Source organism: Schistocerca piceifrons, chromosome X, assembly GCF_021461385.2.
Source record: "Schistocerca piceifrons isolate TAMUIC-IGC-003096 chromosome X, iqSchPice1.1, whole genome shotgun sequence".
NCBI classification, from domain to species: Eukaryota; Metazoa; Arthropoda; class Insecta; order Orthoptera; family Acrididae; genus Schistocerca; species Schistocerca piceifrons.
Genome location: NC_060149.1, coordinates 32,596,968 through 32,669,056, shown reverse-complemented (window position 1 = coordinate 32,669,056; position 72,089 = coordinate 32,596,968). Strand labels below are relative to the sequence as shown.

General features: G+C 37.7%; 1 pseudogene; it reads right to left on the bottom strand.

Annotated features, from left to right (window-relative positions):
• Positions 1 to 33,976: 33,976 nt before the first annotated feature.
• Positions 33,977 to 34,094, bottom strand: LOC124724035 (annotated as a pseudogene).
• Between the last annotated feature and the right edge of the window lie 37,995 nt (positions 34,095 to 72,089).

The following is a 72,089-nucleotide window of genomic DNA, read 5'->3' as shown; positions in this document are numbered from 1 at the left end:
ACAACATCCCTTGGGATAAAATTTGATTTCTGTAAGACTTGTTACAGTAAGTCCAGAAAAATGAAATTATACCGTGTACATAGCACATACTGCTAACTTCTGTAGAAGGTGTGGGGCAGGTTTGTTCCAAAATTTGAATGTATTTAGAATGACCCGTTTGAGGTGCAAGGAACTCCTCGCATTAACACATATTATGTGGTATACCGAAAATCGAAGAAATCCTTAGGTGTTCGTAACATAGTGGACTTGAAACCTTATATGCAGAGAACCGAATAAAAAGGAGCACTGTTTGAAAATATTTCATAAATAATATGTTCAGTATTATAGTATGTTTATTGTTTTTACAAAAAGTGTTTTGTTATAATGTTGTGAAGAACTACTGTTACAGTTTTGCTAAAATATATTTGTAAATTTCAGACTCTTGACAATGTAACTGAGTATTGAATCAAATGGTCATTCCCAAAAAGGAAAACGACATACCAGAAGGCTACACTGCATAATGAGCTGTAGCGTAATAAATGGACTGGCAGTGTATGAAATGGGCAGCATAATTTCTTGATAAGTAAATGAACTAGGACAGGGTGTTTCAAATTGACTGCCAACAATCTCGATGGGCAGCCAAGTGGTAAACAAGATTTGCAAATAATGGTGTTGGTGTAGACCGTTTGAAGTTATGGAGGGCCAGTGAGAAAGTCTATGCTTTTTATGAATAGTGCTGTATTATTTTGCTGAACTGGATAAAAAATAACGCAGCCAACAACACGATAAAAATTTGAACAGTAGCTACCCCTATTGCCTTGAAAGCAAAATAAACGGACTGCTTTAAGTTTCTAGTAAGCAGCTGTACATATTGAAAAAATTGTAAATAATGTTCATATAAAAGTTTGTTTCATATTTTCTCCCTTGTGTTTGTTTATAAGCGTTCTGTTATTTATGTGTCATTTTAATATGGGCGTACATGTTGTTATCCAGTGCTTTGTGTAACACAAAATATCTTCTCCATGGTGAAATGTTACGTACATGTAACTAATGCTGTTGTGGGAATGAGTTGAAACGATGTTATTTATTTTTGTATTGTTATTTATGTAACGTGAATGCTGTTGTCATGTGTTTGAAAATATGTTTTTTCTCACTCAAAACTGTTTCAGGTGTTGCGGAATTTTTACATGTATCCCTAACAGGAAACATCACTGAAACATGGAGCATGCGTAACATAATTATCAATATTACCTATAATTATCTTATCTAACTTCTTGTCTGTTTTCATTTAATGTAATTTATGTATAACTATGCTCTTTTTTGTAACATCCAAGTAAGCGTTTTATTCATAATTTACGACAATTCATGTAATTATAATTAATATATGGATGTAATGTCAAAAGAAATGTGCTGTAAAAAGATAAAAATTTAATTGTAATACTCGTTCATTCATGGGGAAATTACGTTTGCAATCATGGAGGCAAGTCCCTCCTAAACGGAACTGGCTATGCGGGAACAGAAAAGGTGAATCTGGCGGTCGAACTGAAAGGCTCCTGTGCGGCATGACTTAGTAGGTGGCTATCAGGCAACGAGTGCGCATGTTGTGAACTGAAAGAGGCAACAAGAACTGCAAAATTATATAATATAGCCTCGGATGCGGAAGTAATGCGGCATATTATTCATGGCATACTTTGGTTAGCTCTGTACTATGAAAATCTGACACTAAGAGGAGACTTTCAGACCTTTTTACGAGTGATAGATACTTTTGCTACCTTTTTTTGAATAGCACTGGAAACCGATTCTGCCACCACCTATTTATCCTTAGTCATCTACCTAGACAGGGCACTATCTCAAGTGCTACGATGAATCCGAGTATCCTGTTTTACTGAACTGAAAACCAATAAAAGCCTTTAACAAAAGTTAATAATCTTTTTAGAGTTGTAAAGTACATATTAATCTAGTGAGCATAAGTTTTGAAATACTCCAAGTAGTTTTCATAAATGGATAGTTAAAGCGTTCACTCCAAAGATATTCTTATTGAAATAATAGTGTTTACAGTTTCATGTGTTACGTAGTTAACAGTATTTCCCATATTGTGCTGTGACGATCTGAATTTACAGATAAATTAGTTTCTGGGTCCAAAGTGCTAATAGGAGGTGAGCCACATGTAAATGGCACATTACAATAAAAGCAATAAAAAATAAGCAACTGGCTACAAATATTAAAACTGTACTAGGATTTAAACAAGAGATACAATTACTTCACAACTATTTCAGTAGTAGTAATTTCCTATAATTTAACTAACAAAAGAACCTCTTGCCCAAGTCGGTAGTGCTCCACCAGTAGTATGCATTTTACATATAATTATCAATATCTTCCTACTGTAATGCACACGTAATAAGTGTTATTGAGAGCCAGTGGTTGCATAAACTCATTAATATTATTCCGGTATAATTTAAGTCAAATCATTGGTACATTACTTGCTAAATTATGCTACTGTCTTGTATCTTATCATACTATATAAATTCAACGCCAATAGTTAACTTTCTTCGTCAACTTTGATATTACTGGGTACAATTTTAAGTAATTATGCTGGTGACCGTTTCTTTTCACGTAATTACAGGTTACTACATTACTAATAGAACCTTGGTTCGATTACCGTTTACCTTGCTACTGTTTCTTTCAATAGAAATCTTTAGGGGAACAAAATTAGTCTAATATCTTACTACTACACAACGTCACAGTCACAAAATTAAAATTCTTTGGCAGGGGTAATACTATCGGAATATTACTATTTTAATAGTAGCCGGTAGTGTTGTAAGTTATGTTTTTGATGAGAGCTGGTTTTGCCTCGATGCCAGTCATGACCGTGAGTTAGTTAGATGGAGGTCAGTTGAATGCCTTCAAATAACGTGTCTGTGTGCTAGATGGTTGAAACGGCTCTAAGCACTATGGGACTTAACATCTGAAGTCATCAGTCCCCTAGACTTAGAACTACTTAAAGCTAACTAACCTAAGGACGTCACACACATCCATGCCCGAGGCAAGATTCGAACCTGCGACCGTAGCAGCCGCGTGGCTCCGGACTGAAGCAGCTAGAACCACAGAGGCCGGCTCTGTGTGCTAGACACAGTGGACTGACACCTGGAGTTACTGTGAGGGGTGACTTCGCATGACATCAGGAGAACTCTCGGGGTTATCCTATGCATCCTGACTGCAAACTCCTATGTCAGTAGGGTGATTCGACTTGTTTTGCCATTAATGAACAGAATTCAGAGGGTGTTTTCCAACAGGACTGCACTCTCCCACATACCGTTGTTGTAACCTAACACGCTCTACAAAGTATCGACGTGTTGCCTTGGCCTGTTCGATCTCCTGATCTGTGTCTAATCGAGCACTTATGGGTAATCATCGGACCAAAACTCCACCATGATTCATAAACAGCATTAACCGTTCGTTTATTTCCCGACCAAGTGCAACAGTTATGGAACTCCGTCCCAAAAACTGACATCTGACACCTGTACAACGCAAAGCACGTGCGTTTGCATGACTGCATTCAATATTCTGGCGGTTACAACGGTTATTAATGTACCAGCATTTCACATTGGCTATTGATTATTTCGTGCTTACAGTAACCTGTTATCTTGCACAGTTAATCACTTACATATGTTTTCCACACAAATGTAAACCCAGAATTTCATTAGTCTACATTACGTTTTATATAGTAATGCAATTTTATCCGTCAATGTATTTACAAAACATTTACAGCATGTAAAATGAAGTCCGCCGTACTTAACTGTTCACTTACGCATCACATTCCAATACCAAAATTACATACATAATAAATATGTTGCAATTACGCCATTTTCATGGTCTCTTAATAGAAATGCTTAAAATTTTTTGGACTGCCGATGTGTGAGATACTTGATACAATGAGGTATAACACTGAAGAGTATAAGTGATTCGTGTACAAAGCACTTCTGGTGTTTTTATAGTGACAGTGGAATGATACGGTGTCACTTTTGGTTTTTGTACTTATGGCACATCGTGTACTGCTGATACATACAATTTTTCTCTTTGATGTGCCTTACACACTATGTAGCCGTTATGATCTATTGCTACAGGAGGTTCGAGTCCTCCCTCGGGAATGGGTGTGTGTGTTTGTCCTTAGGATAATTTAGGTGAAGTAGTGTGTAAGCATAGGGACTAATGACTTTAGCAGTTTAGTCCCATAAGATTTCACACACATTTGAACATTTCTATTGTCGCAGGAAATTTTTTTTAAAGTGGCTAATGTTGCGCAATAAGACGTCGAGGGTACGCAGATGGACGCTTTAAGAGCTTTTACATCGTGAAATAAGTGAAGGAGGAGCGAGCGTCCCGGCAATGAATAATAAGCCTTTCATTGATGGAGAAATGGATAGTGCTCCATTTAAGCCTGAAAAGGAGGAAAATTGGAGGCATTAACCACAATCGATAAAAAATTAAGATAACAGGGAGGCCGAAAACCGACCAATAGGAGCGTCCTTTAGTGGGAGAAAGTATGGAGAAAAGGACACAATGGGCCGTCGCTAATTAGGAGACGCAGGAGAAAAGTTGCCTGAGACGGTACACAATATGAGGTGAGGGATCTGGCGCAGTTGTGGACATATCAGCAGGGGCCACTACGTTTCTCGGAATCCGACAACATGTACCTGCTCTCCACCCCTTCCTGCCATCGTCGGCCATACATCAGTTGCCGGTTAAGAGACTCCAACAGCTAGGATTTCGAGATAAGTCGGACGTATGATCTCGGCTGCATAGGGAAGATTCCAGCCGTAAAGCTGTCAGCAGTTTAACGTGACAATGTTAACGTACTGGAGAATAGACAGTAAATGCAAAGACTTGCGGTTCACCAACTAATATCGGCCATTATTAGTATACCAACTCACTACCTGATCCATTTTGACCTTCAGCCTTCAGCTGAACTCATCACATGTGTGTCACGTACGTCACCCATGATGGCACAGTCACTCCCCCTAATCTATGACATAATCATGATGTCACAAGGCAAGAGTCTTACTCAGGGACTTCACGCTGGCAGGAAATCTAAATATTGCAATACGGTAGCTGGGAAGAAATGTAAAAAATTGCAAGATGGGAATGACGGAAAATTCAAAAATATGCAAGGATCCGCTGTCGTAAAATTCTTTTAGCAGCTATTGAAAGCAAAACAGCTACTCACAGGGCTTCAGAATGCAAGATGGCGCGTGCTGGAAAACTTTTTGCCATCAAATAAAATGGAATAGCCAATGTCAGCGCATTTTATTTGGCCAAATAGTATGTATAGATTGCCATTTTCCAAAATATCTGAAACTTTCCTTCCTCACATGAAGTGGCGCCATATTCAAATGTATTCTGTTACTTACCAAAAATTTCAAAAGCGCACTGACACACACAGACGCACACACACACACACACACACACACACACACACATATGGACAATATATATCTATATATATATGCGAAATACTGTAGTCTCATCAGTAAATTTCACTGTCTTTATGCGCTGATCTTGAAACGCATGCACCAACTGTATGGCTTCGTCTTTCATGAAGACCAATTTTAGACACACAGAGTGTGGGGGCGCAGTGGTTAGCACACTGGACTCGCATTCGGGAGGACGATGGTTCAATCCCGTCTCCGGCCATCCTGATTTAGGTTTTCCGTGATTTCCCTAAATCGCTTCAGGCAAATGCCGGGATGGTTCCTTTGAAAGGGCACGGCCGATTTCCTTCCCCATCCTTCCCTCACCCGAGCTTGCGCTCCGTCTCTAATGACCTCGTTGTCGACGGGACATTAAACACTAAGCTCCTGCTCCTCCAATTTTAGACACTATTTAAGATTAATTTAGCCAAGAGCTGGATGTAAGAAGAGGAATTAATCAGTTGCATCAGAAATAATTGCTAATTAGTACCCGTACACCACCTTTTTCTGTGCATATTATACCTCTTAATATGACAATGTAGAACGAATACTGGTTTCACTAACATAAGGAAAGTTACACCCTACGTAGGAACGATGGGGCTTGAGTGTCATTTCTTGATCTGTTACTTTCGAAGTCTTCTAGAGATTAAGGACGCTGGACTGCCACCTCTGACGCACGCCGCTGACTGACAATGGCGCGGTGTAGCGCCCAATACGTAAAAATTTCTGGACAAAAGCGACTCTGAAGTGGGACAGACACACACCGAATTACGGGCGATTGTACGGTACCCTAACTTAACACTGCTTGCGTCAGGTGCGCTCTAACGCCGTAGCTCGGCAATAACATGGCATCAAGCATTGCCGTTGTACATTTCAAATGTATAAAGAGCGCTTTTTGTTTTCATTAACCTGGTTGGCTATTTGTAACTTCCACTGGAAAGTAGGAATTCGGAACTATAGTCTGCTCTCGTTTCATAGGATGACCATTAGTTGGCCGATGGCTACTTTGGCACACTGTTATCTTGAGTATGGCAGAAGAGAGTAGGGTCCGTAACGGCAATTTCCTATCGTTTGATAAGTTGAAAACCAGCTAAAATCTTTGACTGGCTGGTAATAACTTTTATGCTCTCCCTTGTACCTCGGGAGGAATGCCAGGAATTGAGAGAGACAGTATTTCTAGTTTTTTTTCTTTTTTTGCAAGCTTTTCGGCGAGGCACTTCTGGCACCTCTGCACACGTCCCCGGACGCTGGGACGCCACATCTCTGCTGGAGGCAACACTACGGACAATGATTCTGGATACTGGTTCTGTAAGTGCTGCGTTGTATTGGTGGTTGATTTTACTCAGAAAAGTTCTCAGCAACCAATATGTATAGGGAACTGCAGTCAGCTGGGGATCTGGTCTGAGTTTAACGATGTTCGCCATCCTCATCAATGGTTCTGTAAATGCAGTGGGCCCCACAGTCTCTCCGTCACTGTATGCGGATAACCTTCGCCTATATTATGCCTCTGCATCACTGCGCACCACTCAGCGCCAACTTCAGAGGGCTGTCTGGAGAGCACATGACAGGGACCTGAATCACGGTTATTAATTTTGTCCTTCAAAATCACGACTCCTCAGCCAGAATTTTCTCTTGATGATCAGTTACACGAATTCGTTGAAATTCTTAGATATTTTATTTGACAACAACGTAACTTGAATGCCACGTGTCCGTCAGCTCAAGGCAACTTGCATGAAGAAGCTAAACGCTCTCAGTTTTCTTAGTAACTCCTTGTGGGGCCCGGAGCGCGTAGTCTTCTGAGATTTTACAAAGCGCTGAGTCTATATCGCTTGGACTATTGATGTGTTGTCTATAGGTCCACAACACCGTCAGTATTGAGCTTGCTTGACCATGTTCATCACATTGGCGTGAAGTTGGCAAGGGGGCCTTCCGTACGAGTCCTGTTGAGAGACTCCTGGCGAAAGCCGGTGATCCACCGTTGCGGGTTAGGCAACAGTAGCTTCTGGCAAATTAAGCAGTCATAATCTGTCAGATGCCTCTTCAGCCATGTCACTGAACTCTGTTCCACAACCAACAGTTCAGACTGTTTGCACATCGCCCAAAACTGTCTAGACCAGCTGGGATCCGACACGTTACTATTCCTGAAGCACCTTCAACAGCCTCCTTTAGTCTGTGTTCCTAGAGCTCCCTCTAGACTACCCCCGTGGCCAGGACCCTGTCCTGTGATACGGACGGACTTCTTTTGTGGCGCCAGGAAGGATGCTGATCCTACTCTTCTCCGACACCTGTTTCGATCAATCCTCCACGATTACTCATATTCGGTATGTATCTACACGGATGGATCGAAAGTCGAGAACACGGTTGGTTATGTTCTTGCACATGCAGGGGGACACGAGAAGCACTCTCTGCTGAGTACCTGCAGTTTGTACACTGCAGAGTTCGTTGCCATATCTCAGCTGTACGGTGGGCCTATATCAGATCCTTGGCAACGACGAATTTTCTGACCTGTAGCGGTTCCAAGAGATGCTTAAAAGGCATATCTCTGTGCTATCCCAAAAACCTTTTGGTCATCAGCGTCCAGGATCTCCTGGTTGACCTCTACAACTCTGGAAAGACAGTAACCTTCGTCTGCAGACCGAACCACATAGGCATTCTAGGAAAGGAGCTCCCTGACCGTCTAGCTAAAGACGCAACTACAGAAGAAAAAAGTGGGTCTGAGCACTGTGGGACTTAACATCTGAGGTCATCAGTCCCCTAGAACTTAGAACTACTTAAACCTACCTAACCTAACGACATCACGCACATCCATGCCCGAGGCAGGATTCGAAGCTGCGACGGTAGCGGTCGCGCGGTTCCAGAATGAAGCGCCTAGAAACGCTCGGCTACAGTGGCCGGCCAGCTACAGAAGATCAAGTTGACGTCGGAATACCGCACACTGACTTACGATTGCAACTTCGACGCTATATTTAGAGGCTCTGGGAATTGGAATAGCAGGCTGCTACGACGCAGAACAAGTTCAGAGAGAGTAAAGGGTCCACTAATGTGTGGCATACATCTTTCGAGGTCTCTCGGAAAGATGCCGTTCTGTTGTGCCAACTACGTATCGGCCGCACGAGACTCATCCACGACTTCCTTCTGCAATGGGAGGATTCTCCTCACGGTAGCTGCGATAGCCTACTGACGATAGCGCATGTTCTTGTTGAGTGCGCCCTACTCGCCAATTGGCGGCACGCTCTGAGCTTACCTACGTCAATATCTCAGGTGCTTGTGGATTAGGATGCTACCATTAACAAAGCATTGCATTTCCTGATGGAGAGCAGATTTAACGCTAAACTATAATATTTGTACAATTCCATTTGTGGTGATGGAGAGGATGGTGGTGGGGGGGGGGGGGGGAGGAGAACCTCCCCCTGCTGCAGGTACCCCATATGCGACCGCCGGTTACTTTCTTCTCCACTCGTCTTGCTGTCCCTTTAGATCCTATTGTGCAGGATGCTGTCTGGGCTGACTCCATTTTCTTTTGCCTGTCGTGTTACAAATGTTGTCACGCCCTTTTTCAAACTCTTTGACTTGCTTATATAGTTGGAGCAACCAAGTCTCCAATTTTTCGCTTTTTACCTTTTTACATGTTCTTCACCCTCTGCGTTTCAGGCTGGTGTGAGCATTTGAGCATATCAGCAATGCTTGTAGAAGACGGCGTTTGCATACTGTTGGTCCAGGGACTTTAAACACGTAACCATCATTATCAACCATAAATGTTAAGGGTGTATGAGTGATCAGGCACTGTCACATGTTAGGGTCCTCCTGGTGATATTAGAATTATTCATTATCACATTAATTGTTCGCCATTCTGTTTCGCGTTTGGAAGTTGATTTTCAAATGCGTCAGGCTGTAGCTAGCCTTGTCTTTAATTTTGTAAGTAGGCTGTTTAGGTTTTTATGTTGGTAATGCCACGTAGAGCTCTGTATGAAAATCGCTGACTGCGATGTGTGCAGTCTGTGGCTGGTTGGACTCATTGTTGCAATATTCGCTAGTGTAGCGTAGCATTGTGCAGTTAGAAGTGAGCCGCCAGCAGTGGTGGATGAAGGGAAAGAGATGGCAGAGTTTTGAGAGAGGACGATCTGGACGTGTGAGCGTCAAAAAAGGAAATTTGTAAGACTGGATGTCATGAACTTATATATATATATATATATATATATATATATATATATATATATATATATATATATAATGACTTTTGAACACTATTAAGGTAAATACATTGTTTGTTCCCTATCAAAATATTTCATTTGCTAACTATGCCTATCAGTAGTTAGTGCCTTCAGTAGGTTCAAATGGCTCTGAACACTATGCGACTTAACTTCTGAAGTCATCAGTCGCCTAGAACTTAGAACTAATTAAACCTAACTAACCTAAGGACATCACACACATCCATGCCCGAGGCAGGATTCGAACCTGCGACCGTAGCGGTCGCTCGGCTCCAGACTGCAGCGCCTAGAACCGCACGGCCACACCGGCCGGCGCCTTCAGTAGTTAGAATCTTTTATTTAGCTGGCGGAATTGGCGCTCACTGTATTGCAGTAGTTCGAGTAACGAAGATATGTGTAAGGTAAGTGATTCAGGAAAGGTATAGGTTATTGTTAGTCAGGGCTATTCTTTTGTAGGGATTATTGAAAGTCAGATTGCGTTGCGCTAAAAATATTGTGTATCAGTTAAGTGATGATCAGAATAAGTAAAGAGAGATCTGTTTGAGCATGTTCAGTTTTGCCGGTCGGTGTGGCTGACCGGTTCTAGGAGCTTCAGTCTGGAACCGCGTGACAGCTACGGTCGCAGGTTCAAATCCTGCCTCGGGCAGGATGTGTGTGATGTCTCTAGGTTAGTTAGGTTTAAGTAGTTCTAAGTTCTAGGGGACTGATGACCTCAGATGTTAGGTCCCATAGTGCTCAGAGCCATAGGTTCAGTTTTTCTGAGCTGTTTGCAAATCTAATAACGTAAGAGTTTTTCCAGCACTGTCGTTCTTAATTTTCAAAAGGGGAAGTTACAGATTATTTTCGCCCATCAAACTGTATTCCTCGATATGATGAGACAGTTTCATCCGTAATTTCTAATGTATATGAAACAGAGCTGTATTATACATCGGAGTGTGTGATGATTGTACATGATTTCATTTTTTTTCTTTTAATTGAAAAATACATGACGAGTCCGTTTGTCTGGCGGTTACCAGGCAATGGAACTATGGGGCCCAGCGGTTTCTGCCAGCCTCAGCAGGTGAGGGGAGTCACTGGACACACGACAGTGGGGAGAAGGAGGAGAGGGGTGAACACTGTCTTACACCCTCTACCCATTCTACATCTACATCTACATCTACATCCATACTCCGCAAGCCACCTGACGGTGTGTGGCGGAGGGTACCTTGAGTACCCCTATCGGCTGTCCCTTCTATTCCAGTCTCGTATTGTTCGTGGAAAGAAGGATTGTCGGTATGTCTCTGTGTGGGTTCTAATCTCTCTGATTTTATCCTCATGGTCTCTTCGCGAAATATATGTAGAGAGAGCAATATACCGCTTGACTCCTCGGTGAAGGTATGTTCTCAAAACTTTAACAAAAGTCCGTACCGAGCTACTGAGCGTCTCTCCTGCAGAGTCTTCCACTGGAGTTTATCTATCATCTCCGTAACGCTTTTGCGATTACTAAATGATCCTGTAACGAAGCGCGCTGCTCTCCGTTGTATCTTCTCTATCTCTTCTATCATCCCTATCTGGTACGGGTCCCACACTGCTGAGCAGTATTCAAGCAGTGGGCGAACAAGCGTACTGTAACCTACTTCCTTTGTTTTCGGATTGCATTTCCTTAGGATTCTTCCAATGAATCTCAGTCTGGCATCTGCTTTACCAACGATCAACTTTATATTATTATTCCATTTTAAATCACTCCTAATGTGTACTCCCAGATAATTTATGGAATTAACTGCTTCCAGTTGCTGACCAGATATATTGTAGCTAAATGATAAGGCATCTTCCTTTCTATGTATTCGCAGCACATTACACTTGTCTACATTGAGATTCCATTGCCATTCCCTGCACCATGCGTCAATTCGCTACAGATCCTCCTGCATTTCAGTACAATTTTCCATTGTTACAACCTCTCGATATACCACAGCATCATCCGCAAAAAGGCTCAGTGAACTTCCGATGTCATCCACAAGGTCATTTATGTATATTGTGAATAGCAACGGTCCTACGACACTCCCCTGCGGCACACCTGAAAATCACTCTTACTTCGGAAGACTTCTCTCCATTGAGAATGACATGCTGCGTTCTGTTATCTGCGTTTGAGGGTGGTGTGAGCCTTTGAGCAGATTAGCAATGCTTGCGGGGTTTGCGTACTGTTGGTTCAGCCCTCAGTCCTCGCCTCAGTGATGAATATGAATACGGATCTTTCTCTGAAAGGAACTCAACCACCTGCAGAATGCTGCATGTCTCAGAATGATAAAATCTCACTGTTGAGTGGGAGCCACAGGATGCCTTCATAGGCGGGTCTAGCCTCGTACTACTGGGCCACCAGCACCGCGAATTTATATACTGCGAAAGGAAATATCTGAAAGGTTTTGGTGGAACACCCTTTGGTTCGTCGGCTCTCGCAACTCAGGGAGCGGCGATTGGCCACAAGTCTGCGCTAGCTGTATTTTGGAACGAGGAGTTGTCGTAGGTCAGTGCTCGCAATCTTCCAAAGAAGTGAGTCTTTGTGAATAAAATTCTTAGAAGTTTCCTCATTCGGAGAGCAAGGTACGTGGTCTCGCAACGGCTGAAACCGCAGTTTTGGTTGGCTCACATCGCGAAGGAGCATGGAGCTGAAGTTTACATTAGGACTCGATATTAGGAGTTCAGCATAGGCAGTCTTCTGCATCTGTAGAGGAGCAGTAAATTCGGCTTTAGCAATTCGGAAGACAGTTAGTAGTCTCCTGGAGAGCACATGGGCCACACCATGTCAAACTAAATCTCGGCCTACAGCCTCGCTATGCTTCATCTCACACAGTTGATACTAGTTTCGCAGGGAAAAGTTGTATGAAAATCGTACAGGATGAAAGGCGTGTTGTTTCATATTGGTTGACCAGTCACTTTTAAAGTGACCTCTCGGCCATGATTTTGCCCCTTGGCTTTTTCCTTCTTTTACTCACAAACTTCTCAATGCAATTTAACTTCATTATTATTAGTCATTTAACAAGGGTGGACACGTTTCTTATCTATTTGGTTCCTTCTGTTAGAACACCCCTTCCCTCCTGATGATCCGTAATCATCACGAACTGATATGCACAGCTGCACTAATTCTCTCGTTAGGAGTCACTTGACTGAATGTTTGTCCTGAGCACTATCATTTGAATTTGCAATCAGTAAATGTACGTAATTTGTAATCCTTGTTTCATTACAGTAACTGATAGTCCCCATCACTAAATACTACTTATAAATTTTTACCCGGGCACATAGTTAGAGTCCACTTGTTAGGATCAACTCTTCCTCCTCTTTCCTGGCGCGTAATTCAACTACACACATCTGCCCTGTAGGGGGGCTGTTACCTTGAGCGGGGATACTTAGTGCATGTCAATGGCAAATTAGATTGAGTAGAACCTTAACCCCAGTGGCGTCTTGCAGTTTCATCTCAGTGAATCAATGGGTATGAGCTCATTAGACAAGTAATTACTAAATCCTTTGCATGACAGCCTAGCACAACTTCTCATAGCGCGATCAAGGCAATTTTTATTATTGTTATCTCGGTTGATGCAGGGTTGGAAGTGATCCCAGGAAGCTGTGTTCCAATTTTCGTTTCCTTAGTATCTTGGTACCTACCCATTGAGGTCTAAAGCGTAGCTCGTGTAATTTTTTTCCCTTTTGCAGTGTTAAATGGAATCAGTTAAACAAATATACTGCAGTGACTGGGGCCGGCCGGAGTGACCGAGCGGTTCTAGGCGCTACAGTCCGGAACCGCGCGACCGCTACGGTCGCAGGTCCAAATCCTGCCTCGGGTATGGATGTGTGTGATGTCCTTAGGTTAGTTAGGTTTACGTAGTTCTAAGTTCTAGGGGACTGATGACCTCAGCAGTTAAGACCCATAGTGCTCAGAGCCATTTGAACCATTGCAGTGACTGGACTCTTACATTTACTTTATAGCTAGTAACTACTGTTGTTATTCAGTGATCATGGAAGCCTAGTACCCATTATTTATCTAAAGAGTCTCCTTTGCATTATAATCCATTACACTAAACCCTGAACACAGGCCGGCCAGAGTGGCGAGCGGTTCTAGGCGCTTCAGTCTGGAACCGTGCGACCGCTATGGTTGGGCATGGATGTGTGTGATGTCCTTAGGTTAGTTAGGTTTAAGTAGTTCTAGGTTCTAGGGGACTGATGACCTCAGCAGTTAAGTCTCATAGTGCTCAGAGCCATTTGAACCATTGCAGTGACTGGACTCTTACATTTACTTTATAGCTAGTAACTACTGTTGTTATTCAATGATCATGGAAGCCTAGTACCCATTACTTATTTAAAGAGTCTCCTTTGCATTATAATCCATTACACTAAACCCTGAACACAGGCCGGCCAGAGTGGCGAGCGGTTCTAGGCGCTTCAGTCTGGAACCGTGCGACCGCTATGGTTGGGCATGGATGTGTGTGATGTCCTTAGGTTAGTTAGGTTTAAGTAGTTCTAGGTTCTAGGGGACTGATGACCTCAGCAGTTAAGTCTTATAGTGCTCAGAGCCATTTGAACCATTGCAGTGACTGGACTCTTACATTTACTTTATAGCTAGTAACTACTGTTGTTATTCAGTGATCATGGAAGCCTAGTACCCATTATTTATTTAAAGAGTCTCCTTTGCATTATAATCCATTACACTAAACCCTGAACACAGGCCGGCCAGAGTGGCGAGCGGTTCTAGGCGCTTCAGTCTGGAACCGTGCGACCGCTATGGTTGGGCATGGATGTGTGTGATGTCCTTAGGTTAGTTAGGTTTAAGTAGTTCTAGGTTCTAGGGGACTGATGACCTCAGCAGTTAAGTCTCATAGTGCTCAGAGCCATTTGAACCATTGCAGTGACTGGACTCTTACATTTACTTTATAGCTAGTAACTACTGTTGTTATTCAGTGATCATGGAAGCCTAGTACCCATTATTTATTTAAAGAGTCTCCTTTGCATTATAATCCATTACACTAAACCCTGAACACAGGCCGGCCAGAGTGGCGAGCGGTTCTAGGCGCTTCAGTCTGGAACCGTGCGACCGCTATGGTTGGGCATGGATGTGTGTGATGTCCTTAGGTTAGTTAGGTTTAAGTAGTTCTAGGTTCTAGGGGACTGATGACCTCAGCAGTTAAGTCTCATAGTGCTCAGAGCCATTTGAACCATTGCAGTGACTGGACTCTTACATTTACTTTATAGCTAGTAACTACTGTTGTTATTCAATGATCATGGAAGCCTAGTACCCATTACTTATTTAAAGAGTCTCCTTTGCATTATAATCCATTACACTAAACCCTGAACACAGGCCGGCCAGAGTGGCGAGCGGTTCTAGGCGCTTCAGTCTGGAACCGTGCGACCGCTATGGTTGGGCATGGATGTGTGTGATGTCCTTAGGTTAGTTAGGTTTAAGTAGTTCTAGGTTCTAGGGGACTGATGACCTCAGCAGTTAAGTCTTATAGTGCTCAGAGCCATTTGAACCATTGCAGTGACTGGACTCTTACATTTACTTTATAGCTAGTAACTACTGTTGTTATTCAGTGATCATGGAAGCCTAGTACCCATTATTTATTTAAAGAGTCTCCTTTGCATTATAATCCATTACACTAAACCCTGAACACAGGCCGGCCAGAGTGGCGAGCGGTTCTAGGCGCTTCAGTCTGGAACCGTGCGACCGCTATGGTTGGGCATGGATGTGTGTGATGTCCTTAGGTTAGTTAGGTTTAAGTAGTTCTAGGTTCTAGGGGACTGATGACCTCAGCAGTTAAGTCTCATAGTGCTCAGAGCCATTTGAACCATTGCAGTGACTGGACTCTTACATTTACTTTATAGCTAGTAACTACTGTTGTTATTCAGTGATCATGGAAGCCTAGTACCCATTATTTATTTAAAGAGTCTCCTTTGCATTATAATCCATTACACTAAACCCTGAACACAGGCCGGCCAGAGTGGCGAGCGGTTCTAGGCGCTTCAGTCTGGAACCGTGCGACCGCTATGGTTGGGCATGGATGTGTGTGATGTCCTTAGGTTAGTTAGGTTTAAGTAGTTCTAGGTTCTAGGGGACTGATGACCTCAGCAGTTAAGTCTCATAGTGCTCAGAGCCATTTGAACCATTGCAGTGACTGGACTCTTACATTTACTTTATAGCTAGTAACTACTGTTGTTATTCAGTGATCATGGAAGCCTAGTACCCATTATTTATTTAAAGAGTCTCCTTTGCATTATAATCCATTACACTAAACCCTGAACACAGGCCGGCCAGAGTGGCGAGCGGTTCTAGGCGCTTCAGTCTGGAACCGTGCGACCGCTATGGTTGGGCATGGATGTGTGTGATGTCCTTAGGTTAGTTAGGTTTAAGTAGTTCTAGGTTCTAGGGGACTGATGACTTCAGCAGTTAAGTCTCATAGTGCTCAGAGCCATTTGAACCATTGCAGTGACTGGACTCTTACATTTACTTTATAGCTAGTAACTACTGTTATTATTCAGTGATCATGGAAGCCTAGTACCCATTATTTATTTAAAGAGTCTCCTTTGCATTATAATCCATTACACTAAACCCTGAACACAGGCCGGCCAGAGTGGCGAGCGGTTCTAGGCGCTTCAGTCTGGAACCGTGCGACCGCTATGGTTGGGCATGGATGTGTGTGATGTCCTTAGGTTAGTTAGGTTTAAGTAGTTCTAGGTTCTAGGGGACTGATGACCTCAGCAGTTAAGTCTTATAGTGCTCAGAGCCATTTGAACCATTGCAGTGACTGGACTCTTACATTTACTTTATAGCTAGTAACTACTGTTGTTATTCAGTGATCATGGAAGCCTAGTACCCATTACTTATTTAAAGAGTCTCCTTTGCATTATAATCCATTACACTAAACCCTGAACACAGGCCGGCCAGAGTGGCGAGCGGTTCTAGGCGCTTCAGTCTGGAACCGTGCGACCGCTATGGTTGGGCATGGATGTGTGTGATGTCCTTAGGTTAGTTAGGTTTAAGTAGTTCTAGGTTCTAGGGGACTGATGACCTCAGCAGTTAAGTCTCATAGTGCTCAGAGCCATTTGAACCATTGCAGTGACTGGACTCTTACATTTACTTTATAGCTAGTAACTACTGTTGTTATTCAGTGATCATGGAAGCCTAGTACCCATTATTTATTTAAAGAGTCTCCTTTGCATTATAATCCATTACACTAAACCCTGAACACAGGCCGGCCAGAGTGGCGAGCGGTTCTAGGCGCTTCAGTCTGGAACCGTGCGACCGCTATGGTTGGGCATGGATGTGTGTGATGTCCTTAGGTTAGTTAGGTTTAAGTAGTTCTAGGTTCTAGGGGACTGATGACCTCAGCAGTTAAGTCTCATAGTGCTCAGAGCCATTTGAACCATTGCAGTGACTGGACTCTTACATTTACTTTATAGCTAGTAACTACTGTTGTTATTCAGTGATCATGGAAGCCTAGTACCCATTATTTATTTAAAGAGTCTCCTTTGCATTATAATCCATTACACTAAACCCTGAACACAGGCCGGCCAGAGTGGCGAGCGGTTCTAGGCGCTTCAGTCTGGAACCGTGCGACCGCTATGGTTGGGCATGGATGTGTGTGATGTCCTTAGGTTAGTTAGGTTTAAGTAGTTTTAGGTTCTAGGGGACTGATGACCTCAGAAGTTAAGTCCCATGGTGCTCAGAGCCATTTGAACCTGAACACAGGGGGAGCGTTGTGACTGCCAGAAGGATTTATGATCCTTGCAGTAGGTAGAGACTAATGTGATATTTGATAGCCTACCTACTATTGACACCACAGAAAATGAGTAATGGCATGTTACTGCTGCTACGTTAGAGTGGGCGCAATAGGAAGGTAGAGCGATAGGTAGCGTCGCTAGTAGAAAACCCTAATGAGTTCTAAATTGTTTCAAAACAATCGGAGTAAAGGAAAAAACCTTTTACGGAAACTGACAGAGTTCTCGGTGGTTCGTCACTGAGACTTTAACACGATTAGAGAGAGAGAAAAAAACAAAGTTCCAATGGCTGAAGCGATGGATCCATGCCTTAAGTAACCACACATAAAAAAACTAAGGAAGTCCGATAAAGGAAAGCCGGGGATCCTTCGCAAATATAAAATATACAATCGTCACAGGGTTATCTTGTTTAGTTTTCTTATTTACATTCAACTCGGTTCCTTTTTGTATATTATCTTAACTTACTTCTTTTGTAATTTAAATACTTAGGTTGCATTCTTTTAGTGGCCTTACTGAGTAGAACCATATGATACATGACTACATATAAATTCATAATTGTTAATATTCAGCACTCCAATACTAACACAGTGTCATAGTTTCCTCAGGGCCTAAAACCTTTGCTAATATTATATACCGCATTTTATGTCATTGTCTCATCAGTTTCGAATCTGTTGTTATCCAAATTAAATTAACATGACTTAAAACGTTTCAAATGGCTCTAAGCACTATGGGAATTAACATCTGAGATCATCAGTCCCATAGACTTAGAACTACGTAAACCTAATTAACGTAAGGACATCAAACACATCCATGCCGAGGCAGGATTTGAAACTGCGACCGTAGCAGCAGCGCGGTTCCGAACTGAAGCGCCTAGAACCGCTCGGCCACAGTGACCGGCTAACATGAATTAATTATAAATTTAAATTTGTGTATGAACGAAGATAATATTTAAGTGTTTTCCTTTATTATGTTTCATACAGAGAGTTTGCATTACACCAAGCGTCAAAATTATCAATGGTCCGATCTGTTTTATACTTAAACACCTCCATTGCTACCGACGTTAAGCAGACAGGTAGATCTACATCTACATCCACATACACACATGCATACCACTACCAGTCAGTCCCTTTAATATTCCACCCTCAAACAGAGCGAGGAAAAAGCGACAATTTATATGACCCCTAATATCTCGTATCTCACTGTATCTTCGTGGTGGTCCTTACGCGATATGTACGTTGGCGGTAGTAGAATTGATCTGCAGTCAGATCCAAGTGCCGATTCTCCAAATTTTCTCAGTAGCGTTCCTCAAAACGAACGTCGCATTCCCCGCAAGGATTCTCATCTGAGTTTCGGTAACATCTCCGTAATACTTGCTCACAGTTCGTGTCTAGTGGCAACAAGTCTCACCGCACGCCTCTTAATTGGTGTTGCGTTTCCCAAACACTCGAGCAGTGCTCAAAAATAGGTGGCACTGGCGGCCTACATGCGGTCTCCTTTAAAGCGCAACGATACTTTCTCAAAATTATCCCAATAAATCGAAGTCGACCAGTCGCCTTTCCTACCATGGTCCTCACACTCACGTTCCATTTCATATCTCTTTGCAGATTTTTAACGACGTGATTTTATGAAAAAGGCGCTGCTGATCCCGTATCCGAACATCATAAGTTTTCCTACTCATCCGCATCAACTTACATCTTTCACACCAACTATAAATTTGTCTAAGTCATCTTGTATCCTCCTACGGCCATATCTGGGAACCTATTCCATATGCTCGTACCTTCGTTAGCAGTCTGCAATGGAGCATCGAGTCAAATGATTTTCGGAAATCTAGAGATATGGACTCTGCCTGTTTCCCTCCGTCCATAATACTCACTATATCATTTAAGAAAAGTGCAAGCTGAATTTCGCACGAGCGAAATTATGTATGGTGACTGGGATGGAATTGACAAACTATTGCCCGACACTGTTAGGAAGCGTATGTTGACATCTAGTGAACAGAAGAAGAAATTTGATAATTTGCAATCTAATCTAACCTTCCCACAAGGTTATCAATGTATTCGGACATTCGTTGCCTGACGATAAGAGATAGCTGCTTGCAGGAGTGACAATTTACCAATAGTCCGCGATCTGTGCCCACGGAGGAAATAATAGCCAGTGTAGCAGCAGGCATTCCTAATTTTGACACGATTAAAGCTGAAGAAGTCCGTATAGTAGCTGTAAACGTATTGGCTCGCGCAAAACCTCCAAAAGTATTTTACCGTTTGTGAGAGGAATGCCGTGAAATGGATGAATGAGGCCCATAGTATGTTCATTCTCCCCGCCGACAAGGGAAATGCGGCGGCGGTTTTGAATGCCACATACTGTCATTGTAAGACTAAGACTTCTTAGATCCGCTGACAAATAGGAAACTGAGTAAAGATCCAAGTGGTAAAGTTCTTAAAATTGTTACGCGGTTGAAAAGAAGTCCTCTATCGAGCAGATCGTTCACAAAAGTCTGTTCAATTCAGTTGCGCTTTAAGTCGCAGAATGTTGAAAGGTGGCTACACTGAGCCACAGCGCCAGAGATTGCGCCAAAGAGTATTATTCAGGCGCCTCCACTGGCAGTGCTTGGGGAGAACTCGTGGGAGTCAGTGCTTGCTGAGATGTGATACTGAAAAGTTCTTGTTGAGATGTGATAGTAACGAGTCGGTGTGGAGAGATTGTAATGTTTAGAGTGCTTTTCATCAATATAAACGAAGGTAAAAAAAAAAATTTCTTTTCTCTCTCATTATTTCAGTGTCCTGAATAATTCGTCATTACGGGTTCAGTCAACAAAGCATCTGGCGTGTGTTCTTGTATTAGAGTGTAATTCTGGTTTTCTTGCGCAATTATAGTATTTCTAATTTTTTTTATCACGTCAGTATAAATGGTATTTGAAATTTCTTGTCTTATTGAAGAAGAACCATGCCAGATGTGTACGTTGAGTCATACTTCCACACACAGAACAGTTATACTTGTGCCTTGGTTTTGTAGGTTTTATAGTTGCTGGGGACTTAATTAATTATTTGTGTTAACGAAAATTTTCTTTCATTCTTTGTTGTTGTTCTATGCAGTCAGATTTCGTACTAAGACTAGTCAGGGCCAACCGTTTACGAGACTTTCGTAATCGGACATACACCTACTAAAAATATTTGCATTTTAAATAATTAAGCCCCCATGCACGTGGCGACCGCTGCTTCGGGATCGTCCCTTGGAATTCTTCTGATTGTAAAAATAGTAGACAGTAGTACTGTTGTAGTAATTTGTAGTTTAGTAATTGTAGTCTATATTGCATGTGTAGATTTGGTAATTGTCATTCTTCTAATGGTATTTCATAATTTAATTTTGTTGTCTTGTATACGCGTTTGACAATCTAGTGCAATTATTTCAATAGTTCGTTAATCGTGTTTGAGGGAAACATCTCTTGTGAATGGTATTGTTGGAGATAAGGAGTCATTGTGTGTAATTTTCGTACAGTGACGAGTTTTGTATGTTTTGTAAATGATTACGCGATCGATGAAGAAGGCGAAAATGATGAATAGTGAGAATGACGAAATTGTTAACATGGCGAACTCGCCAACAGAGGAAACCAGTATCATGAATAATGAAGTGGAAAACAATGTAATAAGTCGGGAAAATAGTCCGGAACCATTTCAAAATTTTTCTCAATCAAAAAATTCACAGAATCCGAGATTAACGACAGAAGATATGGAGCAGTTGATGAGTGCAATATTAAATTTGGGATCTCGGTTAGACTCACAAAAGGGAACAATGGAAACACGGTTAGACTCACTGGGATCACAAATAGGAACAATTAAAACAGAGATAGGAACAATTAAAACCGAGATGGGAACTTTGGGATCTGAATTAAAAACTGATATGGAAACAATGGAAGCACAGTTTCGATCTGAATTAAAAACACAGATGGAAACAATGGAAACACGGTTAGACTCACGAATAGGGACATGTCTTAAAAACATGAAAGATAAATTAAAGAAAGAAATCAGAGAAGAAGTACAACCGATTTTGAATTCTCACAATAATAGATTAATTGCAGTAGAGATTAGACAAAGGGAACAGGATAGAGAACAGGAAGAAAGAGATCGCGTGATAGTACAGAAATTTTCAGATTTAACTTTACAACGTGCAAAAGATAAGGAAGAAATATTTGAGAGAATCGAGGAATCCGTACCAAATGACAGATTAAATAACCTAACACAACAGTATGAACAGTTAACTACTAAATGTGATAATACTGAAACCCGAGTCGCGACACTTACGGAAGACGTAAATAAACAGAAAGAACAAATAGGTGATTTATCGGAAAGAGTTGAGGAGATTTCAGACAAATTGACAAATCTTAGTTTAAATGGGGACAGAGATTCGGATGATACAGCTCCATTACCATTTGCAGAAACCGAAGAGTACCAGAATATAAATAAGCATGTTGAAAATCAGAGAAAATTTAATGAACGCGTTAAAAGGGAAGTTGAGGCATTACGAAAGCAAGTCAAGCAAATTGAAGGCGAAATCGTAGGAAAAGATAGCAGAAGAAATTTAGAATCACAGGTAGCAGAGGGGTTTGAAGAAAATAATTTGTTTCATTTACGGGATGCAACAAGAGAGCGCCAGGCCCGTGAATTTAACAATAATCGTCATTGTGACTGGGACAGACGCGGTAGGTCTTTGTCGCCACGAGGCGAAAACTTTGACTATAAACATTTTTTGACTGTTCGGAAATTTAAGATCTTCCGCAATTCTAAGAATGACATACGTCCATGTTCATGGTTAGATCAATTTATGTACGCACTCCCACCAAATTGGCCACTAAGTCACAAACTGGAAATTATGTGCGGCTATTAAGGTCCTCAGGGGATTCACTACTCTAAGTGAATATGTGCCGTAGCGTGCATAGGGCCCCGAGCTGTAGTGGTGCTATTTCCCTTTTAGTTTTCTGCACCGCTGCCTACTCTTTTACTATTCTTTGCATCTGTCAAACCAACTCTTCGACTATCAATCTATCTAGGGAGTAAGTAAACAATAACCTGATATGACTAATTTACCCAAAAGTGACTTCGGAAATTACCGTTTGGATTTACTGTATCTTCAGCAGCATTCATTCGTAGCTTAAATGAAAAGAGTTGGCATTACAGTGAACTTAGAAAAATCTGAATTTGGTCGTTCTCAGGTGAAATTTCTCGGTTACATTATTTCTACAGAAGGTATTCTTCCTGATCCAGAGAAACTAGACGCTATTCGTAATTATGCTGTTCCTACCACAAAACGTGATGTTCGTAGTTTCCTTGGTGTCTGTAATTTTCTTAGACGCTTTGTTAGATTGGACAATTTGGCCACACCTCGTTTATGTGAACTATCTGGAAAGAAATCTAATTGGTGTTGGGATGAGGAAGCTCAATCAGAATTTGAACAACTTCGTGATGCTTTAGTTGCTGCTCCACTTCTTTCACATCCGGATTTATCTAAAGATTTTTGTTTGGCGACGGACTCATCATACAAAGGCCTAGGTGCACATTTATTTCAAGAGATAGAAGAAGACGGCGTTGTAGTACAGAAAACTATTGCATTTGGAAGTCGTGTTCTCTCTAAATTAGAAAAGAATTATTCGATTACGGAACTTGAAGCTTTGGCTGTTGTTTGGGCTTTCACAAAATTTCGCACATTTTTGTTTGGCAGACATACTAAGGTTTTCACCGATCATCGAGCTCTGGAATTTCTTATGTCAACAAAATTAACTCATGGCAGATTGTTATGATGGGCGTTGTACCTACAGGAATTTGATTTTAGTATTGTTTACATACGGGGTTCTTCAAATATTGTTGCTGATGCTTTATCACGTGCACCTATGGGTTTGAAACAAAGTGCTGAAGAGGACTGCATAGAAAACAATTATTGTTTGATGTATATTCAAGGTATTGCGTTTGAGAACTTTATTTCGTCTTCGCTCCAGGACATCGCTAAGGAGCAAAATAAGGATCCAATCTGGAAGGACATTCAGGAGAAGTGGAGGAGAAAGGAAAGCGTAGCGGTTAGACAGCATTATTTAGTTCGCAATGACATTCTTTTTAAAAGAAAATCGGTCGACAACTCTGTTTGGTTAGTTTGTATTCCTGATGAGTGGGTTAATAAGCTGATTTGGTATACGCATTTCAGTTATGCACACTTTGGTCCCAGAAAATGCTTTCATAAATTACGGGAAAATTGCTACTTCAGTAATATGGAAAAACGTATTCGATCTGTTCTGGCCAAATGCAAATTATGTCAAAAGGCTAAGCTGCCAACAATTTCTCACAGAGCACCGTTGTTTCCTATCATTCCAGCGAAGTTAAAGGACATGGCTGCAGTCGATTTGTTCGGTCCAGTGGTTCGTTCTACTAATGGTTTTGCGTACATTTTCGTAGCAGTGGAGTTGACATCAAAATATGTGTGTCTTACACCTTTACGCAAAGCAGCAGCTCGTTCAGTATCTAATGCTTTCATCAAACATTTTCTTAAAGAAGTGGGTCATGTTGATAAGGTTACATCAGATAATGGATCACAGTTTCGTTCTAAAATTTGGCTTCGTACTCTACGGCGTCGTAAAATTAAACCAATTTTCATTTCACTTTTTCACCCTCAATCTAACGCTTCAGAGAGATGGATGAAGGAAATCAATAAATTGTGTCGTCTTTATTGTCATCAGAATCACAGAACGTGGGATCAGTATCTTCATATTTTTCAAAACATTCTGAATGAACTTCCTAATGACTCAACTTCTTTACCGCCTATACTGATATTAAAAAACAAAGCACCGACAAATCGCATATCTCAAATCGTTCCTTTTCCGCCTTTTCCGAAACTGCGGCATTCTGAAGTTGTGAACTTGGCTCTGCAAAATATTGCAACTGCGGCTGCTAGAAGAGAGAAATCAGCTAAGCGTCCTGGTCGTTTAAAAATTTTGTCAGTTGGTCAAAAGGTGTTAATTAAGTCTCATCGTTTATCTCACAAAGGAAAAGGCTTGTGTCGCAAATTTTTTCTGCTTTGTAACGGTCCATATAGAATTCGCAAAATTATTCATGTTAACACTGTTGAAGTAGAAACTCTTAAATCACGACGCTCTAAGGGAATACATCATATATCTAACGTTAAAATTTTTGTGGAATGATATACTTTTGGAAAATTTTTGTAGAATGACATACTTGTGAGAAACTAACAGCTACATGTAAACATGCGGGGAGTACAAAGATACCGCGCTGTGTTTTGGCGGCGGCACATACTCAAAGCAACAGTCAAGTCTGCGCGCCGCACAAGGCAGTCGTTGACCGCAAACAATTACTTCCTACGTCACACGCCTACAGCTGATCGAGCGCTCAGTGCGAATGCACTGACAGCCGTAAACAAATACACAGTCTAATCTCTCCGTTTAAATTCAGTATAAAGCTATAGTGACTTGATGAATTATGATATTAACATTCAGTATTTTTCAGGATACGGTTGTATAAAATATTTAAGAACTTCAAGTAAATTCTGTGCGTGTCCGACGTTAAGACGACTTGCTATCGAGAAATTTTCAGGAGGAATGTAATTTCGAAGAAGAAACTAATAAACTAAAAAAAGGTAACTATTAATTGAGTTCATTTTTCAGGTAACATATTTCCACTTAGGTACGTACTTTAGACGTCATTTGCTGCTCGCGATTACGTGATTCATACTTTGTGCTAAATTTTATGTTCTATGAAATTACTTGTGAAGCGATGTGCTTGCATACGTTAACTGATTTTGACAATGATTATTAATGAACTGGGTTGTAACTTGTGTATATTATGCATCGCTTGGCTGCACTGCTTTTTCACTGATGTCATATTTTTTAATATGTGCCTGCTGTGCTTATTTATTTAAATTATAATTGTCAACTGATTAGTTGTGCTGACATGTATGTAAGTTATACTTTGTGATTTATCTGCTTGCGCCTTCATGTTTACTTATTAAGATGACATACACTCCTGGAAATGGAAAAAAGAACACATTGACACCGGTGTGTCAGACCCACCATACTTGCTCCGGACACTGCGAGAGGGCTGTACAAGCAATGATCACACGCACGGCACAGCGGACACACCAGGAACCGCGGTGTTGGCCGTCGAATGGCGCTAGCTGCGCAGCATTTGTGCACCGCCGCCGTCAGTGTCAGCCAGTTTGCCGTGGCATACGGAGCTCCATCGCAGTCTTTAACACTGGTAGCATGCCGCGACAGCGTGGACGTGAACCGTATGTGCAGTTGACGGACTTTGAGCGAGGGCGTATAGTGGACATGCGGGAGGCCGGGTGGACGTACCGCCGAACTGCTCAACACGTGGGGCGTGAGGTCTTCACAGTACATCGATGTTGTCGCCAGTGGTCGGCGGAAGGTGCACGTGCCCGTCGACCTGAGACCGGACCGCAGCGACGCACGGATGCACGCCAAGACCGTAGGATCCTACGCAGTGACGTAGGGGACCGCACCGCCACTTCCCAGCAAATTAGGGACACTGTTGCTCCTGGGGTATCGGCGAGGACCATTCGCAACCGTCTCCATGAAGCTGGGCTACGGTCCCGCACACCGTTAGGCCGTCTTCCGCTCACGCCCCAACATCCTGCAGCCCGCCTCCAGTGGTGTCGCGACAGGCGTGAATGGAGGGACGAATGGAGACGTGTCGTCTTCAGCGATGAGAGTCGCTTCTGCCTTGGTGCCAATGATGGTCGTATGCTTGTTTGGCGCCGTGCAGGTGAGCGCCACAATCAGGACTGCATACGACCGAGGCACACAGGGCCAACACCCGGCATCATGGTGTGGGGAGCGATCTCCTACACTGGCCGTACACCACTGGTGATCGTCGGGGGACACTGAATAGTGCACGGTACATCCAAACCGTCATCGAACCCATCGTTCTACCATTCCTAGACCGGCAAGGGAACTTGCTGTTCCAACAGGACAATGCACGTCCGCATGTATCCCGTGCCACCCAACGTGCTCTAGAAGGTGTAAGTCAACTACCCTGGCCAGCAAGATCTCCGGATCTGTCCCCCATTGAGCATGTTTGGGATTGGATGAAGCGTCGTCTCACGCGGTCTGCACGTCCAGCACGAACGCTGGTCCAACTGAGGCGCCAGGTGGAAAATGGCATGGCAAGCCGTTCCACAGGACTACATCGAGCATCTCTACGATCGTCTCCATGGGAGAATAGCAGCCTGCATTGCTGCGAAAGGTGGATATACACTGTACTAGTGCCGGCATTGTGCATGCTCTGTTGCCTGTGTCTATGTGCCTGTGGTTCTGTCAGTGTGATCATGTGATGTATCTGACCCCAGGAATGTGTCAATAAAGTTTCCCCTTCCTGGGACAATGAATTCACGGTGTTCTTATTTCAATTTCCAGGAGTGTATGAACATTTATTTGCTTATGCTGATATGATGCTAATGACCTGTTTATTACGTAAGATATATGTTTACTGCTATGCGTATGGATTGCATATTTATACATTTCTGTTTGTCGTCACAACTATCCTTTAATTTAGTATATAGAAATGCTGATATACTGTGTATAAACATAGAGTTTAGGTCACACTATTGTATTAATTATAGATTGTTCGCTTGGCAGAGCCTCGTTGTAAGAATTGTGCTGCATCCACTTGTTGACATTCTGTTCTCTACTGGTATATTTACTCGCTATTGCATGTTTTGCTTACGCTCAGTGCCTTGTATTTTTAAGATAAGAAAATGAACTGCTATTATTCGACGAACGACATTAGTACAAGAAACTGCATAGAAGTCACATGAGCAGGAGGTTTTATGAAAGCTGTATAAATGTATGCTAATAGGAAGGAAGCTAACGACGTGACAAACCAAAACTAGGTTTAGGCCATTGACAGTTGTTACATTGCATTTTTCGTGAGCAATTGAAATAGGAAGTGACACTTGACACAAGAAATACTCCACATGTGTGCTTCTGTTTGCCATAATTCTTGAAGTGGTGTACACGCTGTGAAATATTATGATCATTCACGCTCCGTAATCGTACTTAATTACTGAGAGTTATTCGAACTAAGTCTGTTAGAGGTCATGTATGCATTTCTTTGTTTATAATTCATAATGAGTAGAAGATTTTACTCAGACGGATTACACAGAGGTTGTGTGTTGACAGTGTGTCTTCGGATTGTATGGGATGATGAGGTTTTCATTAGGATTTTATCTGTACTTGTTCGAGGAGACTGACTAGAGGAAAGAGTTGTCATGGAAGTGAAATGATATTGGTGCTAAGGTTTATATGTATCGACGTATTGAAGAGGTATTATTGAGGTATTATTGAGATTATGTGAAGTTGATGATTATTGGAGTTTTGGTGGACAAGAGGTAAGGTAAATGCTATTAATGATAAGGTTTATATGTATCGACGTAAGAGGTATTATTGAAGTATTGAGATTATGTGATGCTGATGATTATTGGAGTTTTGGTGGATAAGAGGTGAAGTAAGTGAGGTGCATATTTTTTTTGTTGGTCTATATGGAACAAGGAGGATGAAGATAGCAAACTAGAACACTAAAGTGGAAGGAAGATTGTCTACACACACTTTGTTAAATCACTAAGCAGTATATTTTTTTTTTTTTTTTTTTGAGAGAGGAAGTAATTGCATATCTTGGCACACTGACAGTTGTTCAGCAACAGTGCATTTGATCTGGCTTGGCAAACATTGATCTTGACATGATGACTATGACATTGACTTAACTATTATTGACTGTTATACATTGCTGCCACTCCTACCTGATACACATGTCGAACATCAAATCTTGGACAGAGTTACATTTACACAGTTAACACTATTCAATTACACAGTAGTACTTAATGTGGATGAAAGATGAGTGAGTGTGTTTTGTGTGTTTTCCTTTCCTAATCCCAAATAATTAGTCCCAACCTATCTCCTAAATACTATTTTATTTGTTTGTAGTGGCTTGCACTGACACCCAAAAATATTATAGGTTTACTGATATTTGTGTATTTGTAATAGTTAATATGACAATTATCTGACATCATTTGTGTGTTTGTTATGATTTGTATGTTTAGTGTAAAAGCATTTGTATGTGCATTCAAACTATTGTTCATGCCTGAACTGTCTGATTAGTGATAGTGAATATTATGGACTGTTACCTGCACTTTTTCTACATAATGGGTGCCACTTAGAAATGATTAATTTCTGCTGATGAACTGTGTGATTAGGATAGTGAATATTATGGACTGTTACTTGTACTTTTTCTACATGATTGGTGCAACGAGGACATGTTTAATTTCTGCTTATAAACTCTGATGAGCAGTGTGATCAGTGATAGTGAATATTATGGACTGCTCTCTGGACCTGCTCATCATTGCTAGGTGCAACTGATGGTCTGCTTCTACTGAAATAATGTCACTTGTTGGTGTCTGCACCTATCAACATTACTGGGTGCCACTGATGGACTGCTTCTACTGACATAATGTCACTTGTTGGTGTCTGCACCTGCTCAACTTTACTGGGTGCCACTGATGGACTGCTTCTACTGACATAATGTCACTTGTTGGTGTCTGCACCTGCTCAACATTGCTGGGTGCCACAGATGGAAGTGCTTCTACTGACATAATGACTTGTTGCTGTGTGTACCTCTTCAACATTGCTGGGTGCTACAGATGGAACTGCTTCTACTGAAATAATGTCACTTGTTGCTGTCTGCACCTGCTCAACATTGCTGGGTGCCACTAATGGACTGATTCTACTGGAATAACGTCACTTGTTGGTGTCTGCACTTGTTCAACACTACTGGGTGCCACTGTTAGAATTGTTTCTACTGAAATGATGTTACTTCTTGCTGTCTGCACCTACTCAACATTGCTGGGTGCCACTGATGGATTGCTTCTACCGAAAAGATGTCACCTGTTGGTGTCTTTTTTTGTATAAACAGATTTTCTGTGTATTGTGTGAACTCTTATGTAAAGTCACATGTATGAAAAGAAGTTGTATTGCTTACTGTATTTCATATATTAGGTTACTGAAAGGTCAGTGCAAAGCCAAAATTTTAACTAATTATGTGATATTTAGGTATTAATATTATCTTTTATTTTTGTCTGTATTTTTGTGGACGAATTTGGTGGTATTTTCACCACCAATGCTGGCAAAAATACCATCAAATTCTGGCTCGTGGAAGAGGGGCATACGAAACGTGGCTACACTGAGCCACAGCGCCAGAGATTGCGCCAAAGAGTATTAGTCAGCCGCCTCCTCTGGCAGTGCTTGGGGAGAACTCGTGGGAGTCAGTGCTTGCTGAGATGTGATACTGAAAAGTTCTTGTTGAGATGTGATAGTAACGAGTCGGTGTGGAGAGATTGTAATGTTTAGAGTGCTTTTCATCAATATAAACGAAGGTAAAAAAAAAAAAAAAATTCTTTTCTCTCTCATTATTTCAGTGTCCTGAATAATGCGTCATTACAGGTTCAGTCAACAAAGCATCTGGCGTGTGTTCTTGTATTAGAGTGTAATTCTGGTTTTCTTGCGCAATTATAGTATTTCTAATTTTTTTATCACGTCAGTATAAATGGTATTTGAAATTTCTTGTCTTATTGAAGAAGAACCATGCCTGATGTGTACGTTGAGTCATACTTCCACACACAGAACAGTTATACTTGTGCCTTGGTTTTGTAGGTTTTATAGTTGCTGGGGACTTAATTAATTATTTGTGTTAACGAAAATTTTCTTTCATTCTTTGTTGTTGTTCTATGCAGTCAGATTGCGTACTAAGACTAGTCAGGGCCAACCGTTTACGAACCTTTCGTAATCGGACATACAGCTACTAAAAATATTTGCATTTTATTTAATTAAGCCCCCATGCAATGAACATAAATAACATGTTCCTCTCAGACCTATAGTGAGTGCCATTGTTCGCCCACCCATTCGCTTGCCAACATCGTTTCGACCGTATGTGGGCCTATCGGATTCCTACATCAAGAATTCGGCACATTTTATCAGTAAATTAAACGGTATAGTGGTCCAGCCGAAGGACATATTAACTAGTTTTAATGTGATACCGCTATTTACGAGAGTTCCGCTCAATGAGGCGCTGCAAAATCTGAATCCGAATTTTTCTCCCGATATTGCAGAACTGTTTCAATATTGCCTCACGAACACGTATTGCAAATGTAACTATGAGTTTTATGAACAGATCGATGGCGTGGATTTGCGGAACCCCTTAAGCGTAGTTGCATCGAATTTCCTTATGAAAAAATTCGAGGAGCAGGCATTGGAAACTGGCTACATAAAAACGAATATCTGGGTCCGTTTCACAGATGATACAGAGAGGCAGAGAGGAACTAGGTCGTTATCACAAGTGTCTTCACGGGATTAATCACATGATTTAGTTTACCATGGAGGGAGAGGCAGATGGAAGATTAAATTTTCTTGAATTTCTGGTTTACACGGAAGAAGGTCATACAGGTTACCAAAAGCCCATTCACACAGACCGTTACCTTCACTGAGATTCGAATCACAATCCACAACAATTGCTACACATCATAAAAACGTTGACGAACACAGCAAGGAAAATTTGCGAACCAGAGTTGCCTGATGCGAAATTAAAATACCTCACCACGGCGTTGCTCAAAACTGGTTGTTCGTCCCCTGAATTAAAAAGAGCCTTAAAACCGCCGCGCAATATCGTAGCGATGCACAAGCGCTTGTGAAATCAGAAATTTTTCTGTCTTTCTTTAAGGGCATTACGGATCGCACTGAAAAAAATCTTGACAAAACGGAACAACGTGTAATCTGCAGACCCGCCCAGAAGGTGCAGGATCACCTGAGGTTAGAGAAGGATGCTCGCAGACAGCTGGAAAAAGTAGAATTTACATGATTCCGTTTAGTTCTGAGGAGGTGTGCGCGGATACTACAAGAAGAACACAAAAAAGACTTGAAGAACACAAAGACAACTGTAGAAGTGAAGAGACTGGCACATCAGCTGTTGTCGAACATGCTATGCAGCCAGCAGACCATCACATTCATTTTGAAGGGATTCAAGTACTGGCAGCCACGAGCGGATACAATGAAAAGCTATAAAGAGAGGCCGTAGAGATTGTTAAACACCCCAGGAATTCTAATAGGAAGGAGGAGGGCGTGGAACTGAATGACATCTGGAGGCCGGCGCTGAAGTAAGCGTGTACAAGTCTTCCACGATGGAGTGATAGCAAACAGCGGACAACACAGCTGACAACAGCCAATTGCATCCGGGTATTCAAAACACGTAATGCCACGAGACTCCGGGGGAGCACGCGTGTGTGGAATTTCCCTGCAGTCATTAGCGAGCCAGGGTGTGATTCGGACACTGAGGAAAGCTACGATCCCCCTTGAAAACGTCCTCCGCAGATGGGGAGGAAACGTCAGTATGAAATCCATCCGACCATGGCACAATAGCCCATAATAATGTATTAATTGTGATATTTCCAACCGCAATAGTTTACAATTTGGAAACTACTAGCAAGAGTGCTATCCTGTCTGCGGTATACGAGGGGCGTTCAATATGTAATACAATATATTTTTGTTCTGATAGCAGGTTGCTTTGATTCAGAATTCGTATGCACCATACAATTCCGCACCCTGCTTTGCAACATAATCTCTGTTCAGTGCGACGGCCTTAAGCTACGGTACCTTAATGGGAAGGCCTATATGCCCACATGGTAGCACTCTACTAGTCGACGTCGGAGGCAAAGTCTTACTGCATCAGTAACCTCCACGTACTGCTACCATGGAATGCGTCCTTCATTGAGCCAAACTTATGGAAGTCGAAACATGAGAGATCCCGGATGACGAAGAACAGTCCAATGAAGTTTTGTGCGTTCCTCTTAGGTGCGCAGACTACTGTGAGGTCTGGCGTTCTCATGGAGAAAGAGAAGTTTGGTTGCATTTTTGTGGTGACGAACACACTGATGTCGTTTCCACCATTACAGGAGTCACAGCTGTGTGCGTCCAGCTAACACGCGGGAGATGGGACAGGCTCGCGAGACCGTGTTGCGAAGATGACAGATCACTAGCCGAACGACTCACCGTCCTTTTGTTCACTTTCATCTCTCCGTAGACATTCTGCAAGCACTTATCAATATCTGCGATGCCCTTGTTTTCCACCAAAAGAAACCCAATGACAACTCTCTGCTTGGAACGCAACTCCGTTACAGACGCCATTTTGAAGGCTACGTACAGCGCCTCCAGCAATAGGAACTTCATGAAACTATAGCGGCTGAAGCGCAAATATTCCACGATGTCCCACAACAAATTCCGCATTTTTTCAACCGAAATTGACCGAGAAAATTTTTTTTTACATTACTTATTGAACGCCCTGATATATCAATGATAGCGTATAACGTTGGAAGCTCCGTTAAACCGTTTGTAGATGACACTGTTTTCTATTTGAATGATGCAGCGCCACAAGAAAGTAAAAAACTTTAGGAAGATCTACATAGGGTTAATGAGTGGAGCATGGGCAGGGACCTGGCCCTGAAAGGTAAATAAATACAACATACCGCGCATAAACAGGCGAAGAAATCCGCTACTGTACGATTACAGTATTGGAGACAAAACACTGAAAACAGTAACTACCGTAAAATGCGTAAGGATAACCACATGGAGCGACATAAAGTGGTATGATCACACAAAACAAAGCAGATGTCATGCTGAGATTCAGTGGGAGAATATTATAAACGTGTATTTCATCCACGAATGAATGGTTTGGAAAACGCTAGCTAGATCTATTCTTGTGTGTTGCTCGTCGGCCACAAGCCCACTTTTGGCTTGCAGTGCTTCTACTTTCCCTTGCAATGTATCGTTAGTCTCCTCTGTTCAGTATTAGTTCCTAACAAAGCAGCTCTCTGCCTTTTCAAAGTATGAAGTTTCGTGCAAAGTCGCCGCAGTGTTTATGGTATTTTTGCATCCTCCATTTGCCGTCATACTAGAGAAAATGAGAAAACTGTTCCCAAAAGGCAAAAATATGAAACTACTATATTGATTCTTGGGCCGCATCATGACCCAATGGGTTTCTGTGCGTTGCAGTGCCTCATGGCAAGACTTTCTAAAAGTATCACACGTATCAGGTACGGTCTTAATACATGGCAACTCATGTCGACACAAATTACAAAACTGACACTTCAATGGCTGCAGGTAGACTTCCATACAACTAGAACTTTTCATAGGTGATTGTCGACAGTTGTTAAATAATTTGGAAAAAGCATATATGTGCCATCAGCTGTACAATTATATATTTCTTTTTTACAGGTGTGTCCCTGAAGATAATTATAACAATCGAAAACCACAAACTAACTCCGTCCGAACAGGCATTGGAATGCCCAAAGGAACCGACCGGCCGCCGTGTCATCCTAAGCCCACAGGCGTCACTGGATGCGGATAAGGAGTGGCATGTGGTCAGCACACCGCTCTCCCGGCCGTATGCCAGTTTACGGGACGGGAGCCGCTAATTCTCAATCAAGTACCTCCCCAGTTTGCCTCACAAGGGCTGAGTGCACCCCGCTTGCCAACAGCGCTCGGCAGACCGGATGGTCACCCATCCAAGTGCTAGCACAGCCCAACAGTGCTTAACTTCGGCCATCTGACGGGAACCGGTGTTGCCACTGCGGCAAGGCCGTTGGCAACAATCGAAAACGGTAGAGAATAAACATAAGACTGCACAGTTAGTGGCACAAATATCCGTTTGCCAAAGTCTCTACGACTGCTACGATACTGGGAGACATCCGCAGGGTCCTGTACTTTAACAAAAGTAACCTTAGAATTGCTTTGTGCATCCATAACACCAAACATTACCACAGAGATAAAAGAAAAAAATGCAAACAAAAAAACAGTCACTCACTGCACCGTATGAAAGACGCCGACCCCTTGTTGGCTTCTTCCCTTCCATTTTTTTTTTTTATTTTTATTTTTAAGGAGCGTCGAGGGGCCGAGGCCCGCTAACTTTCTACAGCTAGTGTTTAGAGCAGCGTTTTCCGTAGAGTCTCACTTGCGTCGCCAGAGAGTGAGGTTGTGGCGTCTCCTATGGATCGCCAGAGATAGTGTTTCGTCGTGGAGTAGAAGACCAGGTCTTTGGTTGACAAAGGAGTGATTACTGTTACGATAACCCGGACAGAGTTTAGGAGATTCCATTCGAAATCGTCGATGGGAGTAATTTACCCTCCGAATTAATGACTTATCGGGAAATTATCCGCGGTCGTAGCTCATAACGGAGGTCGGCAATCCTGTTTGTAGCTTGCAGAGCAACCCAGCGCTGATAGCTGTCTACCGACGATTCACTTTCACAATATGGTGAAGCACTCGCAGTACCGTCAAAGTAGGGACTTGTTTATTCGTGATGACGCTCTCATCAACGTGCACCAACGCATTGTGGCTACATCAGGGATTATTTGCATGTGTGAATCTGTAGGCAAATAATCATTCCCCGTCACTGTCCCAAAGTCACTGAAATGTCATCCTGCTCGCAAGAGAGCGTAGGGAACTGTAGTTACATCGTAGATCCCCACTTGACTTTGCCAACAGCTAACAGCTCCTTCTCGGATTCCTTTTTTTTTTGTCGATTATATTGCAGAATCATTATGATGTGTATTGAATTATCTCTGTGTCCTAAGATAGTAGATCTCATGATGATACACAGATCATCATTTGAATAATTAAGGTATCACGCTTAATACCATGCCCCTATGCCATATACTTTTGGGAGACATCAAATAATCTAATTAATACTAAATTAATAAATTATGACGCAGGTGTCAACTCTCTAACAGTCCAATTGGGGGCCCAGATAAACTGTTGTAGTGTTAATTATTGTGCATTACGTGATAGTAAAAGTGGCAGGTAAAGGGGGGAAATGGGATAGAGTGTCTTGCCTTTCAGACATATATTTATATGTAATCAGGTGAAACCCCAGCACCTTGCACGCACTGTAACAGTCGAGCTTGACGAACAGCCGGACAGGTGAGGTTGGCTGCTGATACCGCAGACGTGCGGGTGTGGTACCAGGTGTAGACATCTCTACGGATCCTCAATAAAAACAATACCAATCGGCGTTGTATAGACTTCTTATGCAAAATGCGATGTATCGACTCGTCGTAGTAGGACCTTAAAGGGATATGGAACATGTTGTGCGGTCATCTTTGGCCCTCGGGTTTGAATGTATGGTGTGACAGTTGCTGACTGTTGTCCAGCGAGCACATATTCCCGTGTTAGTATGTTTTGAAGTTCATGGACCTGGTCGGTGTTATATTTCGTCACTTCTTCACTCACTTTGTCCTCTCTCTTCAGAATAGCCATTACGAGACCAGTTAAAGGCACTGCTATATTTATAACACGAACTGGATAGGAGCAGGTGAGTAGACTCCCCTCGAATTTATTTGTGTATTTTGGTTCAAGTATGGGTAAATGTAGGCCCGACGTAACAAAGATTGTGGGTTTACATGACATGTTCTATATAATTAGACCATCAGGATATGAGTACTTCGGGTTTAATTACGTAGTTGTTCTGTATGTTTGGTTTTACTTTACCTCAATGATGTTTGTAGCTGTCATATGAATATAATTTTCATTTTAATGTGTAACGACGTTCTGTGTAGCGGTGATTGTTTTTCTACGATTACATTAGTAGGTAGTGAGATATTCAGATATGATATGTTGGAATATATGTTATCATATTATCCTGTGTTTTGTTAATCTAGACCCAATGGGGATTCGCATTTGACTTATTTTTTTGTGGATGAGGTTGAGACCACCTCTTTTTGTGCGTTCCCTTACGATCTATATGGTACAGTCAGCGTCCTGGTTTGTTGTGCACTATTGGATACTTAATATCCATAGTGATGCAGTCTAATAATGGTATTTGCGCGACTTCCTGTAATGGGACTAATGCTGATTTCTTCATTCCATAGATACTCCCCAGTAATATAGTGGTACGAATTTGTTGGAAAAAGTGGTTTTAATAAAACTTAAAAAAATTAACGTACGCAATATCTAATTTGCGGTATGGTATCTAAGACCTATCTCTTACGTGACAAAAGGATACGTTTTATCTTGCGTATTTTGATTTTTACCTCTTACTGTCATCAGCGTAGAGGATTCCTGTGGTTCCTCCATGTAGAATATTAACTACAACCATTGAGTACAACTATGGCAGTTCAATGTACTTACTTTAAACAGTCCCAGTCCGCATAGCACCCCACCCCCCTTTCTTACTTTACTTGGTACTGTTCTACATATGATTCGTCGGCTGCTTTTACTCTCCCTTTACCTGACATACCTGCGATCTATAGGGCACAGTCAGTATCCTGGTTTAGTTGAGCACTATTGGATACTTAATATTTGGATACTTAATATCCATAATATTGTAATATAATAATGGTTTTTGCATGAATTCCTGTAAAGGAACTACTGTTGATTTCTTCATTCCATAGATACTCCCCAGTAATATAGTGGTACGAAGTTGTTGGTAAAGGTGTTTTAAAAAAGTTATAAAAATATTAAATAAGTTTAACGTATGTAACATCCAATTTAGATTGTGGTATCTAAGGTCTATCTCTTGTACAGACGCAAGGATACTTCTTACCATGCGTATTTTGATTTTTACCTCTTACTGTCGTCATGATAGTGTATTTCTGTGGTTCCTCCATGTAGAATATTATCTACAACCGTTGACTACAATTGTAGCGGTTCAATAGTTGCAATGCCTTTTATTGGTTTTTCCTTTGTATATACTTATTTTAAGTAGTCCCACTCCTTATAGTGAACCCCCACCACCGCCTTCTTTACTTCGCCTGACATGTGATCATGGTACTGTTTTACATACGATTTGCCGATTCCTCTTACCCGTCTTTTACCTTTTGACTAAACCAGGCGTCTGCCTCGTATAGTCATACGTTTTGAAGACAACAAATATGCTGTTCTGATGGTTACATTACTATAAAACTTCTGTTTTATTAATACTTCTATGACGATACTGAAGGTTTTCAGTATGTATGAATAGCTAATTAGTTTCGATGGTGTATATTACGATGTATTATAGAGTTTTATTAAGACTGAGTTCTTTTATTAAGGTTATTTACATGTAACACTTGTAGCTTTTAAGCAATGCGCTCCGTATTTCAGTATGTTTTATTGCTCTGATGTAACATTCACTGAATAATTCTCATTACGTAAGGTCAATTTGCTCTGTATTTCAATATGTAATTACTGTTCTGTTATATTCTCCACAGTTTGGGCCTGAAGATGACGTAGTGTAACGTCGAAACCGGCTGCCCAGAAATTAACCTATACAACGGTGATTGGCAGTGTTTTTATTGATCATTGGACAGCCGTACTCCCATACTTCATCAGAAGATGGAGTTACATTCATCTCTACAGATGGTGGCAACTCCCAACACAAAATACAGGCTTATGACACGAAGTATAGCCTCACATGTAGGCTAGAGGAGACTGAGAAGAGTCAACTAAGAGCGGTGCGTTTCACCACGGGATCGTTTATTGGAAGCGAGCGTTACTGAGAGGCTCAAGCAATCCAGTGTTAGGCGCTACAAAGAAAGCGGCATGTATCACAAGAGTTTTATTGATGAAGTTTCGAAGTTGTACGTCCCAGGAACAGTCGGGTAATATATTACTTCCTCTCTTACAGTCTACAGCTCGTGGTCGTGTGGTAGTGTTCTCGCTTCCCACTCCCGGGTTCAATTCCTGGCGGGGTGAGGGATTTTCTCTACCTCGTGATGACTGGGAGTTGTGTGATGTCCTTAGGTTAGTTAGGTTTAAGTAGTTCTAAGTTCTAGGGGACTGATGACCATGGACGTTAAGTCCCATAGTGCTCAGAGCCATTTGAACCATTTCTTTCCTCTCTTATACGTCTTACGAAATGACCGCGATAAGAAAATCTGAGACATTATGTGCATACGTAGGTTTACCAATATTCATTCGTTCTATACACATTTCGTGAATCAAGCAGGAAAGAGAGCACTGGATATTGGTGCCAGAAATAGCTACAGCCTCACACTTGCGGAACATAGATGTACTGGTAGATTACGCGTCCGTCATTGAATTAGTGTGGATGTGACAAACATTTAGGATTCAGGATTCTGCAAAACTAAAGGCACGTGGAGAGTTAATTCTTAATTTGGGATGCTACCGTTTGTGTATCTGAGTGTGAAACTCATTGTCGATCTTCGCTTATTAAGTTTATTTACAGCAGTAACTTCCTGCGTTTCTTTGAAGAGGGTAAGGACGGGAGACAGTGTCTAGGCAGACTGCAGTCCATTAAAGAAAATGTTGTCCAACATCACGCAACCACGCCAACGTAACTGAAACAGGAGTCTAGATGGGAATATTGACAGACGAAAGAGAAAGACTACTGAAAAGTTAAACAAATAAAATCAGATTTCGTACTCGTAGTATTATTTTCTTACATAGTTGTATAAGTGTACCATATCAAAAGAGCAAATACAGATATAACTCTTAATACACACTGTTTTTGGTTCAAAATGAAGAGTAAGTAAACAAGTCCTGTTACTTCCTTTTCTTACAATTTACTGCCTTTTGGGACGTGTTCATACGGCCACCTCAACAGAGGAACGTCAGTTACGACGGTACAGACGTGAGGACTACAGAAAACACAGTCCCCGAGTGGAGACAATAATGACTCGGCCGGGAATCACTCTCGGGTCCCTTAGGCTAGCAATCCACAGCGCTGGCCGCTTAGCTACCGAGGCAGACCGGCCCTGTTACTTGAGGCAGGAAGAGGCCATCGACGGGATGAAATAGTTAACACAGTGTGTATAGAGTCAAGCGTAAAATGTCAATACAGTTCCATAAATTAAGCGTATGGATTAAAAATTAATTTTCGACTGTATCTGACTGGATTACGCTTCAGATAGTTATCTGTTTTGTTTATTAAGATTAGCACATAATTATCAATTTGATGCGGCGGTTCATTGCCCATCGAACACTTCCAAACAGAAAAAACCACGTTGTTTATTATAAACGTAATAAGTACGTTCCTGTACTATCTTGTATAAATACGCATCAAAATTTTTGCTATAATTATTCATTTGGGAGCTTCTAGATAAGTACTGATTTATTTTCCAGTGTTGTACGGACGAACATTTCGTACACAGTCCGTACTTACATTAGTAACTATTTACCAATAATTATACATGGAGTCACTACACGTCAGAGTGTTTCCCATTGAAATGTAAAGGACTGAAGGAAAAACGCCTTAGCCGCTGAATTTGTAAAATAATCGGAATGAGGTTTGTCGCAAGTGCCGTACCTTGCGAGATTCTGGTATAGCTTTGTAAAATGTTTGAAACAGAAACTAAAATATAATGTTGCAAATATTCAGTCATATTAGCACTATAAAAAGAGACTCTAAACTAGGAAGCAGGTGGCTACAGAAAGCGCGAGTCGCAAGAGACCCAAAGATGCAGTTCCGAGATTCAAAGCCGTAACAAAGAAAGGCTGTAGGAACACACAAGTTTTATAACTTAAATCACATAATTAGTGGCAGACTTGAGAAGTAAGAATACGGTACCCACCTAAGACATGTACACGCTTGTGAGCAACGTGCTTGAGTTCGGCACACACAATGTTCGCACAATTTTCCGTTTAGGCTGAGGAATGTGCTTCAAGGTGTGTGCCAGTGATGGCTTCGCTGCTGACACTGGCATGGTCTTGGCTGAGATACCCGTCTTCACTCAGCTTCTCATCCTCTACAGCATACCGTCAGCTCAGAGGCTCTAGCAATGTTGTCCTCCGTACATTGCATTCAGACTCAGCAGACGATCATAAGGTGTAACATGAAACCATAAAGGTAATTTCTGAAAGCTCAGAGATACTGATCTAACTGATCTAACATTCAGGTGACGGTCGGACATCAGGGCCGAATTGTTGCTGTTAGAAACGGAAACGGTCTTGGAACAAGAACAGTGTAATATGATACACACACAACTAACTGGAATTAACAACAGATGGAAAGGTAAGAAAATAATTATCACAAATCTGGATGTGTTCTAAAGGAAATGATTAGCGAGAAAAAGGCAAAAATAGACATATCCAAAATCTTTTACACGTAAGTTATTCTGCATGTTGATATATAAAACTAATGTAGCTGACCGCTGCCTGAGAAGACCTCCACCGTATGTCCGACAAGATCGTTTTTGGTATGGGAGGAAGGGGTATTTCCGCACTTAGGATGCCGGTATTCAACCAGTTATTCTTATTTCTAGGCCAGTGTCTTTTTCTGGTTATTTTATTCATGACTATGGCGTACTTTTTGACACCAATTTCATGTTGGGAGATCTATCATTTAGCCTTTTGGAGTTTTAAAGACATTACTTATATCTCATATGTCAGTCAGAATTTTATCAGCTCGGTGTTTTGCTTTAAGGAATCTCTAATTACGGTTCTTGTATCCCCTTTAGTTACGTAAGATCTGATTATAATATCACGAAACTAGTCGTGAATAATAAATCATTTTGACGCAGCTGTACTACTTTCTACAATTGAAATATATTTATTTAGTAGTGAAAGAGTATTTTGGACTATAAAGGAAGATAATCACTGATCTTCTGTTTTTCAAATGCATGTAAGATATATATTAACCAAGAAAGGGTTAATTTTATGATTTGTTCTGAAACGCTGTGACCAGTTTTTGTAAATGCAGGTCAACTCAGAACATTTACAGATTTAATACACGAGTTGCGAACGTACACACAGATGAGCCAGAACGTTATGACCACCGACCTACTGAAACGTCCCCTTTGGACAATTATACAGGACTGTGCTTAAACTGACACACAATATTTTGTTAGCGCAACGCAATCTGACTTTCAAAAATCCCTGCAAAAGAATGGCCCTGAGTAACATTAAACTGTACCTTTCAGAAATCACTTACCTCACATAAATCTTCATTACTCGAACTACTGCAGTACAGCGAGCGCCACTACTGCCAGCTAAATAAAAGATTCAAACTACGGAAGGCACTAACTACTGATAGGGATAGTTAGCAAATGAAAGATATTAATAGAGAACAAACAATGTATTTACCTTGATATCATCATATATAAATATAGCAGTTCATGACAAATTTCAAAACTCCGCCATCTCTCTCCCCACATCCACCACTGCTGGCGGCTCACCTCCAACTGCGCAACGCTACGCGCTGTTCACAGCCAGCTGCCTAACACTACAATGGCGAGTATTACAACAACGCAAAGCAGCCACAGACTGCCCACAGCACAGCCAGTGATTTTCATACAGAGGTGGCGTTACCAATAAAAAAACCTAAACAGCCTACTTACATAATATAAATATAGCAGTTCATGACAAATTTCAAAACTCCGCCATCTCTCTCCCCACATCCACCACTGCTGGCGGCTCAACTCCAACTGCGCAACGCTACGCGCTGTTCACAGCCAGCTGCCTAACACTACAATGGCGAGTATTACAACAATGCAAAGCAGCCACAGACTGCACACAGCACAGCCAGTGATTTTCATACAGAGGTGGCGTTACCAATAAAAAAACCTAAACAGCCTACTTACATAGCCCCCATGCTCCCCACAAAAAAATTTTACAAATTGTTTTGGGCAGTGGCCAATAATGATTTGAAAAAATTTTTCATAATTACAATAACAAAGATATCAAATGCACACACTTATTGATACAATGTTGGTCAAAAGCTAAAATTTTCTCACAGTCCATAAAGACAGTCCTCATCATTCGTCGCAGTAAAATTGCAGTGTTTTTCTCAAAGTCTGAGCAGCAAAAGAAAATGCACACAGAAGTAGTGGATTTCCATGCAGTCTTGAAGAAGTAGTGTTGTCCTTCCAACGGAAAGACAGTGCTGACTCTCGACATGCAGACAGGTAATGCGCCACAACAGAGCAAACCCACAGCAGAGTCAGTCGAAGTTTTGAAGAATATTGGTGGGTAGGTCATCACAGAGCAGACCAACTGTAGTCCTGGTAGAGATTACGGTATTGGTGGGTCATCAAAGGTGCAGACCCACTGCAGTCCTTGTAGAAATAATGGTATTGATGGATCATCAAAGATGTAGACCCACTGTAGCCCTAGAAGAGATGTCCAGCAGCCATATGTTGTGACTGTGCAGGTGTACAATCACCACTGAAGAGTCTTGCGGATAATATAGCAAGTCCATAAACCACCACTTGTGCACTCACAAAGTTTTTGGAATTGTCCTTAGAACCAGCAATGCTGTTATCCAGTCCCTTGCTGAATTATTAACACACATGCAAACACTAACAGTCCCTACTTCTCACATATTGTCCATATACTATGACCAACAGAAACGTGTGCAGTGAAATGTAACTTACAAGTTAATAATAAGATGAACTGGTGTCAATTACAATTTTATAACATGAGAATACAATTACAAAGGTACAAAATACATCATTAAAGAACATAACAATACAGATAACATTTGTAGTAAAACAGGCGTTACAAAAGAATAGAAATAGACATGTACGTCAGTGTTACAGGAATTATGACATGAGTACATACATAAAAGATCAGAATAACTTTCGAAACATCAACTTCACACATGAGCATTAACACAAAACAGAATAAATAATGTCTAAACATCTTTACAAAGTAAATAACACATTATTAATGCCAATTGTATTTGAGGATAACAGTATTCCTCATCATAGTGAATGTAACTTAGTATTAGAAGAGAAAAAAGTTCTATGAAACAGTACACAGAGACAGGAAGAAAACAAATACACAAGGGTACACAAACATATAGTGGGATAACACAAAAGGGAAAGGACAGGGTTTGTTTTACTGCAGTATTTTGCATGGAGATCTCCCTTTGTTCATCATTATTCCGAAAAGGTCCTATCTAAGCCTGCTTTCTGTATTCTGTTCATATTTCTTTCAAAATAATTATTTATGATTGTACAATACTTATTTGGGCCCAAATCTTTTTCATATAACTTCGCAATGCATTCTTTACCTATTCTCCATAGTCAGTTTCTTATATAGTCTACCCCCTCTTAAGCTAACTTAAATCTCAGATGCTAAACTAAGGGACGAGGCAATGCAGCAGCACATAAAACAATTAATATAAACAGCAATGAGAAAAAAATGGAAAATCGCAAAGCAAGCTACAGTAAATCTAAATTACCAAGCAATTCAACATTACAACTAATATGAGGCAATGCGCAGCAAACAAAAAAATAAATCTGGCTTAGCAGAGTAACACAAATTAAAATTCAGTAGCACTATGCCTGGCAAACAGCAGCTTATATCTAAACATGACATAGCTCAAGCACAAAAAATAGATAACAATGCAGATAAGGGAAATGTATAATCACATCATAATGTCTAAGTAATTAAAGTGGTGCACCACAACAACTTATTGTAAAAGAAATATTAGCATGTACTTGAAAAGAATATTATGTATGCAGTTACTGTTACTAGTCCCTTCTTATTGTTCTTTCCTTTCCAAGTGCTCCTTTTTTGAAGAATGTAGATCACAAAATTATTATTTAATAGATCTGTTGACAGAAAGTGTTCACATTAGCAAATGCATTTAATTTTATTTTATGAAACCAATGCTGCAACACAACTGGAAAACAGATGTCAAATGAAATAAGCAATTACGCAAACCAAAGCATAAAAACATCATTCAATAGCTATGTGGCATTTCGTAAGTCAGTAGCTCTCAACTCTCGTAGAAAGACACTTGTCATTATCAGGTTTGCAGATGTAAGAATATTTCCCATCAATTCATAAGCATTTCAGTAAATATCATAAATTAAGAGCTCCACAGTGTAATCATATGTTTTCAAGTTCGACCGTGTCGTTTTTGCGATGCTTTCTACAAAGGAACGTCAATAGCGAGGATAATGGCCTCCCCTTTTTTTTCTACCTGTGCCGCTGAAAGGCTAATGGCTTTTTTTTTTCGGGCGGCTGTCACCCAGGTGGGTGCCCGCGACGCATTACGTGCAGGTGGTCACTTAACTTTCTTACGGAAATATTTACGACAGCAGTTTCCGCTACAGTGACAGTCTCACATAAAAATATTTCACAGGTCAAGAATTAGCGTTGCAAATCTGTAGAAAGAAAATCCTATAAATATAAGTGTCCATATAAAATATTCGTCAGCATTGTGATACAGTCACGCATTTACGCACATTTCATAACTCTTAACGTACGATTCTTGGTTTCCAACATACTTCTTATTCCTCATATACGGTAGCATCATTTTATTGATCATAAACATATCTCAACAGCATAGTACACATCGTCGTCATTCTCAAAATCGTCGTAGCTTCCTCCAATAATTTCAAAACCTAAAAAAAATTCTCTGCTCATTTCAATAGTGTCATCTACCTCAAACGTACTTTAAAATCATGCTCCCTTACCAAATACATCATTCAAAGCTCTCATAGTATCACAATGATTCCGAAAAAATGTGAACAGTTTACAAAGTACAGACAAAATACAGTTTCATAAGTGTGAAGTTACCCAACTGTGTATTGCGTAAACATGTGTCTCTGATGTAGTAAAAAAATGTTTATCTCTCAGTTAAATGATCAGATAGCTGTGTAATTTGTGTGTTAGAGAAATATGGTACCGATGTGTAAAGTTGTATAAGCAAATACCATATTAGCTAGGGTTCCTTGTGGTTGCCACACACATGGTACAGAAAGTAAGCGTGTACCCCCCTGAGGATTAATGTAATTATACCCTCAGGTGTTACAGATTACAGCAATGGAATGAAATGTATCATGGAAAACTTTCTTTGTAATTCAAAAATCTTTAAAAAGAAATGTTTTAAGTACAAAATTAATCACTCAAATACGTGTACTGTAGCGCTAAATGTGCGTCTTGTTGCAACATAATCTGTGTGGAAGTGTCGTAGTTATCGTCCTCCGAAAGCTAAGTTCTGCAGAAGTCAATGTACTTACCTCATAATACACAAAAGTGAAATGCTTTGCGTATAAATGTCTTAGTTATTACGCTTATTGCCGTGATGAGGAAAGTACTGTGCTGTAACGTATTGTTGTGCTACGGAAAAGGCAGTCTCATTGTAGCTATACGACAAAAGTTACTACTAAAACCTGTTTTACTTTCCAGAAGAATTCAGAAAACCTGTGCAGATATAAAACAAATACACCGCAAAAGCAACAATGTAAATTATGTCACACATTAGTAGTGTCGTAATATAACTGTGTAGCTGTCAAAGAAACCAAATACTAAGTCATCTTTAATCTCACAGAAAGTACTTTAAATCCCAAATGTATTTTCAAGTAAACCAAAATGTTGCATGAAAATCTCATTAGCAGTGCCAGTATATGTTCTAAGTATGTGAGCCTTATAGTCGTTACGTAATCGTGCAACTAACAAGCAAGAATGTACAAATACAACACTGTGTCGTCTGTTCACTATAATAATGCAATCGTAATTTCTGTTTAAAAATGTTCCCTAGGTTCTAGACTGGATATTTAACTTCAAACATTGTTGCATATTAACAGTTTCTTAAGTCTGACAAAGCATACTAGAAATGTGAAGTGAAAAGTTTTATGGCAAAGACTAAGTTAAAAAGCAGATTATCTTTCAATAAACGGTTTTACATGTGAAATCTGGTGTAAACCTTTACTCTTCATAGTACGCAGAGTTTCAGCTTCAACGCAATTATCGTGTGGTATACATCGTTAAACAATACTGGAATTTTTCTTAAGGTTAGCGTCTATGTTATTTTTCTCTGAGCCAGCCGGCGCACGTGGGTGCCTGCGGCGCGAGTCATTGTCTGTCTCTTTGTTGGCGCACGTTGTTATTGGGATTAGGAGACCTATCTTCTACAAATTCACGTTGTCGAAAGTGCCCTGCTCTGTTTGAATCCCGCCAGTTTTGATGCAATTCAGGTCTGTCGTTACGAATATATCTTCTGTCGTCATGTCGGTAGATTCCGTAGTTTCTTCCTTGTCCGTCACGTGGTAGAGAGTTTCTCCCTGAATCGTAACTGTGCGCCGAACTGTTGCGTCTGAGGTTATTCTGCCTCCCTTGATAATAATTGTTTTGGTTCCCATATTGTCTGTTTCTCTGATTGTCTCTGTGATAGTCATTACTACGGAAATGCGATCTTTCTCTGTAACTATTATTACTCTGCCAGTGGTTGTCATATGGGTGGTGTCTGTTTTGGTCACGATTTGCATTGTAGGAATAGACTTGTCGTGTCCAGTTATTGTTTCTGTCGTCACGGGATTGTGACAGATGTGACCTGTAGTGATTGTTTTCCTGTTTTCGCATCCCGCGATTGTCAGTGTCAATTTCCAATTCTTGTAACAGACCCTGAAAAGCTTCAATGTCATCTTTGCAACGTCCTGCTAAAATAATATGTCGTAAATGTTCAGGCAATTTGATTAAGCAAATGCGGATGAGTTCTGAGGGGCTGTATGGGTTTGAAAGATACTGATTCTTATGCAACATGTCTTCAAAATATTTCACAAGACTGGAAAATTCAGATTGTTCAAAGTGTTTCATCATCATGATGCTATGTTTTACTTGGTCTTGTGTAGCTTGAGACCAATATGCTGAGAGGAAGGCATGGTAAAATTCTCCTTCACTGTGACAATCGTGAATGACCGATCGCATTCTTACAGCTGGTTCATTCTCTAAGTAGCCACACATAAATTCTAATCTGTGTTCTAACGACCAGTTGAGAGGAAAACAATGAGAGAATTGGTGGAGCCAAGCTTGTGGATGAATGTCATTGCCAGAATTCTTAAATGTTTTGAATTTACATGTGGTTATGAACAGCTTATAGTCAAAATCATCATGTCAGCGAGTCGCATATAGGTCATTGTTAGGTCGTGTCGGCCGTTCCATCTCAAAATTCGGTGCACATTGCCAATTTCTTTCATAACTTCCGAAATGCCCTGTGTTATTCTGTGGCTGTTCCGTATTTCTGTGTCCCTCTTCCCGTATTGGGGCGCGAGTATCCTCTGAAATATGTAATTCTTGTATTACCTGTGTCAGCTGATCTTGTACTTCCCGGATTTCTCTTTTGTACTGTGTATTGATTTGATTTTGATTCTGTTTGAATTTTCTAATTTGTTCATACTCTTCTGTGTCAGTGAAGGCTACAGGTCTTGTGTCATTCAGATCATCCTCTACCTTTGTAGATAAGTTAGTGACCTGATCCGAAAGTTCGGCTACTTTCTCCGATAGTGAACACATTTCCACAGTGTGTTTTTCTGAACCAAGTTTCAGAGTGTCCATTTGTGTTGAAATCGAATCTACTGTGTCCTTTAAGTTTTCCTGAGTTTTTGCAAGTTGCATAACCGAATCGGTAGATGCAACTGAGTCAATTTTAGCCCACAAGGTCTCATGATTTTCATGAACAATGGTTTGCAGTTCTTTTATGGCTGCTTCGTGATTCTGTAATGCATTTTCATGCCGCAAAAAAATAGGTTGAAAATGCTCACAAATTTGTGTTTTTACGTCGTTACAGACTTTTTGACATTTCGATTCAATGTTATGTAACTCAGTAGTTAAATCTTCACGTGTTTGTTCAAGTGTGATGTCTAACTTTTGAAGATTTTGTTCCATTGTGTCTAACTTTTTAAGATTTTGTTCCACTGTGTCTAACTTTTTAAGATTTTGTCCCATTTGTCTCTGATTTTGTTCCATTTGTTGCATTAATTGCAATAATAATGTATTAGTGTCTGGAATCTGTTTCTCTACGCTTTTCGGCAGTGCATTTGCACCGGCAACCCTCACATTTTGACAAGCAGAAAATGTGTCTTGACTTATTTGAGAAAACGGTGATGACCCAAAACCTGAATCTACAGTATTTGCGAAATTGTGTCCTGTCATTTCGGATTCCTGAGGCGAGCTGTTGCCGACCGATCGATCGATAATGCTTCCCTATTCACTACCTGTTTCACTGTCTACACCATTGTTTGCAGCCCGCTCCATTTCCATATGCACAATTACCAAATTACTACTTTGAACATCAGTTAATTCATTACTCGGTGGCGCTAACACACTGCTTTCATTTTCACTGTCATTTCTCAGTTTACTTTGGAGCCTAGTATTACGTTTTTCACACGCCATTATTGTCACAGTATTTCACACGACAACACAGAAAAACACAATTTGAAGATCAGAAATAAGAGAACACATTAACATAGCCCTGAAAATAATATCTAGTTAATTGCAGCTGCGAAATACTTGGTGCAAATCTACATGCATGCCACAACTATTTTACTGTACAACAATGAAAGACTGCAACTACAAAGGAGATTTTCTCTACAATTACGCGCTAGCAATAAACAATAGCTACACTAATTACACAAACTACAAGAAAAAATCAGAAGATTCCAGTGAGGTATCCTCGGCTAAGGGTCGACATATGAAACGTCCCCTTTGAACAATTATACAGGACTGTGCTTAAACTGACACACAATATTTTGTTAGCGCAACGCAATCTGACTTTCAAAAATCCCTGCAAAAGAATGGCCCTGAGTAACATTAAACTGTACCTTTCAGAAATCACTTACCTCACATAAATCTTCATTACTCGAACTACTGCAGTACAGCGAGCGCCACTACTGCCAGCTAAATAAAAGATTCAAACTACAGAAGGCACTAACTACTGATAGGGATAGTTAGCAAATGAAAGATATTAATAGAGAACAAACAATGTATTTACCTTGATATCATCATATATAAATATAGCAGTTCATGACAAATTTCAAAACTCCGCCATCTCTCTCCCCACATCCACCACTGCTGGCGGCTCACCTCCAACTGCGCAACGCTACGCGCTGTTCACAGCCAGCTGCCTAACACTACAATGGCGAGTATTACAACAATGCAAAGCAGCCGCAGACTGCACACAGCACAGCCAGTGATTTTCATACATAGGTGGCGTTACCAATAAAAAAACCTAAACAGCCCACTTACACTACTAACGATATAAAACCGGCCAGGAGATAGAACGTCACCTGACGAGTAATGGCTACTAGTCGGATACACGCACGGTGCATGTAGTAACAGTGACCTCGCTGTCCGTGTGTAAATGGGGCAGGCGCGCGATCTATCTGAGTCTGACCGCGGTCAAAGTGTGATGGCCCGGAGGCTCAGCACGAGTATTTCGGAAACTGCATGACTTACGGGAGTCCGAGGAGTGCTGTGGTGAGTGTCTTCAACAAGTGGCGAAACAAAGGTGAAACGACGTGCAGAGGTGGTCACCCTTCATTACAGATGTCGGACGTCACAGGCTGGGCAAACTGCTAAAACAGGAGAGCTGGAAAATTGTGCCGGATCTGACACCAGTCTTTAATGATGGGCAGAGTACAAGTGTGTCTGAACACACACTGCACCGAACACGCCTAACGATGGGCCTCCGCAGCCGACGATCCTATGCACATACCAATGTTAACTCCACGATATCTGCACGTACGACTGAAATGGTCACGTGCCCATCGGCACTGGACTTACGCGTAATGGCAGAGCGTTGCATGTTCTGATGAATCACAATACCTTCTTCACCATGCCGATGAGAGTGGACGAATCAGTCGTCTTCCGGATGAATAGCGTCTTGGGACGCAGACAAGCTGGCGGCGGCTCCATCATGCTCTGGGGAACATTCACGCGATTATCTAGGGGTCCAGTGGAGCTCGTGCAACGCACCATGACGGCCAAGTAGTATCGTACACTGGTCGCCGACCACGTACGCACCTTCATGACGATCATGTTTCCCGACGGCAGTGGTATTTCTCAGCAAGGTAATTCGCCATGTCACAAGGCAAGGAGAGTGATGGACTGGTTCGAGAAACACAGTGGAGAATTGTAACTGATGTGCTGGCCTCCCGACTCACCAAATCTGAATCTGATCGAACACTTCTGAGATGTAACTGAACATGGCGTCAGTGCTCATGGCCCCCCTTCCCGGACTTTACGGTAATTTGATGACTTGTGTGTGCAGATGTGGTGCAAACTCCCTCCAGCGACCTAGCAAGGCCTGATTGCTTCCATGCCACGACGCGTCGTCGCTGTTATTCGTGCCAAAGGTGGACATACATGTTCAGGCTGATCAGTGCAGATGTTGTCGCAAGAGTAGTGGTCATTATTGAGGGATATGACAGGGACAATCATTCCAGGCAAAAATGTCGAGCATACTTGGGCTCCAAAATGTGTTCCTTAAGAGCTAAGAGACCTTGTGCAGTAGCATGTTTTTTACAGCAGCGTATAGCTACAAGTTCTCAATGCTCTTAAGGTATATGTTTTAGAGCCGATGTTTATTGGACTTTTTCGAAACGAATGATCGTTCCAGCACACACCTAAATTTTGACCATTCCTCCTCAACACCCTGTATATATGGAGAGATGTCTACTTTTTTCACCTGAAATTACTTTCTACCCGTTAAAGACATTTGCAAACCGTTTTCACCGAGATGAAGGGTGACCAGGGGCCCATTAAACAAACAGTAATGTATTCTCTCAACTTTAATAAAATATAACATACGGGCATTAACGTTGTTCTTTTAAATGAAGCTATGTTAATTTTTGCCTCCAGAATAGTGTATCTTGATGAGACAAACTCAATATTCTACCTGTTTTGTAGATTTGAGTAACAAATCGCGAAGTAGAAATACAGTGAATACACTACAGGGATTTCTGTGCTGCTGTTATGACCGTTCCAAAGTGCGCCACCCAACAGGTTATGCTACTCTCCGCTGCGAGACAATAACGCTATGTCTATGTTGGCGGAAACCCGTCTCGTACAGGAGATACTTTGCCAGTTATGTTTTACCCTTCCGATGAGTTAACTAAAGCGTAGTGAAAGTATACATCAGGTTTGTTGGGAGAAATGCTGCAATATATATATATATATATATATATATATATATATATATATATATATATATATATATATATATATATATATATATATATATATATGAAGATAGTAACTGTTCTCGAAAGAACAGATACCATTGATGTCCGTGCTGCTCCTCTGGAATAAATGATAATTAACTGAAACCCTGAAATGAGTGGATGGGCAAATACTATTAGGTACATTACGTATGTAGACTGTGGACAGTTGGGAATGTGGGTCTCACGGGAAGCATGCAAGGGATAACTCCCGGCAGTCGGTCTATTCATCTGTGTCCTCGGAGGCTCAGATGAATAGAGCGTCTGTCACGGGAAGCAGGAGATCCCGGATTTGAGTCCCGGTCGGGGAACACAATTTCAGCTGTCCCCATCGAGATATATCAACAACACCTGTCGGCAGCTGAGGGTTTCAATTAATTTTCATTTATTCTAGAGACGCTGCACGGTCATCAATGGTATCTGTTCTTTCGAGAGCAGTTGCTATCTTCAGAGAGATATATATAGGTAAAGGCTACCCAACCATTGACCTTTGTCTACGCGAATGCGCACAGGTTGCCCGAACTCTTACAGGAATCGTCACCTTAGTATGGGAAGTAATGAGTGGATGGGCAAATATCTATTTTTTTTCTTTTTTCTTTTCATCGGGTCTCTTGTCTTCTTGTGAAAAGAAAAGGAAAGAAAGAAAAAAACTAAATAAAGGGTATTTGCCAGTTTCATCTCTGTGATGTACGCTTCCCTCAAAACAAACTAATATTTACACATAGGCTTAACTGGTCTACACTACTGATCTTCTCTGTTCACTTGCTGTTGGAAAACCTCCTCCTGTTACGTGAAGTAGAAACTTTAACCAAAAATCATTACTCACTTCTATTGTTTACAGTATTGTTTTATTTTAAAAAATTGCGTAATTTTCTTTGTATTTTTTAGTACACATCAACTTGTGGTGCTCAGTTGTAAGGTATATCCAGAAGTCCTCCTTATTGCTTGATTCTTTTGTTAGGATGTAATGCAACGTTTAGCCTTTCAATCAGTTGATTGCGTTTCGTTTCCTTTTAGGGTAAGCTATAGCCTACTGTCAGGGTTTAAAAATTCAGTAGGCGTAACGGCGTTGGGCGTGGTTCTTCTGACGCCTGCTATCTTTTGTCTTATGTAGAGCCATATGTCTTTTTACCTTGTCACACAACAATCTATGCTCTTATGTATCTGCTATACCACATAATGTACACATCTGTGACTCGTGAAGTTTAGAGTTCGTCGTAATTTTCCTGTTGACAGCAGAGTACCAGGTCGATTTGACGTATGTTGGCAGGTTCCGGCAGTGAATATTTTCCCATATTGTTTACCAGTTATAACAAGGATACTTTTGTTCTACATCGTTTCTGGGTTTGTCTTTCATCACGTTATTGTAAAATTATTTCACTTTCATGATGTCTTTTTCAGGGATCCTTGCCTGTATGTAGCTGTATTCCACTAAAAAGTATTGCAAGTCGTATAGTCCGTTGGGTATATGTTGGACATTTATAGGTGCACTGTGGTCAGCGGGAGCTATTTCATTTAACAAATGTGCAGCAAGGGTACCACTTGGTTCCTTCCATTGTTTGTATGTGGTAGAAAGGCATAAGGCTTGCGCTTTTTTGCTGACATCGGTGAGATTTAACCCACTACATTTCGTTGTCTAACAACCCTGCCGACCTCCCGACTCAGCAGCATTAGTGGCAGAACAACTGAGAGAAAATTTTGAATACATTTCACATAAATTTTCTCAGCATATTATAGTCTTAGGTGGAGGTTTCAATTTACCAGATATAGATTGGGACACTCAGATGTTTAGGACGGGTGGTAGGGACAGAGCATCGAGTGACATTATACTGAGTGCACTATCCGAAAATGACCTCGAGCAATTAAACAGAGAACCGACTCGTGGAGATAACATCTTGGACCTACTGATAACAAACAGACCCGAACTTTTCGACTCTGTAAGTGCAGAACAGGGAATCAGTGATCATAAGGCCGTTGCAGCATCCCTGAATATGGAAGTTAATAGGAATATAAAAGACGGGAGGAAGGTTTATCTGTTTAGCAAGAGTAATAGAAGACATATTTCAGACTACCTAACAGATCAAAACGAAAATTTCTGTTCCGACACTGACAATTTTGAGTGTTTATGGAAAAAGTCTAAGGCAATCGTAAAATGCGTTTTAGACAGGTACCTGCCGAGTAAAACTGTGAGGGACGGGAAAAACCCACCGTGGTTCAACAACAAAGTTAGGAAACTACTGTGAAAGCAAAGAGAGCTTCACTCCAAGTTTAAACGCAGCCAAAACCACTCAGACAAACAAAAGCTAAACGATGTCGAAGTTAGCGTAAGGAGGGCTATGCGTGAAGCTTTCAGTGAATTCAAATTTCACAGATTCATAAAAAGAGCTATAAATAAATTTTAACATTTCAACTTACAAATTTATATTTTAACCCTAAAAATATAAATAACTGTTTTAACCAATGATATTCACTTGTATCAATCGTATAACAGCGGCTGCTGGCACAAATTATGCTGATACTAAATCAATTGCTAAATCCAAAATCACTTGATAATTAAATCAAATTACTGTAAAATAGAACATTTAGTTTAACAAAACTTACATGTAATACAAAGAAAAAGTGAATAAATAAGCAAGAAAAAAACTTTTGGAAACAAAATAAGAAATTTAAAAATTTATATAAATAAGAAAAAATAAAAGATTCAAATATTTAAAGAAAAAAAAGAAAATAAACGCAAAAATGACAAAAAAAAAAGAAACGCACCCTAGAATGACCACAACAACTTCTCTATTATATATAAATAAAGATTAATATGGAACATGTATACCGATAAATGTATTATATTCTTTCTTATTTAATCTTTCTTTTCACTAATAATAAAGAAAGATTAAATAATATAATAAATATATTTAATATAATTATGTAAATTAATGTAATATGTTATTAATATAAAATTAACTTTATATTAAGTTAACTTAAATATTAATTAGTTAAATAATCTAATTATAGATAATATATTAAATTATATTATTATAATTAATATAATTATTTATATTAATATAAAATTTTATATTTAATAATATTAATTATATTTATTAGATCCAATTATAATAATATTTAATATTAATTTAAATATTATTATATAATTTATAATATAATAACCTATTTTAAGCTAAAAACATAAGTAGCTATAATCCTAGGTAAATAAATGTATTAAAATAATCATTTAATAATTATAAAATAACATTATAGGTATTTAAATTTAATTAAATGTAATATATTAAATAAATTATTTATTATATATAATATATATTCAGATTATCCTAACCGAGATAAATTAATTAGAAATAACCGAAATAATACATAAACAAATTTCTAAAAAAAATTCTTAATTTATATATTAAATATAAATGAAGTGCCTGATTAAAGGGTTACCTTGATAGGGTAAATCAAGTAAGTAAAATTACCTTCATTAAAAATTACATAAGACAGAATTAAACTACCTCCTTTAGTATCAAAAACTAATGTGCATCATACACCTTAATGTAAAAAGGTAAGCTAAACAAGCTAATGGGTTCATACCCCATTTATAGAGGTATCAATCTTCTCCTTTTTAATGAGCAACAACTCTACAAAACTTCTCTTCCTATCAACATTAATGATAGGAATGATCCTGTCCATTTCATCAAACTCCTGATTTGGAGTTTGAATAGGACTTGAGATCAACTTACTTTCATTTATTCTGCTCCTAACAAGAAATAAAAATATAATAATAAATGAATCATCAATTAAATATTTTATTGTCCAAGCCATAGCATCGACAATACTATTATTTTCAATTTTGCTGATTCAAATAAAGTATCCAATAGGATGAGAAACAGAATTTATTCCATCAATAATAATTAGATCTAGATTATTATTAAAGATCGGGGCTGCACCCTTTCATTTCTGATTTCCAGAAGTAATAGGAGCTTCAAGATGAAATAACTGTTTAACACTAATAACATGGCAAAAAATTGCCCCAATAATAGTATTATCTTATTGTATTCAACTAAGAACTTTCATTTGAACAATTATTATTCTAAGAATTATTATTGGGGCAATAGGTGGTTAAAATCAAACATCGCTACGACAACTTCTAGCATATTCCTCAATTAGACATTTAGGGTGAATAATTAGATCCCTAACAGTTAGAGAAAACATTTGAGAACTATACTTTATTATTTATTCACTATTAAGATTAATTATGGTCCTATTATTTAAGCAAATAAAACTATTTTTTATAAATCAGATCTATTCAGCCGGAAATATAAAAACTGAAATTAAATTCATAATATTTTTATCCCTTTTATCCTTAGGTGGTTTACCACCATTTCTTGGATTTCTACCAAAATGAATTGTAATAGAATCATTGATGGAAAATAACATAACAACTATTATAACAATTATGGTTGTATTAACTACAATTACACTTTATTATTATATACGTATTAGATTCTCAGCCCTAATTATATCATACACAGAAAATTCGTGATCTATAAAAATAAAGTCTCAAAAATCAAGAATTATTCTTCCTATAACAGTAATAATTTCAACAATAGGATTAATCTCAACATCAACCTTAATCTCATTATACTAAGGACTTAAGTTAAACAAACTAATAACCTTCAAAGTTATAATTAAAAGAATAATCTTTTAGGCCTTAGTAAAATTTTACACCTCTAGAATTGCAGTCTAGAATCATAATTGAATATAAGACCTAAAGTATGGTAAGAGAGAAACATCTCATAAGTAGATTTATAGTCTACCACCTTAAATTCAGCCATCTTACCGCAAAAATGATTATTCTCAACAAACCATAAGGATATTGGTACTTTATACTTCTTATTTGGAGCGTGAGCAGGAATAGTAGGAACATCAATAAGAATATTTATTCGTGCTGAACTTGGTCAACCAGGATCTCTAATTGGAGATGACCAAATTTATAATGTCATTATTACAACCCACGCATTTGTAATAATTTTTTATAGTAATACCTATTATAATTGGTGGATTTGGTAATTGACTCGTACCATTAATAATTGGTGTACCAGATATAGCGTTACCACGAATAAATAATATAAGTTTTTGATTACTACCGCCTTCACTTACCCTTCTTCTTACATCTTCTATAGTAGATAACGGTGCTGGTACAGGATGAACAGTTTACCCTCCTCTTGCAGGAGCTATCGCACATGGGGGGGCATCTGTAGACCTAGCTATTTTTTCACTTCACTTAGCAGGTGTATCATCTATTCTTGGTGCAGTAAACTTCATTACAACAGCAATTAATATACGATCAGAAAGTATAACTCTAGGTCAAACACCTTTATTTGTCTGATCTGTAGCTATTACAGCCCTTCTCCTCCTTTTATCGCTTCCAGTATTAGCAGGGGCTATTACTATACTATTAACAGATCGAAATTTAAATACATCATTCTTTGACCCTGCGGGAGGAGGTGACCCAATTTTATATCAACACCTATTCTGATTCTTTGGGCACCCAGAAGTTTACATTTTAATTCTACCGGGGTTTGGAATTATTTCTCACATTGTATGTTCAAGAAAGAGGAAAAATTGAATCATTTGGAACATTAGGTATAATTTATGCTATATTATCAATTGGACTAATAGGATTTATTGTATGAGCACATCATATATTCACAGTAGGAATAGATGTTGACACACGAGCATACTTTACATCAGCAACAATAATTATTGCTGTACCTACAGGAATCAAGGTATTCAGATGATTAGCTACACTATATGGAACTAAATTGAAATTCAATCCACCGTTATTATGAGCTTTAGGATTTATTTTTCTGTTTACAATTGGTGGATTAACAGGATTAGTATTAGCAAATTCATCACTTGACATCGTATTACATGATACATATTATGTAGTAGCCCACTTCCATTATGTGTTATCCATAGGAGCAGTATTCGCAATCATAGGAGGTGTTATTCAATGATACCCATTATTTACAGGATTAACTATAAATAATACATGATTAAAAATCCAATTTACAATTATATTTATTGGAGTAAACTTAACATTTTTCCCTCAACACTTCCTAGGACTAGCAGGAATACCACGACGATATTCAGACTATCCAGACGCATATACATCATGAAATGTAGTATCAAGAATCGGGTCCACAATTTCTATTGTAGGAATCATTATATTCATTGTAATTATATGAGAAAGAATGGTTACAAACCGGGCAATCATATTTAGAGCTAATATAAGAAGATCAACAGAATGACTACAAAATAACCCACCTGCGGAACACAGTTACTCAGAGCTACCATTAATTTCTAGATTCTAATATGGCAGATTAGTGCAGTAGATTTAAGCTCTACAAATAAAGGTTTGACCTTTTATTAGAAAAATTAATTAATGGCAACATGATCAAATTTATCCCTTCAAGATGGAGCTTCACCATTAATGGAGCAACTATCATTCTTCCATGATCATACTATGGTCGTATTATTATTAATTACAGTAATTGTAGGCTATGCCCTAAGTTACATATTATTCATTGCCTATACAAACCGAAACATACTTCACGGACATTTAATTGAAACAATCTGAACAGCACTACCAGCAATTACACTAATTTTTATTGCACTACCATCATTATGACCACTATATTTACTTGATGATTCAGTAGATGCAATAATTACAATTAAAACAATTGGACGACAATGATATTGAAGATATGAATATTCAGACTTTATAGATGTAGAATTTGACACTTATATAACACCAGAACAAGACCTAGAAAACGACGGATTTCGACTTCTAGATGTAGATAACCGAACAATTTTACCAGTAAATACAGAAGTACGAGTATTAACAAGAGCATCAGACGTTCTACACTCATGAGCAGTGCCTGCATTAGGAGTTAAAATTGACGCAACGCCAGGTCGACTAAACCAAGGAAAATTTACAATAAACCGGCCTTGACTATTCTTTGGACAATGCTCAGAAATCTGTGGAGCAAACCACAGATTTATACCAATTGTAATTGAAAGAACTTCAGTAAACTTATTTATCAAGTGATTATCTAAGATAATCTAAGGAGTTAGTTAAAATATGTAACATTAGAGTGTCAATCTAAAATAACTAAATAATTAGTACACCTTGAAATACATCAGATGACTGAAAGTAAGTAATGGTCTCTTAAACCAAAAAATAGTAAATTAACGACTACTTCTGATGGGGAATTCAATCCAAATCCCTCAAATATCCTCTCTCATATGATTCTCCCTATTTATTATATTTTCGACTACATTAATTTTATTTAATCAAATAAACTTTTTCTCATTTAAACCAGACCTTATTAAAAGAGCAGAAAAAAGAACAATTGATATAACGAACTTGAATTGAAAATGATAACAAACTTATTTTCAACATTTGATCCATCAACTAATATCTTCAATTTATCATTAAATTGAAATAGAACATTCCTAGGATTATTATTAATCCCATCAATATTTTGACTTACACCACACGAATTAATATTATTTGAAATAAGCTAAACTTAACCTTACACAATGAATTTAAGACATTGCTAGGACCAAAATCATTTAATGGAACAACATTCATCTTCATTTCAATCTTTATTATAATACTATTTAATAATTTCATAGGATTATTCTCTTACATCTTTACTAGAACAAGACATTTAGCATTAACATTTGCAATCGCTCTACCTATATGATTAAGATTTATATTATTTGGATGAATTAATCATACAAATCACATATTTACACACCTTGTCCCCCAAGGAACACCACCTGCATTAATTTCATTTATAGTATTAATTGAAACAATTAGAAATGTCATTCGACCAGGTACACTAGCAGTACGACTAGCAGCAAATATAATTGCAGGACACTTACTATTAACGTTACTAGGAAATACAGGACCATCTATAGCAATAAACTTAATTTCACTATTAATTATTGGACAAATACTTCTATTAATTCTCGAATCAGCAGTAGCAATAATTCAGGCCTATGTTTTCTCAATTTTAAGAACTTTATATTCTAGAGAAGTATACTAAACTTATGTTAACAACTCACTCATACCACCTATTCCACTTAGTAGATTACAGACCTTGACCATTAACAGGAGCAATTGGAGCAATAGTTCTAGGATTAGCAAAATGATTTCACCTATTTAACATTAACTTATTTATAATCGGATTTGGAATTACACTTCTAACTATAATCCAATGATGACGAGATGTAGTTCGAGAAGGAACATACCAAGGACTACATACGGGATTTGTATCAATTGGATTACGCTGAGGAATAATTTTATTTATTGCATCAGAAGTACTGTTCTTTGTTTCATTTTTCTGAGCATTTTTTAGAAGAAGACTAGCGCCTACTATTGAACTAGGAATATTATGACCACCAATAGGAATTCAACCTTTCAATCCTATACAAATTACATTACTTAATACAGCTATTCTTTTAGCGTCAGGAGTAACAGTAACATGAGCACATCATAGTCTAATAGAATCTAATCATACTCAAGCATTACAAGGATTATTCTTCACAGTACTACTAGGACTATACTTCACTATACTTCAAGCATATCAATACTGAGAAGCACCCTTCACCATTGCAGACGCAGTTTATGGATCAACATTCATTGTTGCAACAGGATTTCATGGTCTACATGTAATTATCGGAACAATTTTCTTATCAACATGTCTACTTCGACATTCAATAAACCAATTCTCACCAAGACACCACTTTGGATTTGAAGCAGCAGCATGATACTGACACTTTGTAGACGTAGTATGATTATTCTTATATATTTCTATTTATTGATGAGGTAGATAATTGTTTTTCTAGTAAAAATAGTACATTTGACTTCCAATCAAAAAGCTTGATATAAATCAAGAAAAACAATCCTAATTTATCTACAAGAATTTTTATTAGATTTATTATTCCAATAATTGTTATAATCCTTGCAACAACATTATCAAAAAAATTAATTAATGACCGAGAATAAAGATCACCATTTGAGTGTGGATTTGACCCAAAAAAATCAGCACGAATACCGTTCTCACTTCGATTCTTCTTAATTGCAGTGATTTTCTTAATTTTTGATGTAGAAATCGAATTAATCCTTCCAATTGTAATTATTTTTAAAACTTCAGACATTATAATCTGAACAGTATCAACAATATTTTTTATTATAGTATTATTTGGTGGACTATACCAAGAATGAAATCAAGGAGCCTTTAAATGAGCAGAACAAAGGGTTGTAGTTAACTATAACATTTGGGTTGCATTCAAAAAGTATTGATATAATCAATCAACCTTAAATAGAATAAGAAGCGAAGTATTGCAGTCAGTTTCGACCTGGAAGGTTGGTAAATAAAATACCCTTATTCTTATTAATTGAAGCCAAAAAGAGGCGTATTACTGTTAATAATATAATTGAACTATAAAGTTCCAATTAAGGAAATGTAAAGCCAATATGAAAGCTGCTAACTTTTTATATTAGCGGTTAAACTTTATTTTGACCCTTTCGAATTTGAATATAACCTAAAACATTATGCTCTAATAAAGTTAAAAAAGCAACACTAATTAAAACACAAATAACTAATAAAAGAAAATTCAAAATAAACATAAATAAATCATAAAGTATCAATACTATTTGTAGAAAAAGTCTACATAAATGAATTCTAAATTCGACACATTAATCTGTCAAAATAGTAATTTAATTAGCATTAATCAATAAAATAAAAAATATTTCAACCATATGGTCCTTTCGTACTAATATGAATTAATAATATTAGGATAGAAACCGACCTGGCTCACGCCGGTCTGAACTCAGATCATGTAAGAATTTAAAGGTCGAACAGACCTAATTACTGGGCTACTGCACCCAAAATTTTTCTTAATCCAACATCGAGGTCGCAATCTGCTTTGTTGATATGAGCTCTCAAAAACAATTACGCTGTTATCCCTAAGGTAACTTAATCTTATGATCATAAATTATGGATCAAAACAACAAACTTAAATAAATATTATAATAATGAAGAGTTTATTTATTCTTCATGTCACCCCAAAAAAACATCATCATTAAATATAGAAAGACAAACAAAAAACTATATAAAAATAAAATGTGAAGCTCTATAGGGTCTTCTCGTCCTAAAGAAAAATTTAAGCCTTTTGACTCAAAAGTTAAATTCAAAAATTTATTAAGATACAGTTGATTTCTCGTCAAGCCATTCATTCCAGCCACTAATTAAGAGACTAATGATTATGCTACCTTTGCACGGTCAAAATACTGCGGCTCTTAAAAAATCTGCTCAGTGAGCAGGCCAGACCTCAAAGTATTTTCTAGAGGACATGTTTTTGATAAACAGGCGGAAATCAATTTTGCCTAGTTCCTTACAATAAATTAACAAGGTAAAAAATTATAAACAAATAAATATACTAATTCTATCATTATTAAAAAAATTTCAAAATTAAATTTATAATCTTAATAAAAAACCTAAAATAAGTATAAAATCAAAAATAAAAATAATGAACTAAAACGTAATCTTAGAGATAGCTGGTTTAAAGCTTACTATTATATTTTATAAAACAAACTATAGGTCATTAACTTCAAAGCTTATCCCTTAAAGAATAAATAAGTTAATATTTATACCTAAAAAATTAAATAAAAACAATTAACTTCAAAAAATTAAATTTTTTCTTAACAAACTAGATATCTTGGGAAATGATTAACATCTCATTTCTATAAATAATTTAATAATAATTATGATACATTAACTATAAATTATTTATAAATCAACCCAAATCGAGACAAGTAAAGTAAATACTAAAATTTTGATAAACTCTGATACAAAAGGTACAATAAATAAAATCTACTTTAAAAAATTTAAAATAATATTTCATAAAACAATTACATTACCAATAAACTATAATATAAAAAACCAATTCTACAAAATATACTAAGACAAAATTCAACAAAATTATTTTTATTAAATAATTAAATAAACAAAAAATAAATATAATAAAATAAATAATCAAGATATCCTGATTTGCACAGAAAAATTTTCAGTGTAAATGAAACACTTTACTAATAAGTTATATCTTGAAACTCTTCCTAGATACACTTTCCAGTACATCTACTATGTTACGACTTATCTCATCTAAATTGAAGCTAAATTAAAATAATAAAATAGAATAATCAATAATGAGAGCGACGGGCGATGTGTACACACCTCAGAGCCAATATCAGTTAAATTAAATAAATTAAATTACTATCAAATCCACCTTCATTAATAGTATTTCACCATCAAATCCGTTATAAACAAAAATCTATTGTAACCCACCCCCTCTTAATTATAAGCTGCACCTTGACCTGAAATATTTTATAATTATAAATCTTGAGAATTATAACTCTAAAAGGATTCTCTGATAACGGAGATATACAAACAAATAAATTAAGTAGAGTAAATCATGTATTATCAATCACGGGGTAGGTTCCTCTGAATGGAATGAGATACCGCCAAATTCTTTGGGTTTAAAGACCTTAACTAATAGTACCCTGGTAAATATAATTAACATTTAAAATAATAGGGTATCTAATCCTAGTTTATTATTCAAATTTCACAGATTCAAAAAAAGTGCTATAAATAAATTTTAACATTTCACCTTACAAATTTATATTTTAACCCTAAAAATATAAATAACTGTTTTAACCAATAATATTCACTTGTATCAATCGTATAACCGCGGCTGCTGGCACAAATTATGCCGATACTAAATCAATTGCTAAATCCAAAATCACTTGATAATTAAATCAAATTACTGCAAAATAGAACATTTAGTTTAACAAAACTTACATATAATACAAAGAAAAAGTGAATAAATAAGCAAGAATAAAACTTTTGGAAACAAAATAAGAAACTTAAAAATTTATATACATAAGAAAAAATAAAAGATTCAAAAATTTAAAGAAAAAAAAAAGAAAATAAACGCAAAAATGACAAAAAAAAGAAACGCACCCTAGAATGACCACAACTTCTCTATTATATATAAATAAAGATTAATATGGAACATGTATACCGATAAATGTATTATATTCTTTCTTATTTAATCTTTCTTTTCACTAATAATAAAGAAAGATTAAATAATATAATAAATATATTTAATATAATTATGTAAATTAATGTAATATGTTATTAATATAAAATTAACTTTATATTAAGTTAACTTAAATATTAATTAGTTAAATAATCTAATTATAGATAATATATTAAATTATATTATTATAATTAATATAATTATTTATATTAATACAAAATTTTATATTTAATAATATTAATTATATTTATTAGATCCAATTATAGTAATATTTAATATTAATTTACATATTATTATTTAATTTATAATATAATAACCTAATTTAAGCTAAAAACATAAGTAGCTATAATCCTAGGTAAATAAACGTATTAAAATAATCATTTAATAATTATAAAATAACATTATAGGTATTTAAATTTAATTAAATGTAATATATTAATATAAATTATTTATTATATATAATATATATTCAGATTATCCTAACTGAGATAAATTAATTAGAAATAACCAAAATAATACATAAACAAATTTCTAAAAAAAATTTTTAATTTATATATTAAATATAAATGAAGTGCCTGATTAAAGGGTTACCTTGATAGGGTAAATCAAGTAAGTAAAATTACCTTCATTAAAAATTACATAAGACAGAATTAAACTACCTCCTTTAGTATCAAAAACTAATGTGCATCATACACCTTAATGTAAAAAGGTAAGCTAAACAAGCTAATGGGTTCATACCCCATTTATAGAGGTATCAATCCTCTCCTTTTTAATGACCAACAACTCTACAAAACTTCTCTTCCTATCAACATTAATGATAGGAACGATCCTGTCCATTTCATCAAACTCCTGATTTGGAGTTTGAATAGGACTTGAGATCAACTTACTTTCATTTATTCTGCTCCTAACAAGAAATAAAAATATAATAATAAATGAATCATCAATTAAATATTTTATTGTCCAAGCAATAGCATCGACAATACTATTATTTTCAATTTTGCTGATTCAAATAAAGTATCCAATAGGATGAGAAACAGAATTTATTCCATCAATAATAATTAGATCTAGATTATTACTAAAGATCAGGGCTGCACCCTTTCATTTCTGATTTCCAGAAGTAATAGGAGCTTCAAGATGAAATAACTGTTTAACACTAATAACATGGCAAAAAATTGCCCCAATAATAGTATTATCTTATTGTATTCAACTAAGAACTTTCATTTGAACAATTATTATTCTAAGAATTATTATTGGGGCAATAGGTGGTTTAAATCAAACATGGCTACAACAACTTCTAGCATATTCCTCAATTAGACATATAGGGTGAATAATTAGATCCCTAACAGTTAGAGAAAACATTTGAGAACTATACTTTATTATTTATTCACTATTAAGATTAATTATGGTCCTATTATTTAAGCAAATAAATCTATTTTTTATAAATCAGATCTATTCAGCCAGAAATATAAAAACTGAAATTAATTTCATAATATTTTTATCCCTTTTATCCTTAGGTGGTTTACCACCATTTCTTGGATTTCTACCAAAATGAATTGTAATACAATCATTGATGGAAAATAACATAACAACTATTATAACAATTATGGTTGTATTAACTACAATTACACTTTATTATTATATACATATTAGATTCTCAGCCCTAATTATATCATACACAGAAAATTCGTGATCTATAAAAATAAAGTCTCAAAAATCAAGAATTATTCTTCCTATAACAGTAATAATTTCAACAATAGGATTAATCTCAACATCAACCTTAATCTCATTATACTAAGGACTTAAGTTAAACAAACTAATAACCTTCAAAGTTATAATTAAAAGAATAATCTTTTAGGCCTTAGTAAAATTTTACACCTCTAGAATTGCAGTCTAGAATCATAATTGAATATAAGACCTAAAGTATGGTAAGAGAGAAACATCTCATAAGTAGGTTTACAGTCTACCACCTTAAATTCAGCCATCTTACCGCAAAAGTGATTATTCTCAACAAACCATAAGGATATTGGTACTTTATACTTCTTATTTGGAGCGTGAACAGGAATAGTAGGAACATCAATAAGAATACTTATTCGTGCTGAACTTGGTCAACCAGGATCTCTAATTGGAGATGACCAAATTTATAATGTCATTATTACAGCCCACGCATTTGTAATAATTTTTTTATAGTAATACCTATTATAATTGGTGGATTTGGTAATTGACTCGTACCATTAATAATTGGTGCACCAGATATAGCGTTCCCACGAATAAATAATATAAGTTTTTGATTACTACCGCCTTCACTTACCCTTCTTCTTACATCTTCTATAGTAGATAACGGTGCTGGTACAGGATGAACAGTTTACCCTCCTCTTGCAGGAGCTATCGCACATGGGGGGGCATCTGTAGACCTAGCTATTTTTTCACTTCACTTAGCAGGTGTATCATCTATTCTTGGTGCAGTAAACTTCATTACAACAGCAATTAATATACGATCAGAAAGTATAACTCTAGATCAAACACCTTTATTTGTCTGATCTGTAGCTATTACAGCCCTTCTCCTCCTTTTATCGCTTCCAGTATTAGCAGGGGCTATTACTATACTATTAACAGATCGAAATTTAAATACATCATTCTTTGACCCTGCGGGAGGAGGTGACCCAATTTTATATCAACACCTATTCTGATTCTTTGGGCACCCAGAAGTTTACATTTTAATTCTACCGGGGTTTGGAATTATTTCTCACATTGTATGTCAAGAAAGAGGAAAAATTGAATCATTTGGAACATTAGGTATAATTTATGCTATATTATCAATTGGACTAATAGGATTTATTGTATGAGCACATCATATATTCACAGTAGGAATAGATGTTGACACACGAGCATACTTTACATCAGCAACAATAATTATTGCTGTACCTACAGGAATCAAGGTATTCAGATGATTAGCTACACTATATGGAACTAAACTGAAATTCAATCCACCGTTATTATGAGCTTTAGGATTTATTTTTCTGTTTACAATTGGTGGATTAACAGGATTAGTATTAGCAAATTCATCACTTGACATCGTATTACATGATACATATTATGTAGTAGCCCACTTCCATTATGTGTTATCCATAGGAGCAGTATTCGCAATCATAGGAGGTGTTATTCAATGATACCCATTATTTACAGGATTAACTATAAATAATACATGATTAAAAATCCAATTTACAATTATATTTATTGGAGTAAACTTAACATTTTTCCCTCAACACTTCCTAGGACTAGCAGGAATACCACGACGATATTCAGACTATCCAGACGCATATACATCATGAAATGTAGTATCAAGAATCGGGTCCACAATTTCTATTGTAGGAATCATTATATTCATTGTAATTATATGAGAAAGAATGGTTACAAACCGGGCAATCATATTTAGAGCTAATATAAGAAGATCAACAGAATGACTACAAAATAACCCACCTGCGGAACACAGTTACTCAGAGCTACCATTAATTTCTAGATTCTAATATGGCAGATTAGTGCAGTAGATTTAAGCTCTACAAATAAAGGTTTGACCTTTTATTAGAAAAATTAATTAATGGCAACATGATCAAATTTATCCCTTCAAGATGGAGCTTCACCATTAATGGAGCAACTATCATTCTTCCATGATCATACTATGGTCGTATTATTATTAATTACAGTAATTGTAGGCTATGCCCTAAGTTACATATTATTCATTGCCTATACAAACCGAAACATACTTCACGGACATTTAATTGAAACAATCTGAACAGCACTACCAGCAATTACACTAATTTTTATTGCACTACCATCATTACGACTACTATATTTACTTGATGATTCAGTAGACGCAATAATTACAATTAAAACAATTGGACGACAATGATATTGAAGATATGAATATTCAGACTTTATAGATGTAGAATTTGACACTTATATAACACCAGAACAAGACCTAGAAAACGACGGATTTCGACTTCTAGATGTAGATAACCGAACAATTTTACCAATAAATACAGAAGTACGAGTATTAACAAGAGCATCAGACGTTCTACACTCATGAGCAGTGCCTGCATTAGGAGTTAAAATTGACGCAACGCCAGGTCGACTAAACCAAGGAACATTTACAATGAACCGGCCTGGACTATTCTTTGGACAATGCTCAGAAATCTGTGGAGCGGTTAAACTCCGTTAACATTTCTAAAATTTATATAGTTTAAATAAAACATTACATTTTCACTGTAAAAATAATATATGTATATTTATAAATACGTAAAAGTAAAAATACTTCCTTAACATCTTCAGTGTCACGCTCTAATTATAAGCTATTTATGTAAACGAAAAATAATATCACCAAAATAAATATTCAAAAAATAAAAGTTAAAAGATAAATCTTAAAATTAGAATCATATCAACCTTGTATATAACTAATTAAATAAATAAATAGTCTATATAAACCTTGACCACCAAATAATTCACCTCAACCATAATCAAATGACTTTGATGAATAATAACCCAATTTTAAAGGAACATATCTAATAAACTTAGTCAAAATGAAATGTATAAACCACATAGAACCAGCAAATCTAACAAAAGAAAGCATACTTAAAGAAAATAAATTTTGAGAAAAATCAAATTTAGAAATAAGATAACCCAAATAAGCACCCAAAACAACTACAGTAATAGTTAAAAACTTCAAATAATAAGGCAAGGCAATCACATGAGGAACAGGAAAAATTAACCAAGACAAAAGACTACCACCAAAAACAGCAACAAACAATAAACCAATTATACCAAAAGAAATATAATAACCCTTATCGTCAAAAGAAAATCTAGAATAAAAATTATTATCACCAGATATTGAATAATAAAAAAGACGAAAAGAATAAGAAGCAGTTAAACCAGTAGAAAAGAAATAAAGAAAAAAAATCAAACAATTAATTCATCTTAAACAAACCATCTCAAGAATTAAATCCTTTGAATAAAAACCTGCTAAAAATGGTATACCACACAAAGATAAACTAGAAACATTAAAACAAACTGAAGTTAAAGGCATAAAATTAACAATTGAACCTATAAAACGAATATCCTGAGAATCCTTTAAATTATGAATTATTGAACCTGCACACATAAACAATAAAGCCTTAAATAAAGCATGAGCTAATAAATGAAAAAATGCAAGTTTTGGATAACCCATAGCCAAAATTCTTATTATTAAACCAAGTTGTCTTAAAGTAGAAAGAGCAATAATTTTCTTCAAATCAAATTCAAAATTTGCTCCTAAACCGGCCATAAACATAGTTATACAACCAATTAAAAGTAAGAATCAACCACAATTATAAGTATTTAATATTGGCCTAAAACGAATTAATAAATAAACCCCAGCAGTAACAAGAGTAGAAGAATGAACCAAAGCAGAAACAGGAGTAGGGGCAGTCATAGCAGCAGGAAGTCAAGAAGAAAAGGGAATTTGAGCTCTTTTAGTTATAGCTGCTAAAACAATTAATATAGTAATAAGCTTTATTTCAAAAGAATTAGAAGTAAAATCATAATAATAAATATAATTTCAACCGCCAAAATACAATATTCAAGCAATAGAAATTAAAATAGCAACATCACCAATATGATTAGAAAGTGCAGTTAATATACCCGCACTATAAGATTTAACATTTTGATAATAAATAACTAAACAATAAGAAACTAAACCTAAACCATCCCATCCTAATAAAATTCTAATCAAATTAGGACTAATAAATGAAAACCCTATAGAAAGAATAAATATTAAAACAATAATAATAAAACGATTTATATTCTTTTCTCCCGATATATAATCCTCTCCATAATAAATAACCAAAGAAGAAATATACATAACAAAAGATATAAAAATAAGAGACATTCAATGCAAAATTAAAGTCATAACAACCAAAGAACCATTTAAATTAAAAAGCTCTCATTCAACAAAAACTCTATAATCAATTATTAAATAATAAATACCCAAAATAAAAATTATAGTTCTAGAAAAAAATAAAGAAAAAAAACTCAAAGAACAAATAGAAAACAAATTCACGGCCTAAGATGAAAAAATTCATATCATTGATTCCACAAAACAACATTTTTAATTAAAATACTTAAGCAAATTAAACAAAAAAATACTCCCCCTTTAAACAAAGAATATTTAAAGGCAATCAATGTAAAAGTAAAAGATGATATTCACGAAAATAACCAAGAGAACAAGTATAAACACCAGAATAATAATTACCATGCTGAGAATAAGAATACATATATAAAGTATAAACAGCTCTAAAAAAAGATAAAAAAATTAAAGCAAAAAATCTAAAAGAAGATCAAGACATAATTCTATTTAATAATCTAAGTTCACCTACCAAATTTAAAGAAGGAGGAGCGGCAATATTAGAAGATCTCAAAAGAAATCATCATAAAGCCATTCTTGGCATCAAATTAATTATACCCCTGTTAATTAATAATCTTCGTCTACCTAAACGCTCATAAATAATATTAGACAAACAAAATAAACCAGAAGAACACAAACCATGACCAACCATTAAAGAAAGAGAACCTATACAACCTCATCAATTCATAGTTATCAATCCTCCAATAACCATTCTTATATGAGCAACAGAAGAATAAGCAATTAGAGACTTTAAATCAACCTGACGAAAACAAATAAATCTAACAATAACCCCCCCAGATAAACCTAAAGACAATCAAAAATAATTAAACTTTAAACCTAAATAAGAAATAACCTTTATAACACGAAAAATACCATAACCACCCAACTTTAATAAAACACCAGCAAGAATCATTCTACCTGAAATAGGGGCCTCAACATGGGCCTTAGGAAGCCACAAATGAACCAAAAATATTGGCATCTTAACTAAAAAAGCAAGAATTATAAAAACATAAAATATAAAATAATAAGAACCAAAATCAACCAATAAAGGAAAGTATAAAGTATTAGAAAAATCATAAACCCTAAATAAAACTAATAATAAAGGCAATCTAGCAACCAGAGTATAAAAAATTAAATAAACACCAGCCTGCAACCGTTCAGGTTGATAGCCTCAACCCAAAATCAAAAGTAAAGTAGGAACCAATCTAGCCTCAAAAAAAATATAAAAAGAAAGAAGACTCAATCTAGCAAATGAACAATAAAGCATAATCATTAAAATTAAAACTATAAAAACAAAAAATTAGAATGATAAGAACTTAAATAAACTGAACCTCTAGCAGTAATTATTAAAGAACAAATTCAAAAACTAAGTAGAATCAAACTAAAAGAAAAATAATCAATACCAAAATAATATCTAATCATATTTAAATCTGCATATGAATAAACACAAATCATAAAAACAAAACTAGACAGAAACATTAAAGAATGAACCAACCATCAACAATTATTAACTAAACAAAGAGGGATCAAAAAAATAGTTATAAATAAATACTTTAACATAAAGATAAACCAAAAGAATTAAAAAAATCATTACCATGAGAACGAATTATTGAAACTAAAATAGAAAGACCTAAAGCACCTTCACAAACAGAAAAAACCAAAAAAATAACAGGAAAAAAATACTCATAATCAAACTCAATAAGAAAAACAATAACCAACATAAATAAAGAAAGAATAATATATTCTAATCTCAAAAGAACCATTAATAAATGCTTACGTTTAGAAGAAAAAATATAAACACCAGCAAAATAAATCAATAAAGAAGTAAAGACAGAGAATATAAACATTAGTTTTAATAGTTCAAAAAAAACGCCGGTCTTGTAAACCGGAAATAAGTCTAGCCCCTGCTTTTAAAACTTCAGAGGTGGAAAGCTTTCCATCATCGGTCCCCAAAACCGATATTTTAAATAAACTAACCCCTGAAATGATCAAAATAATAATTATATCACTATCAAACGTAATAAATATTAATTTTATTAAATTAAGACACCCAATATCAATAATGCTTTTCATTATCCTACAAACTTTTCTAGTTGGACTAATAACAGGAACAATAATGGAAAGATATTGGTTATCATATATTTTATTTTTAACATTTCTTGGTGGTATATTAGTCCTATTTATTTATATTACGAGAATTGCATCAAACGAAATATTTCAACCTAAATCAATTACAATAATTATTACCTTAACAATATGAATATTTATCATATCAACATTAATTATTTTAGATATAACAATATTTATAGACTTTTTCAAAAATACTGAAACTATAAATATTGATAATTCAATCAATTATCAAGAAATAACAATATCTTTAGAAAAACTATATAATAGACCAACATTCATTATTACAATAATAATAATAATTTATTTATTTTTAGCACTATTAGCAGTTGTTAAAATCACCAACATTAACCAGGGGCCTATTCGTAAAATAAGATAATTTACTAATGAATAAACCCTTACGAGGCCACTGAATTGGCGATAAAATTCTGCCGGAATTCCGTCTTCCCCTGGAGCCTTATTTTTCATGCT